This window comes from Aedes aegypti, unplaced genomic scaffold (assembly GCF_002204515.2).
Source record: "Aedes aegypti strain LVP_AGWG unplaced genomic scaffold, AaegL5.0 Primary Assembly AGWG_AaegL5_hic_scaff_1760_PBJ_arrow, whole genome shotgun sequence".
Taxonomy (NCBI): domain Eukaryota; kingdom Metazoa; phylum Arthropoda; class Insecta; order Diptera; family Culicidae; genus Aedes; species Aedes aegypti.
Genome location: NW_018735224.1, coordinates 1 through 60477, shown reverse-complemented (window position 1 = coordinate 60477; position 60477 = coordinate 1). Strand labels below are relative to the sequence as shown.

General features: G+C 38.4%; 1 protein-coding gene across 1 annotated transcript; it reads right to left on the bottom strand.

The window, feature by feature from the left end:
* Positions 1 to 5591: 5591 nt before the first annotated feature.
* On the bottom strand, positions 5592 to 55496 carry LOC5577359 (glycerol-3-phosphate acyltransferase 3). The gene is given in 11 exon segments (XM_021856537.1): positions 5592 to 6156; positions 6159 to 6212; positions 6215 to 6288; positions 12776 to 12893; positions 12896 to 12915; positions 12983 to 13097; positions 13259 to 13496; positions 14498 to 14734; positions 30598 to 30846; positions 30902 to 31225; positions 55011 to 55496. Coding segments are annotated over 11 exon segments (1743 nt in total). The 5' UTR covers positions 55164 to 55496; the 3' UTR covers positions 5592 to 5995.
* Positions 55497 to 60477: the final 4981 nt, after the last annotated feature.

Genomic DNA, 60477 nt, shown 5'->3' with positions numbered 1-60477 from the left:
TACACCACCGTCCCGATTCTTCTTCACACCGCCACCTGCGCCGTCCATCGCCGGTGGTAATTGCCTCCCACTACCGAGTTTCGTCACCCCTCGCCGCCCACGATCATTCGAATAAAAACCGTAAGTTAAATCCTCATCATTTTAGGACTCCCACATCCGAAGCTCTCCCCTACTATATACGCCCTGGGACCCGGGAGACAGAAGACGGCCTTTGGTGCCCATCCCGGAAGCGGCCGTTGGCTGTAGACCAGCTGCTTGGGGCTTAGGCCAGTCCTCCTCTGGGACTGAGCATCTTCTCCCGGGGTCAACTCGTTTCACCCTCTCTTTCTCATGACTTTGATCGACTATTTCTTTACGAAAAAGTGTTTATAGAAAAAGTTTTTAAACAAACAATGTTGAATACAGAGTTGGAAAAAAATCTGAAATTCATTCTACAGTAGCCAAACAAAGCCAATCGCAGTCAGCGAAGCCAGTGAAACTCACGCCTATCGCTACTGTAGGCAAAGAGCCTTGAAAATTGCAAAAAAAAAAACCGTTGCTAAGTGCAACCCAAAATTACTGTAGATAAATGTTCTATTTCCCGCTGCATTTCCCGCATTTAGAGCCTTCAATGACACTCACGATGTAGAAAATGCATGCACCCAACATAGGCTACTTGATGAGATTCACGTTTTTGAACTACTGTACTGGGAAAGCCATGTGATTTTCACGAAATTCAAGCCTACTACTTTACCATTCCCAGCACTGGTTGAATATGAGCTAAATTTTCCAAAATCAGTTTTAAAACATCAAATGTTTTTCAATAGTAAATTGCTTGTTTATCAATAGTTTTACTATTGAAGCAATTAGTTGAATTTTGGATTTATCCGATGAGTATGGAATCATATGCTAGTAACTATTGTATAGCATTTAACTGATTCAGTTTGTCTCAAGTTCGTTAGAAATCAATGAAGCTTTGGAGCTGCCATTGGAAAAAGAGGGTTCAGATTGGAGCAAGGTTTACTCCCCAACTTTGGTCCTGAAAGCATTTTAGATGAGTCTATCTATCTATATAATAAAAATGGAGTGGTGTTTGTATGTCCAGGGCTGTTACAAAAATCTTAAAATCGTATCCGCGAAAATCGCGACTTCAGAAATTTGATCCGCGCCTAGGAACTTCAATCCGCACCTCAAAAAAATCTGACATATTTATTACTCATTATAAAAAATGCGTAAGCGTGCTTGATCAAAAACTAGTATTTAATTGTTCTAAGTGATTTTTTTCGCCTTAAAGTATCTACAATTGAGCAAGACAAATTGGTATACGGATTTCTGTCAATACTAAGGGTAGAGTTAAATTATGAAATATGTTTAATTTACTTAAGTTGCGCCACTAGGCAGGAAAAAAGGTACCTGGAGAAAATCGTATTTAACAATATCACTCGAAATTTATTTGTCATCAACATTTCAATATATTTTTATAAAAAATCGTGTAATTTAATAAATGGTAGTGTCACTACCAAGCAAGAGAGGAGGCCTAATTTGCAACTATACTTATCACAATTCGATGTGATCTTTGCATACAATAGAAGATGCAAAATATAGTTATTAATGATAACTTAAAAAGAAAAACACACACAGCAATTTTACATTGTCAATTAGAAGCATACCAAACCTTTAATTTCGATTTTTGTCTCATCTAACTTTACACTACATTTTAAGTGGTGATGTTATCGAGAGTGAAAAGATTGCCATTAATGAGATTAGATCGCCAATACTGTATTTTTTATTTTTGCCTATCAAACACCATCATATTATTTAAAAAAAAGTTGCATTTTTTTATGAGATGGGTTTAGTTAAACAATAAGTTTGAAATGCATGCCATTTATTGTTTGAAAACTGATTTTATTTTTATAAAACTTCAAGTCTTAAATCAGTGCACCAGATTTCGCTCATTTAAGGAAGTTGTGTTCAAATGTTTATTATAAAATAACTATTGTGTCGATGTATACTATATTATGTCACAATGTAGCTCCAAGTATAGCTAATCAGCGGCAAGATAAAATTAATTTGAAAAACTTTCTTAAAAAATATTAAATTGAATTTGTTACTGCATCTAAGTGTTCCTATTTCCACTCACGGTAAACAAATTTCCGTGACGAACTTACTAAAAAATGCATTATTTCGAATTTTTGTAATTTATCCTGATATTTTTTATGGTCAAACCATAGCTACTACTGCAATATAGAAGGGTGATATACTAAATCGAAAATCTCTCAAAATTTTGTTTAGTATTTTGCCATGAGCGGTTATTGGAATACACAAAAATACCTAGTGACCCGATAACCCGCTCACGAGGTCTTGTGTTATTCAATATAAAGAATATTTTAACAAATGAAAATAATGTCAGGCGGCTTCATTTGAAGGTTGCTTAATATTGCTAGAATATATCCGTGCGAAAAATGTTGTTTTTTTTTCACATAAAAAATCAATTTTTACATTAGTGAGCGGAAATAGAGGCATGAGCGGATACTGGTGCACTGATGGTACTCTATCAATTGAGGTAAAATTACAAGATTTTTGTGATAATTTAATATGTTTAACAAATTTCTGTTTTATGAAAAATGTTACTTTTTTTTCAGTAATATTCATTACTCATTGGCAATACATTAGACTATACATTTAAAACTCTCTCGATGTTTGATACAATATGTCCAAACTTTACAGGGCAGATCTGACTGCCACACTAGAAATCAATTTTGAGAAATATATACAAGACCTTATTTATATATTAAAACAAATGAAATTCAAAATTTAACAAAAAAAAAAAAAAACGCAATAAAATTTTAATAAAGTTGGTTTGTAAACTACTCAGTTTAGTTATGCGGAGCTTACTATTTTACACAAAAGTATTGAAAATGTATGTATATACAGTTGTGTTCAGAATAATAGTAGTGAAAGCCGATTTTCATACAAATTCTCAACTTTGTCATGCTGTTACTTTGTTTTCCTATGAGCAAAACCCATGAAATTTTAACAGAGAACTCTAAATGTCTCTTCAATTTCATTATCCCAAAATTCGTCATAGTACTGCACACTTAGAAACCCTAATATTACGTACGTAACGTAAATTGATAGTATTAGAACTTAAAAATACATCATTCTGGTAAAAGTACGTCCAATGTGACTGAAAATGTTTGTGATTCAAATAATATTCAGTCCATTGTGACGGAAAATTACGTCATTTGTGACTTAGATTCACGTCATTACTTGACATATTGAAGTGTCGGGAACATATGACGTAAATTTATGAATGAAAAGTTAAGCACCAGGTAAAATCGCTCAAAATAATAGTAGTTTTGATACCATCTGCCATTATGCTTTTTTAATTTTTCTTCACTCATCGGTGTTCAACAGTTTCTCCAAAGTTACAAATTTATAAATGACCCATTTTTTATTACAAAATTGTAGCTGAACAAAAATTTACCAAGCAAAACTATTATTATTTTAAGCGATTTCACCAGGTGCTAACATTTTAACCGGTTTTTATGGGTGTGATTCAATCGTTGCACTGCTTTTTAACACCAAATATTACATTTATTATACATACAATTTTTAGTGCTGCTTCCATTAAACTTCAAGTAATTTGTATCTTCTAGATTTACATACTTTTTCTTCACTGATAAAATCTAATTTGACTAAGGAGCTATCTATTGTTTAAACTTTTTCTATCGATCCTAAGATTTTATAAGGTAACCAACGTTGACTGCAGCCGCCAACACTCAGCCAGAGTGTCTGCATATTATCCGTACAAACTTTGAATGCATGTATTTATGTAATCAAGCTGAACAAATTTAGCATTCCTACACGGTTAATATTTTGACATATTGTATCCATGATCAGTAAATTTGACACATTTCTGATTTCAAATATTTTAAAGCCAAGCCAAATCTGCTGAGTGGTTTTAATGAGCGCCATTTTCTATGATTTTTAAAACGGAAAAGTAAATGTCCTTCAAACTCACCAGGATTTGGAAACGGTATAATTTTCTATTTTTCAGTTTATCTTAAAAGTCAAGAACCTATAGATCGCCGTCAATAGAATAGAATTTTAGGTTAGTGTCAATTAAAAATTTATGGAGGAGCTATCTCTTGATTAACTAGCTCCCTCGAGAAAAATGACTCCAAATAAAATGAAAATGATTTACTAATAAAATGTTACTGCTTTTATATATTTCCCTGAACAGTATTTTCGATATACTGAGTGACTATACTAACTGAACTTTACTGCTCTCAAGGAAAAGACTTGGATTTTCTGTTTTAAATAGAAATTTCTTAATTATGAAATCACGATTGTATGTATAAAATTACAATTTTTGGGTAATCCGCGATTTTCGCGACAGAATTTTATCCATCCGCGATTTTCGCGCTTGGCTGTCCAAATCCGCTACAAATCCGCGAAAAATCGCGAAATCCGCGAGAATCGCGTCTGTTGTAACAGCCCTGTATGTCACGAAATGGCTTGAGAACGGTTCGACGGATTTGAAGATTAATTTTCCATTTTGTTCGTCATGTGTTCCGACGTGTTTGTGGTGTATAAAAATCCCAGGATAATTCATCGGCAAAGTTGGAAAAACGGAGCGTGAACGGAACTGTCATTTTGTATGGGACGATCCATAGCATTTTTCAACAGCCACTTGATGGCAAGACGAAGTTTGCCGGGTTCACTAGTAATAAATACCTGAATGTTGCTTTATCCAATGTACGAAGTATTTAATTTGTTTTACCAAATTAGGATGATAGTGTTGTCTAATAACACAGAACACCTAGATATAAGAATGAATGTAATGTTTGGAAATGATACTAATAAAGAAATTAAAAAAAAAAGTACGAAGTATACTGCAACTACGCTAAACGCTGAATTTCTGCCGATTGGTGGGTTGCTAGGACCAAGTTGAACCATGTTCCCTAGTTTTTTTTCATACATGATGTAGATTTCTCAGTAAAATAAAAGACACAGAAACTGAGTGAATTAGTGTATATTTCGACATTTTCAAACGATACAAACGAATCGCTTGCTGATAGTTCCACGTGTTGTCAGAGCAGCTTTGTGGTGTTGTTTTGCAGGACTAATTCCAGCTTATTCTAGTACGGGTTGATGGCTCTGTTTGTGCGACAAACAATGCTCATACAGTCCGATGCACACACATTTAGTCAATGTGCTCTTTTCTTCTAACATGATTGTCCCATATGTACATTTGTACAATACACTGCTATGTAAATTGACATTTGCTTTCACAATTTTAACATACGAGACAATCGCTTCATATGTTATATCGCATTCATCTCATTGTGCCTGTACATAACTCTCTTTTGGTCATTTTTTCGCTGTCTTTCCGCGGTCGGTACTGTCACTCATAGACAAAAATTACAAGATTTTCGTCTTATTTTGTAGTTTTACTGTCTACTTATAATATTACAATGATTTTTAAAGCAGTGTAAATTGTTTGGTGCTGATATAATACATAGGACATGCTATCATCTAGTGCAATCCACGTTTGATATTTGGTAGCCAAGGCTGAAACGAAAAGGTAAAAACTTTTTTTTTACGCAACTGGGATGTTGGCTAAGGTTCACAATGAAGGTTGTATTCTCGCTGAAATCATTTTTTTTACTGTACAATTGAATCTACCGTGGATGCAATAAATATCATTTTTCTCACTTTTAAATGTAAATTAACATTTATATCTATCTGTAGTAGGCTCCACCCTAAATTTTGGCTGTTATATTATAGTTATATTGTAATTTGTCTTTTTTCTCGCAGACTAGAGCGTCATCAAATTGTTCTATGTTCGGTTCATCAACGTTCTGCTGCCACATACATATCATCCATTAGCGCATCCATCTTCCAAACAATTTCACACTAGTACCACAGGGAGTTAGATACACTACAAGCCAACTCGGTCATTCTCCTACAATGTCATCGCACATTTCGTGTCCACCGCGGCCGGACATCATTAGCCTTTTAGCCGTTTGGTGAACTCCTCCTGTTGCTTCTCCTTCCACTCTTTCTTTGGTTTCATTCGTTTCAGCTGACCATCCCACACCAGGTCCACTAAACCACCCTGCTTGGCAATGACGCTTTTCACTCGGTTGGCAAAGTCGATGGCTGACTCATTTCGCCTCTCGTCATCGGGGGCAGATACCAAACGTCGCAAACAATCGCCCACGAGTCATCATCATGTATAAATACTGCATCATCGAGTATCGAGAGCTGTTCCAAAATGCATCACCGAAGCGGGCGTCGTATCTTAAAAAGGGGAGAGCGAAAATATTATTGTGTTCGTTTTTTCTACAATTTGTATGATAAAGTTGATGCTATAACTTCATGGAAAAAGGTATCAATATAGTTGAAGTCTATCCTTGAAATATGTAATTAGGTGTCTAGACACCTTGTGAATTTGTCTACTGTTCCCAATGAATGATTCCAAAGTTAGGATCAAGATCCTCCGAACTGTTGAGCAATACACTGAGGAAACGGAACGTAAGAGATGCATAAGATTTTCTTATGAAATAACGACATAAGAACTATTTTGTTTTACAGTTTTGAGAATCTTATAGAAATTCACAACAGACTTATGAAATAAGGCTTATAAGCATTGGCGTAGTTAGGGTTTTTTTTCTGGAGGGGGCCTAAGGGAGGCCAGCGTGTTCTGATATCACGGATGTCCGTCGCAATAATTATAGTTTTCACAAATCTTGTATTTTTTCATAGATGTAAGTGTCTTTAATCGCTTTGCGGTCTTAATAGATTTCCATTTTTAATACGTTACTTGTTCGTTTCATTATTTAGTTTACATCTAAACAGATAACTTGAATCAACAATTACTCGGTTCGTGGCCGCATCTCTCCATCCTCAGTTCTGCCCCACTAAATCGATACGCACTTGATCCGCTCACCTAGCTCGCTGCGCTCCCACGCCTTCTCGTACCAACCGGATCCGACGCGAACACCATCTTTGCAGGGTTGCTGTCCGGGCATTCTTGCAACATGCCCTGCCCATCGTATCCTTCCAGCTTTGGCCACCTTCTGGATACTGGGTTCGCCGTAGCGTTGGGCGTTCTCGTGGTTCATCCCTCGTCGCCACACACCGTTTTCCTGTACACCGCCAAAGATCGTCCTAAGCACCCGACGTTCGAAGACTACAAATGCTGTCAAATCCTTCTCGAGCAGCGTCCACGTTTCATTGCCCGTAGAGGACTACCGGCCTTATGAGCGTTTTGTACATGGTACATTTGGTGCGGGTGTGAATCTTTTTTGACCGCAGCTTCTTGTGGAGCCCATAGTAGGCCTGACTTCTTCTGATAATGCGCCTCCGTATTTCACGGCTAACGTTATTTTCAGCCGTCAGCAAGGATCCAAGATAGACGAACTCGTCAACACCGTATCCCCGTCTATCGTAACACTGCTACCTAGGCGAGCTCTGTCGCGCTCGGCCCCACCAGCTAGCATGGCTACTTTGTCTTGGACGCATTCACCACCAGTCCAACTTTTTGCTGCCTCGCGTTTCAGACGGGTGTACAGGACCTTTTCAAATGTTCGACCGACAATGTCCATATCATCCGCGAAGCAAACAAATTGGCTGTTAAGGTGAAGGTTCATTGAGCACGTAAACATAATGTTGCCACCCACTCCGAGCCACCCGCTAAAGCACCCTTCTCGAGCCACCCAACAAGGCGGAGCACAATGTTATGTGCGTCGGCCAAAAATAAATCATCATGTTTCATGTTATCCTCCACCAACAAAATTTTGTAGGTAGTGTTACTTGCACACGTTTCATACAAAGGTATTATTGTCGATATGAATTCATCAACAATTTCATAAAAACTCAGAATCACAATTTATTTCATTTGGTAGTGAAAACATGTTTTTTGACCAAAAATATAAGCATTTTTCACACCATGCGTGTGTTGTTTACTATTTTTGGCAGTCTCGCTTCTCACGGACGGAGAAAGTTGCCATCAGTATGCATTTGAATTCTACAGTCAATTGTACTGTATAATATCTTATATTTCATTTTTGCTGTTAATTGCGTCGTACATTGTTTTTCTTCGCGCATAAAAATGTTTTGCAACACTTGTGACATTGTACACTTTTTGAGTATTATGAAATTGTAAAATACGTGGTTGTAGCAAGTGTATGAATATCCAAACCATTCTAATTGCAAACATAAAAACTGGCATCACTTCCAATCAGTGAGAGCGGCGGATGAAGGAGACGTGCCAACTCCCACAATAGGTGAAGTTAAGGATGCTATCAAACAGCTCAAGAACAACAAAGCAGCTGGAAAGGATGGTATTGGAGCGGAACTTATTAAAATGGGCCCGGACAGGTTGGCCACTTGTCTGCACCGGATTGATAGCCAGGATCTGGGATACTGAACAGCTACCGGAGGAGTGGAAGGAGGGAATAATATACCCAATATACAAAAAGGGTGACAAGTTAGAATGTGAGAACTATCGAGCGATCACCATTCTTAACGCAGCCTATAACGTGCTTTCCCAGATCATCTTCCGCCGTCTATCGCCACTGGCAAGCAGATTTGTGGGAAGTTATCAAGCCGGTTTTGTGGACGGGCGATCGACGACAGACCAAATCTTTATGTTGCGGCAGATCCCTCCAAAAGTGTCGCGAATATCAAGTCCCTACGCACCATGCACCGGCCTATGATACCATCGACCGCGAAGAGCTTTGGGAAGATTATGGACGAGAATGGTTTTCCCGGGAAACTGACTAGACTGATCAAAGCAACGATGGATAGTGTACAGTGCTGTGTGAAGATATCGGGTGCATTATCGGACCCGATTGAAACACGCAAAGGACTTCGACAAGGCGATGGTCTTTCCTGCCTCCTGTTCAAAATTGCGCTAGAAGGTGTTATGAAACGGGCGGGCTTTCAAACATGGCGGGGCACGATCTTCAAAAATCCAACCAGTCTCATCTGCTCTTGCTAAACGACGTGGACATTGTCGGAAGAACGTTCCAGGTGGTTGCTGAACAGATACAACCCGATTCTGTTTTTTGACGGGGATGCGTACCGTGCAAAAAAAAGTTTTCAGTTCAAAATTTCAAAAACGTGCAAAAAAAGTAACACCATTTCTCGGCGTTCATGCAAAAAATAAGGTTTTTGCGGAAAAAAAATGTATGGAAACTTTTTTGCGCGGCCGTGTAAAAAAAAATCCGTGCAAAAACAGAATCGGGTGTACCAGGCTGAAACGTGAAGCAGATCGGGTTGGATTGAAGGCAAATACGTCGAAAGATGAAATATCTGCTGGCTGGAGGAATCGAGCGCGATAGAGCTCGCATTGGCAGATGCGTGATGATCGACGGGGATAAGTTCGAGGTGGTGGATGAATTTGTCTACCTCGGATCATTGATAACGTCGATAACAACTGCAGCAGAGAAATTCGAAGACGTATCATTGCCGGAAGTCGTGCTTACTACGGACTCCACAAGACCTTGCGGTCTGGTAAACTTCACTTCCGTACTAAGAGTACCATGTACAAGACGCTGATAAGACCGGTAGTCTCTACGGGCATGAGACGTGGACAATGCTTGAAGAGGACCTGCAAGCGCTAAGGAGTTTTTGAACGACGTGTGCTATTGGACGATTTTCGGCGGAGTATGTGAGAACGGGCGTATGGAGGAGAAGGATGAACCACGAGCTTGCGCAACTCTACGGTGAATCCAGTATCCAGAAGGTCGCCAAAGCTGGAAGGGTACGATGGGCGGGGACACGTTGTGAGAATGCCGGACAACAATTCCCGCAAAAATGGGTTCACCTCAAATCCGGCGGTTACAAGACGAAGGGAGCGCAACGAGCTAGGTGGTTTGACCAAGTGCAGCAGGATCTTGGAAGTGTGGGGCGATCGGAGAAACTGGAGGTTAGCAGCCATGGACCGAGTTAATAGGCGTAACATTGTGGCGCAGGTCATGTCTTGAAGGACGTAGAGCCAGCAAAAGTAAAGTAAGTAATATGTGTACAAGTATACTGACAAAAAATAATTGAAATCCGTTAACCCTCTAATACCCAACCCCGCCTTTAGACGGGGTACACTTTGGAATTTTGTGTATTTTTTCGTAGCTCGCAAATCAAAAATGATTTTATTTTTGGCTTACACCTTGACTCATAACACGCATATAAGAAAAGTTTTTTATGACTTTTGAAATTTTTTTTGTATTTTTAGAAATTGTTTGAAAAATTGCAATTCTTATGTAACCAACAAATGCCTGGGCTTCATTTAACGTGTAATATAAAAAAATTCGTACCTTTTATATTTTTCTACGATTAACCTATCACAAACGAAGAGGCCTGGTGGTATTTAAAATCATTTAAAACCTGTTTTTCTGTTAGTTACACGGAAAATAAAATACGCTCCGAAAAAAAAAATAAAAATTTAATATTTTAAAAATACCGTAACAATTTAAATTTTTATTATTGCCAAAATCAACAACTAGAAAAGGCTTCAAGAAAAAATGAAAAAGCTAGGGATGTTCAAAAATAAAATTATAAAAATCAAAAACCAAAATTTAAAAATTTGCGAATAAAAATAAATAAATGCCCAAAACGTGTTTAGAACGATTTTAGATAACGAAAAATAATACTTAAATCGAAAATAAAAATTTGGGTATTAGAGGTTAAGTATTCCCTGAGCGGTGACAGTTTTTAATATTTTTTCTTCACTTAGGCCTATAAGGATTAAGACGTTTTTTAAAACTTTGTTTCTAAAGGCAATCTCTGATAAAAATCTTTCCAGAACATCTCGATGTTGTAGGAAATATCTCCTGCAAGGATCTGTGAAGAAAATTCTTGGAACCTCGGACGGAAATTCGCTCAAATTTTTCTTCAAGAAAAAAATTTTCCTCGGAGTCAAACAGAGCTATTTTCTTAGCTCAGCAAACCCAGACGCCTTCAGCATGACTTTTCGGATGTTACCACATGGCTAAGACCACGCTACCACAATCAACCAGATTGGGCCGATCATCAATTGGGCCGATGATTTGCTCGTATAGGTACCAACATCTGCCAGTAAGAAAGAACAAACTACTCGCAGCTGTTGAAGTGAATGATAAAGTATTTTCGCTTTGCTTCGCTCACGGGAGGTTTCGCAAGCCCAGATTTTCGCTAAAAAAATAGTATGATGGAGGAATGGGAATGAGTGATGATTCCGAACCCTGTACGGAATACCAATATGTATGAACTTTTTTGAAGAAGCCGCTGGAATTTTTACTAGAGAAAAATATTTAAAAAAAATCTTTGTGAGAGTCTGATGAGTAGCATTCTACGAGAATCCAAAAATTCTTAGATAAATTATTCTGTGTGAACTTCAAGAGAAACCTATGGACAAAAACAATTTCCTGGGAAATTTTCAGGAAAAGCTTTTGGAGGTGTTCTTGGGAGATTATTTGCAGAATTCCCTTGGAATGTCGAATATTTCATGGAAAATCGGAGTAAGAACTCCTAGGGGAATTCTCGCAGGACCTGGAAATATTTAAGTATATTTTCGTTATGGTCCTATATAAAAACACGTTTTCGTCCAAATATTTTGAAATATGTTTTTTTATGCTACAGTCAACTATCCATAACACGATATTTTATGTCTCGATATCGATGGAACCGCTAATTAAATTGGTTTTCATGGCTATCTCGACCGCAACCGCAGTTGCACTACTTGATTTTGTATTCCATAACTCGATACCTCCCTAGCACGATGATACATTCAAAATCGAGTTACGGAGAGTAAATCAGTAGGCGTGCTTATCAGAGTTGGTCGCGACCTGGAGGGAGAAACCGATACGAAATTTATGTTACGTCAATGTGAGCCAAAATTATGCTGTCACGAAACTGTCCCTGTGAGCCCGGATCTTAAACTATGAACTTACATGATAAAAGCGCATAATTGATCAAAACATATTTTAGCATTTCATCAAATGTGACAACAAATCGATTACAAAGCTATTCATGCTTATTCAAAAGTAATGTCACGATGGGAACCTTTTATTCTGAGTGAATATAAAACTATTCAAATACGCATCATTTTACTTTTTCAATAAAAACGAAAATGAAATGCACGGAAACCTTTGGCCCTTTTTGCATGTTTGTCCGGAAAAATCGAAGCTACACAACAAAAGAAAACGAGCAATTTTCATCAAGTCTGACTTGATTGTTGTTGGCAAGCTGGAGTGTTCTTGCAGTTTGAAAAAAACTTTATGTCATATTTTGTGTGTAGTATCTGTGCCTCCCTCCAGGTTCGCGACCTAAGGGATGCGAACTGAAAATCCACAAGCAGCCAGGCTGCTGTCAAACAAAAATGTTCATGAAAATTATCCGAGTATGCCTAGAGATGATCGGTCTTGATTTCGTCATGCTAAAAAACTGTTGTTCAATTGATATAACACAAAGACTGCCAACTGCCAAAATATATGTAATTGGTTCCAAATTATGCAGAAATCTTTTACAACACTTTTCAAATATACTTTAAATTAACATACGGCCAGAAACTTTCTGTTTCAGTCTGTTTATTGGATTTATCGTCTGCTTTGAAATCATTATGCTTTGTGTGAAGCATTTTAAGAGTGTACTTATAATGTGGTAACCTGTGATGACGAGCAAACAAATAACGGTTAGCACTCGTGGAAAAGATTTTTTTCAATTTGAACGACCCAAAACATTCGACTTCGCACCGCCCCAGGTCGCGACTTCGTTAGTTTATTTAATTCATGTGCATTGTACTTACTTGATGGCCACCGGGTATATGACACCGCCTACTTCGAAGCTTCCTTTTTTGAACTGCATCACAGATGTGTTATTGATACAGGTACCCTCGGGGAAGATAAGAATAGGTGGGTTGGTCGATCGGATACGTGTTCTTTTAGCCTGAAATGCAATACAATGAGAATTATATTAGATATGTAGTCTTTGAAAAGTAGAATACTCAAATTACCTCTTTGCCACTGCCATTCTGTCTTTGGCTTCAGCCCGCTCAAACCAAATGTGTGGAGAGGCCCTCGCAAGGGCTCTCTGAAGAACTCCCAGGAATCCACCGTGCTTTGTCCGATCTATGTCGCAAATATAAAACAATTCTCACACTAGGTAACAACTTAAAAGCAATGCAAGCGACTATCCAACTACCTTGCGAGTCTCTCATTCAAGAGCAAGCTAAAGCATTCGATGCACTACGACTACATAATGTACTTAAAGTAATGTGAACGGGAATTACTCACCAACGAATAACAGTTATCACACATCAACATAAGTACATCAATAGGACTGGTGTGATTCGCCACGCAGATGCCATTCAATGGGCGATTTTCAATGTTATGATAATTGACAACGGATGACAATGCACTCGAGAGTACGCCGAAACATTGAATCAATACCTTCTTCACCATCCATCGCTTGGTGTGTCCTTCCGGCAGGCAACCAACCAGTGCCGTGCATAATGTCAACCACATGACCTAGATGAGTAATGGGTTCATAATATACGTAGAGAGTTGTTGTAATATTTACAATGCAATGGTGGGCTATGTGCTTGTGTGTGTATTGGTTGTATGTATGTGGGAGTAGATGGCAATGAAGGTTTTTTAGTGTACTGGTGGATGGCAGGACAATCACAATGCTTTTTCGTTTTAGATATTTCATCAAAATGCAGTGTTCGGCTTGAAAACCGCAGTGGGGGACATTAGATGCAGGGTGTCGAAATGCTTGTACCACTTAATGATTACTGCTAACTTATAGTACTAACTGTGCTACTAAATAGTTGAAATTAATTGTTTTCTGAAATCAATTTTTTTTTTTCGTTCTATTTGCAAACATGTGGTAAAACTACTATTTTATAGAACGCTTGTACTGACAAGTATAATAAGAGCGACTCCAGTAGCGTTCCGAATCGTATGGCGAGTTACATAATGTGTGTACCTCTTTTATGATTTGTAACATTGCTGGAGGTACCCTAGCCGAAGCCATGGTTTTGAATTACAAATATAGAACGTTAGCGTTTGTCATCTTAACTGATTATGCTTTTATACCATGTCACGGGAGGCAAGATATAGGTATGCACGATATACAAAACACCTTCGCATATGGACCATTCGTAAGACTGTACCTTTGGTGTTAATGTAGTTCTTTATTACACTTCTTCATATATGCAAATTCTATTCATACACATCCCGGTATCTGAGATCATGTACTCTGTGCAATTTCTGAATATTCGTACGTAAATCTAAGTGGTATAAGCATGTGTTATTAGGCGTGCATCTTTATCATGATCATATTTACAAAATGCGTTCACCTGTCTGGTGAGCCATTTAAGAATATAAAAAGCCACTGTGGTTATAGTATACCAGGACGTCACAAAATGTGAGCGGAATGACCATACCATCCAATAGTTAATTTATAGATACTATATTAGGAATAAGTTTGAGCGAAAGATGTGCAAACATGTTTCGCGGCCATTTACCAAAGAGTACGAGTGGTCGGTCGAAAGAATTGCAATGTCAATCGGTGTCGTATGGTTGGCGACACAGAAGCCGCAATTCTTCGGTTTGTACTCTAGATTGTGGAAACGAATCACTGCGGACAGCGAACGGCAGATTATGCGGAAGGTGTGCTTGAACACATAGTCGTTTGCCTTCACGCGCAGTGAACGGTTGGGCACAATGCCGACGAAAGCAAATCCAATCACGCAGTACACGACCTAGGAGAACGAGGCGGAAGTATCGGGGGTCTTACAATTAGAGGGTGATTTAGTATAGTATTGATGGTTGTTGAATGGGATAGATCCGCATTAGTCGCGGATTAGGGTTATGGAATTCTGAAATGTTCATGAAGCCGTAGGAATTGACGACAAGGGTTGAATATATATGCTAAAAACAGGGTGGCCACTTAAATAGATGAGTTTTATCCGGTGTTCCCGGTGATTTCTTGAAAATTTTCCCAGTGCTAAAAGACAAAGGAACAGCAGGTAAAAAAATATGCTGGTGTTTGGTTTTCTCTACTAGAAACATAAATCAAACGTGATCAAATTTAGTTCGGGAATTTCTTATACCTACTGAAAGCCTAAATTTACTCTACAAAGAGAATAAAATAAAGAATAGACTAAGAAAATTTACCATTTTTTCTCTGACAAGATATGATATCGATTGTTGAAAACTTTTGAAATAGCTCATTGTTTAATGTTAAATGCAGGTGTAGAAATAACTATTTGAAAGTTTACTATTTGTATTTGTAAAGTATGCAACATTTCATGGTTAAAACATCCTAAGAACTTGCTTTTATTCATCAATCTTCTTTTAATGGTCATCAATTCTGAAAGTTTTTTGTATCTTTTTGTAAGTACATTCTTATTTAAAATGGTTTACCACTGGGTGGCTATGTAACCTTCGATAATCTGGAATATTCGTTGTTGCGGAAAAAAACAGAAAAAAAGTTTGGTGGGCAGTAATATGGATGGACTACCGTTTCAAGCACAGTGTTGTTGCCGTTTCCAAAATCGATGGAGTTCCGCCAACGTGAGAGCCCGAGTTTGGGCGGAGGAAGCGGCCTTGGTTTTGCGGATAGACCAACAGTAAGTCTTGGCGCCCGGCTACATATATGGCAGATGGAACAATGCATCAATAGGCTCTCAAAATGAAAAATGCAGTCTTTGTGGACTGTTCGCGCGTCAAATTCACACAGTTTTCGGACACTTATTAAAAACTCGCGACGGACTACGTTTAACCAAACAGATTTATTGCGCGAACAGAAACAACTTTTATTGAAACGCGGACGAGGTGTAGTACTCGCGACGGTATATTTACTTCTACCTATCTGATTTCACATAACAAATTTCCAACAGCTGGCTGACCACCGATCGAGAGCGATCGGGATAAATACCTTTCGCACACTATCGCCCGCTCATACCTACTCGTCTCGTGAAGCGAAACGGGCCAAAAGTTATCATGCGAGGAAGCAAGATGACCAATGGTACGGATAGTGTGGAACATGTTTGGTCACTCAATTCTAAGTTATCCCTGCCTTGCTCGACCATACGCCGGCCGCCTTGGAATCTATTGATTTCAATATCTCCTACTCTAACTAGTTCTAGTTCAAAAATTCATTATTTGTAGTGGTTTCAAATTTCTTATATACTACACTGCTGCTACTGTGCCAACGATAGAGTTGACCCATATTCGACGACGATTGCCAACGGGATGACCTTGGCCTATATACCGACTGACGCTCAGCCGGCTGACTATTGTTGGTCAACTTGTTTTGGATGGAACGTTGTTGTTATTTCCAGTGTGCCTCGATGGTAAGGGAGATTGGATGTAGTATCGTGAAGAAATATTTGTAAAATCGGAACAACTTACCTGGCAGACAATTTTCTATGCCTGAGTTGGTTCCGTTTACTAGTTTGCTGTCTGCCAGGGGTTCGTTAGGTACCGATTGTAGTTGTTTGATGATGATGCTGACATTGATGAATTCGCGTTGCAGATCTCCGTACACTATGCAGCGACTTCGACCTCGACTTCGACGACTTGTGACACAACGGCTTGTGAATGGTGAAACTGCGACAAATTGGATGACTACAGCTGAATGTATACGTTGGATTCATTGAACAAATTGGGTTGATGACTTCTCTGGACTCTTGGTGAAAACTTGACGAACTTGACGTTACGACGCTTCAATGACCTTCAACTACATGGCTGACTTAGGAAGTTTTCTTGGACGTTTCGACTTCGACTTGGTGATGATGAACGGATGATTTGGTGGGAACGGATGCTGAGGCAATCCGTGTCCCGTGTAACGCTGGTGGTCTCTGAATAAAATGAGAGGGTGCTTTTTGAAATGTAATGCTGAAAACGAAAAAGACTTGCCTGAACGGAGGCCCTATGGCCTCCGGTGGACGCCCAAGCGGCGCCGACGGTCCCTCTGACTGACGATGATAGTTTCATTTTGCCCTGTTGGTCGATGACGTTGATACTCTTCGGTATTGATGCTCTCCGTGGCGGTTACAATTCTGGACCCGTGATGCAGTGACGATCCTTAGGTTGGCCATACCCGTGAACAATCATAGCGTGAATCCAGGAGGTTGAATTGCGCACTTCTTCCTCTGAATGCGACGGCAGACTCGTACCTCGGAATATCAAACGTGGTTTGAAACTTTAGTTTCAGGACAAAACTGAATACCACCAATTTGTTATCTAGCCGTATGCTAGATTGACTTGACTGGATGCAACGATGCACATGCAACTACCACCAACGAACACGACACATATTACCTCAATATCGGTGGAAAGGACGCGGGACGACTCATGATTTGTGTTTGAGTGTCTGAAATTTTGGTCGAACCAAAATGCAAGAGGTATATCTGGAGAAATATGAGAGGATTACTTTTTCGAAAGTTTAACAAATACATAACTTAACTGGGGTTGCGGAGGCCTTTCGACCCCTACCGTTGGAGGAGTCCTAGTTCTCCCCTTCAGCAGACGAAAGATTGTCTCTTATCGGCAGCACACAGATCTTGGAGATCGCTCGCTGGTAACTGCCGTCTTTGGTCCGAACGGTGACAACTCTGATGTTGCCGTCAGAACCTGGGTGAATCTCTGTCACCCGTGCCAACTGCCACTTCAGTGGTGGCAAATTCTCCTCCTTTATGACAACCATAGTGCCAACGCCTATGTTGTCCCTCTGTCGCGTCCATTTCGTCCGATTGTGGAGGTTGGAAAGATACTGCTCCGACCATTTCTTCCACAACTTCTGGTTGAAATCCGTCATCCTTTGCCAAGCCGAAAGTCTGTTTTCCGGAACTTCGCCAAGATCAGGTCCCGGAATGGCCGTCAACGGCCGGTGGATCAAAAAATGTCCAGGGGTGAGGGCCTCAAAATCGTCCGGATCGTTGCTGATTGGGGTCAGCGGTCTGGAATTCAGGATTGACTCTGCTTGAGCCAGCACCGTAAGCATGTTGTCGTATTCCAGACTGCACGTGCCGATCGTTCGTTTGAACAGGGTCTTGAACGATTTCACCGCTGATTCCCACAGTCCACCGAAGTTCGGTGAGCGGGCTGGAATGAACCGGAACTCGATTCTGTCTTCGATCGTCTGTCGTAGAACTGCTTCGGTGAATTGTTGACTAGCGAAAAGCTGCGCAAGCTCCTCCAGCTTTCGTCGTGCGCCGACGAAGTTTGTCGCGTTATCGCACATTATCAGCGACGGTTTACCGCGGCGTGCGGTGAAGCGTTGCAATGTCGTTAAGAATGCCTGCGTCGACAGATCTGCTGCTAGCTCCAAATGCACAGCTTTGGTAACTAGGCACACGTATACTGCCACAAAGCACTTGACCGGACGAGCTCGGCGCTGCGGATAGACCACGTAAAACGGTCCGCAGTAGTCGACTCCTACCTTCTGGAACGGGAAGCATGGCCTGACTCTTTCGGGGGGCAGATCAGCCATCAGTTGCTCCTGGATCTTGGGTTTCACACGAAAGCACTGGACACATTCGTGGACAACCTGTCTTGCGAGATTTCTGACGCTCGTTGGCCAAAACTGCTCTCGAACTGCCGATACCATCTGTTGCTGACCGGCGTGCAGATATTTGCGATGGTAGTGGACTACGACGATTTTGGTGAAGGGATGCCGGTGGTCGAGAATGTAAGGATGCTTCCTACTATCTGCCACTGCCGCGTTTTTCAACCGGCCGCCAACGCACAATACACCCCCGACAAGTTGGGGATTTAGCGCCGATATTCTTGAGGAATCTTGCACCTGACCGTGTTTGGCAAGGTCTGAGAATTCTTGTGGGAAACTCTCCCGCTGAGACAGCTTTACCAGCTCCCTAATCGCTTCTTCATATTCCTGTGAAGTGATGCTGCCTACTTTCCTACATGATCGATTCGCCGGTGACGTATTCCATTTGAATCGTCGAATGTAAACGGTCAGTCGAACTAGATCTACTAGCGACGAGCGAAGACCGAATATCTCACTTGGGGCAACAGCCGGGAGGGCCGCAACGATGGACTTTTCCTCCAGGTCTGCCTTAGCGAACTCGCTCTCGTTGATTTGCGCCGAACTGGGCCAGTAATGTTCGTCCGACATCAACCATTTCGGCCCGTGAAACCAACGAGACTCGTACTGAAGCTGCGCTGGACTCATGCCTCGAGAAATGATATCCGCAGGGTTGTCTTCACCGGCGACGTGATTCCATACACTACCCTTTGTAATGTGCTGGATTTCGGAGACGCGATTTGCCACGAACTGCTTCCACCTCGAAGGCGACGATGAAAGCCAGCATACGACGATGGTCGAGTCGGTCCAGAAACGACATTTGGTGGCAACGGTGATGTTCTTGGCGACTTTCTCGTACAAGTGTGCTAGAAGTAGTGCCGACGACAACTCTAGCCGAGGGATGGATAGTGACTTCTTGTTTTTCTTCAAATTCTCGAGCGGAGCTACTCGTGATTTGGAGGTTAGCAGGTGAACCATTACACTCCCATCTGCAGCTACGGCGCGGACGTACACGCATGCGCCATACGCCTTGTTCGAAGCGTCGCAGAAGCCGTGGAGTTCTACCGCTTCGGTACTGCGACTCGTTCCAACCCATCGGGGAACAGCGATTCCGTCTAAGCCGGTCAAATTCCGTCTATATTCACGCCACTGGTCTTCTAACTGCGGGCTGAGCGGTTCGTCCCACTCGCAGTCGTGCTTCCAGAGGTCCTGCAGGAAGATCTTCGCTTGGATGATAACTGGACCTACCAGTCCTAACGGGTCGAACAAACGAGACGCATCCGAAAGAACACAACGCTTTGTTATCGCTGTGGACTCATTCCACGCTGGCGAACTGAATCGGAAGCAATCCGTGCTAGGCTCCCAGGTTAAACCTAACGTTTTGACTGCGGCACTCGATGAATCCAGTTCTAGAATCGATCGTTCGTCTCTCAAACCCTCCGGCACCGCTGACAGCAATTCCTTGCTGTTAGAATTCCACTTTCGCAAGGAGAATCCTGCCGATTGAAGCAGATCATTCATCTGACTGACAAGGCGCTTCCCTTCTTCGATGTCGTCTACGCCAGACAGCATGTCATCGACGTAAAAGTCCTTCTTGAGGACCTTAGCAGCAGCAGGATGCGACTCTTCACCTTCCTCTGACAGACGCTGCAGACACTTCGTGGCTAAGTAGGGGGCGGACGCTGTACCGTAGGTGACTGTGGTGAGTGCGAAAGTACGAATTGATTCCGAGGGACTGTCTCTCCAAACGATTCTTTGCAGCTGGTGGTCTGCTGCATTCATGAGTACCATACGGTACATTTTTGCGACGTCTCCTACGAGGGCAAATCGGTGGGTACGGAATCGTAGTGTGATGTCCACTATCATGTCCTGAACGACGGGGCCTACCATTAGGGCATCATTCAACGAAACTCCGGTGGACGTTTTGCAGGATGCGTCGAATACGACACGCAGCTTCGTCGTCGTGCTGTCCGGCTTCAGAACAGCATGATGAGGCAAGTAATACGACGGAACGCTCGTGTCTTCCTCGGAAACCTCTCTCATATGGCCCATAGCCAGATACTCGCGCATGAACTCTGCGTACTGCTTCTTCAGTTCTGGATTCATGGCGAATCGTCGCTCTACCCCCAAGAAACGCTTGATTGCTGTCGACCGAGAATCGCCTAGCTGCTGGATTAACCTCTCGTTCTTCGGCAGCGTGACCACGTACCTCCCTTCGTCGTTTCTGTATGTCGTCCTGTCGAAGAACTCCTCACATGCTGACTCCTCGACGGATAGCGTGCTGGCTGACTGGCAAGTCTCTACTTCCCCGAACCGCGAAAGCTGGTCTTGAATTTCCGCCGTTGAGCAGACGTGAACAAGGGAGTACGATGCCGCTGGACCCTCTGGAATACGACCGGAAACAATCCATCCGAATACGGTGTCTTGAAGAGTTGGGCCGTCGTCGGTTGCTCTCCGCCTTTCCTCCTTCAGCAGCTCCATGTAAAATTCTGCTCCGATGATGACGTCTATCGGTCCCATCTCGAAGAAATTGGGATCCGCAAGAAGCATTGAATTCGGCAGATTCCACGCAGCGGTATTGATACTGACGGTAGGCAGCGACACGGTCAGCTTCGGAAGCACATGGAAGGACATCTCTTCGGCGAATGATGAAATATTCGGCGATCTCGGACCCACTACGGCAGTGACCAGCCTTGTTGACACTGCTTGCGACGATCCAATGCCTTGAATCGACAGATAGACTGGCGTTTCGTCTAGCTTGAGCTTGCTAGCGAAATTCTTTGTCATGAGACAATGTTGCGAACATGAGTCCAGCAGTGCTCGTGCTGGAACGGACTTGCCGTAGCGATCTTGAATGCTGACTAGCGCGGTCGAAAGAATGATGTTTTGTGTCGGTGTAATTGGGAGAGCTACATGTGTTTGGCTTGTGGTGGCGTGTTCTGTGGCTGGCTGAGTGTGTGAGTCTTGGGTGTTGGCAGTGTTAGCGGTCCGAGTCTGTTGGTTCGGTGTTGGCGGCTTGGATTGTGGCTGTCTAGATTGTTGGTTGACTGTCGGGGGTCTTGACTGCGTGGGTGGAACGGAGGATCTAGGCTGTTCAGTGTGCAGCAGTGTGTGATGCTTCTGATGACACTGTCGACACGCCCCTTTCTCGCAGGTTCTGGCGAAATGACCAGGATACAAACAATTCCGACAGAGCTTGTTCCTGTTTGCAGCCTCAATCCTCTCTGGAATACTCATCCGCTGGAATTTTACGCATTGAAACACGGAATGACGCGGCTCACTGCAGAAGTGGCACTTCGGGGCGAACTTGAAGGTGGTATGACACACCGCTGGACGAAACTGTCGCTGTTGCACGAAACTTATAGCTTTCGACGGAGCAATCGATTGTAGGACGGAGCAGTGACCCTTCAAAAACTCCATCAGTGCCGAATACTTCGCTACGTCCTTGCTGTTGTGATGGGTTTCCCAGTGGCGTAGGGTTGCCATGTCCAATCTGGAACACACCATGTAAGCCAGAATGGTGCTCCAGTCTGATGGTTTCTCCCCGATCTTCTCCAACATCTGCAGGTTCTTCTCGAAGTCGCCTATCAACTGGTTGAGCCCCTCGTAGCTTTCCTTCTTGAGCGCTTCCACGGTGAAAAGTGCGTCGAGATGCGCTTTGACGATCAACTTCTTATTCTCGTAGCGACTTTCTAACGCTTTCCATGCTACCGTGTAATTGGCTGCAGACAAATCAATTGAATTAATTTCCTGCAGCGCATCACCGGACAACGATGACCTCAAATAGGTGAACTTGTCCACATCGGAGAGTAGAGTGTTGTCGTGGATTAGACTCCGGAAGCTGTCACGGTATGGCACCCATTCGTGAATCTTTCCACCAAACGACGGCAGCTTTATTTCGGGAAGTTTCACCTTCGCAAATTGAGTCACCGCTTGCGTTTCGGCTGCTTGAAGCGTGGAATTTCTCGAAGCGCTGGTCCCAAGCGATTGGAAGGCCATCAGCTCTGCCTTCAGCGCGTAATAACTGTTTTCAAATTCTTGGCGCACCCTATCGTTCTCCTGCATTAGCGTTTCCTCGTCGCCATCGCCATCCTCCAAAGCGTCCTCTAAAAGCAGCTCGATCTTCATTCGCACCTCCACGAATTGGCTGTAGATCTTCTCCAGTGCCTCCAAGCGAACGTTCACCTGTCGTACATCTCGCTTGACGTCGAAACTCTTCACGAAATTATCGATTCCTTCGAGCGACTTCCGCAGCTGATGCTCCAGCTTATTCAATGAACGGAGATCTGGCATTTCAACTCACTTCACTGGCACTTCCACCACCGATTAAACAGCAAGCTGCTCAATCGAAAAATACAAAGTCACTCCACAGCACAGTTGAAGAAATTTGCGCCACTCCACTACACTGCACTTGCACTTGATGCGATCGACTCGACGAACCACCCAACGCGACCCGGAGCGACAGACTTACAACCCAAATTCGACAGCAGCAGGGGGATCAACCAGGAAAAAACAGCAAACCGACAAATTCCAGCGAAACCGAGACCAAACAAGACTTTGTTGGGCGGACACCAGGGCTACTGCTCTTAAAATGAAGATGGACTCACATGCATTTATGAATCATTTATTTCCAGCATAACCACAGAGTTTGGGAACGGCGCTTCATGCAATACGCCACCACATATCATGCAAACTACTCCCTTAATCCAATTAGTTCTTGATCGTATCCGTCCTTTCGCAGTAATTCCAATTCGTCGTCCTCGTCGTCGTTTCCGTCCTGGATGCACTTGACCGGGTAAACACCGTCGGCCGCTCCTATACAGTTCGTCCACTTCACTCGAAGAAAAAGTCCGCGTAAATTTGTTCTACTTCGAACCACTGTGCGACTGCGCGCAAAGTTCTTTCACGATGGCGCAAACCCGCGTCGAAACTGGTGACACTATTCACCAGTCACCAGCACAATAGTGTAATCGTCCATCACTATTCGTCACGTAAAATGTCCAACGCACCGGTGTCCGAAAACCTTCACCGGGATAGCGATCCGGTTCGAAGGACCAAATGTTCGCGCGTCAAATTCACACAGTTTTCGGACACTTATTAAAAACTCGCGACGGACTACGTTTAACCAAACAGATTTATTGCGCGAACAGAAACAACTTTTATTGAAACGCGGACGAGGTGTAGTACTCGCGACGGTATATTTACTTCTACCTATCTGATTTCACATAACAAATTTCCAACAGCTGGCTGACCACCGATCGAGAGCGATCGGGATAAATACCTTTCGCACACTATCGCACGCTCATACCTACTCGTCTCGTGAAGCGAAACGGGCCAAGAGTTATCATGCGAGGAAGCAAGATGACCAATGGTACGGATAGTGTGGAACATGTTTGGTCACTCAATTCTAAGTTATCCCTGCCTTGCTCGACCAGTGGACTACCGAAAAACTCCCGACGATTGCCTCAAACGTAACTTGCGATCATTGGCGGTAACAGCGGATCCACGATCCTGAAGTACAAAAACATCAAACGTTGGTGCATTAGGGGCTGTCCATAAATGACGTAGCATTTTTTCACTGAAATTTTACACCCCCCTCCCCCCTCGTAGCATTTTGTCACAAATGCTGATACTCCCCCTTGGAAAATACGTAGCATATCAAGTCCCCCCCCCTCTATATATTTTTTATTAGTTTTCCTCAGCGATTGGGTTGAAACAAAAAATTGGAATTCAGGAGTTCAATACAAAATTTGATATTATTTACTGACTAAAATGTAGGGATAATCTAATCTAACAGTTTGATATATTGTAGCGCTCGAAAGTAATTTAGAAAACAGTTTCAAATAAACATATTTCCTGTAACATAATTTTGGTGTACAGTTTCATATAGGCTAAATTGAATTACCTTTGCTGTTGTTAACAAGACAAACAAGTTTACTATAGAAAATGTGAAAAATAATTTATTGGATTGATGAAGCTCGTTATTGTTGAGTTTGGGTACAATATATTTGATTTTTAATTAATTTATTCTTTGATTTTGTTTATTCATAAATTTATCAAATTAGACACGAATATAATATAATATTTACATAACTATTTAAATCCCTGAAAAATCTGTTTGATTGCATTTGTCAAGAAAATCTTAAATTTCTTAGATTTTTTTTTCAATCTTGTCATGTGAATGTTTTGAAGCTTAATCATCATTTTATAACCTAAGTTTATAAGTCAAACAAAAATAAAGTTTGATAAAAAATAATTATATGCCATTCTTTTCTGCGCCTCTCTTTTTACCGACATGATTCAAAATGCTACGTCCACTAGCTAGGACCCCTCCCTCCCCCTCGTCACACATCATCACAAATCCGTAAAGACCCCCCTCCCCCCTAAAAAGCTACGTCATTTATGGACGACCCCTTACTGAAATCTGGTGAGATCGTTTTTAATACTTTATATTATCATTTTTATACAAATTGAACACTGCCCATACTCGCATAACAGTCCCATTTATATATTAAATCCCATATAATATGGGACCGTTTTGCGAGTATGGGCAGAACACATGGTCTCATTTTTGATGAGTCAAACCATATTCATAATCTTGGTATTCCTATTTTATTTTTATATATTTTTAAATATGTGTGAAACAGTTTCGGTTTTGTATGGCGGAAAGGGACAAAATTAGAGTTCATCTCGTTTCAGAGAGCGAGCAAAGGGGCTTGAACCGAGGCTCTAGAGCCAGGACATGAGGGAGAAATGCCTATGTCCCATCCCAGGAGAACAACAATGGAGTGTGCATTAACTTTCTTAGCAACGCCACTCCCACGATTTTACCTATAATCCTGAATCGAAACGTTTTGTACGGTTGTCCCCGGTTCTTCTTTCTTAACATTGAAAATTTTTCGCCTATCAGTTTATTCATGCGTAAATAACCTAATCGTCATGATTTTTTCAATCGTCTTTAACCCCAAAGTCTGCACAGTGGGCCTGACCATTTTAATATTTGCATCATATCTTTATTATTATTATTATAGCTTTATTAAGGAGATTTTCAGCCCTAGGCATCATATCTTTGATATTCTGCAAATATTAATACTGACTAGAAAATACCTGAATAAATTTAGGTATTTCCAGAATGCTTTTCAATATTGGCTGTGCAAGCGTTTAGATTAAATTAGATAACCCAAATTTGAATATATCGTAAAGAAAGAAAATCCCAACTTAAAGGTAGGGGACGGACCTGGTGTAGTGGTTAGAACACCTGCCTCTCACGCCAAGGACCTGGGATCCAATCCCATCCTCGAAATAGTCACTTATGACAAAAAAAGGTTATAGTGACGACTTCCTTCGAAGCGAATGTAAAGCCGTTGGTCCCGAGATGAACTAGCCTTGGGGCTAAAAATCTTGTTAATTAGCATTAGCATAAGCATTAAGGCGAAGTAGGCCGTCATTGAAATTTGTACGCGTCGTTGATGATTGTTACTAATTCATCTCACGATTTCGAATCAAAGAAAATCAGTTGATTTCGAACTGACACAGCTGAAAAAGTATCAGCTGTTCAGAGGAATTGCATCTACACAACATGGACGCACGAGCTGTATTTTTGAACGGTAACTTAAAGGAAACTGTTTTTATGAAGCAATCGCCATGATTTGAGAGGGGAAAGATAGTCAGCAAACTTAACAAATCGCTGTACGGTTCGAAGCAGGTGCTTCGGAGGTGGAATGAGCGGTTCCACAAAAACAAAAAACAAAACCGCATGCTTGGGCTTTCGAATTGCACTCTACAGATCTCTTGATCAATGTTTACGTAGACCCAGAATATGTAGAAAACCAGACAATGTTGAGTGCTAACAAGGTGAAAACTCAATCTACAACCTAAAACCAAGATGGCGTCAAAATCCAAGATGGCCGCCAGATTTTTTCACTCAAATAATATTTCTTCTCTTCATCTGAATCGAATAAACCATCAACAATTGAAAACTTGTTTGTTTGTTGTGCAAAAAATAATGTTTGCATTGATTGCACTCGCCATATACGTCAAAATCGTAGAACGTGATTTAGAAAATCGTTCATTTCATAGGGTAAATACCATTGCCCACCTGGTTTTTATAGCCTATCTTACGCAATTTTTCCTCAGCTTTCTGATGGTGACCTCAGAATTCAAAACGAGCGGTGCGCTTATGGTGAAAAATCGATTTTTCTAACAAAATTCAAAATGGCCGCCAAGATTTTTTTAACTTTAAATAGCTATATCCTTTCTTTATACGATGCCACTAAGTTTGGTATGTGTTCCAAGGGAAATATGAGACATATAGACGTGAAGAAATAGCCAAGATTTATCAAAAAATGGGCTTTTTCGCAAAATGTTCAGCTAGCTGGCGTACGAGGGGTCTACCAATTTGCGAAAACAGAAAGGACCACCCTTAAGTTTTATCGAAAACTAGCGATCAATGACATGAAATTGGAATTTTAACGATGGGTGCCGATGGCGGCCTGATTTCAGCGAGAATTGCTCAGTGTGTTTTTGAAGATGTGAAAGTTTGTTTTTCGCCATTTCTGTATATGTATATGATCGTCATCACTTATATCAGTAACTACAGTTTTTGAATATTACACAATCTGTTTTCAAAAGTAACCCCTCTAATTAACCAGTACTATGGCTGCCGACATCGAAGTTTCAAAATTATGTAGCTTCGTAATCGTTTGATCATGTGAATCAGTCTTTTGTGAAAGAATGTAGCAAATTGATGAAGGCGTTTTTGAGTATCAAGAATTTATATTATGGTGCCACCCTGGCATTGAAAAATCCTGAAAAAAACATCGTTTTGTAATTTTGCGGTTTTTAAGATGACTCTACCGATATGAATTTTTATACAGTAAGGTAAATTTGAAATTTTCGACCCCCTTCCCCCTCTCCGTAACGCTTTTTGTATGTTTTTTTTCAATTTTGTATGAGTCTTAACGCTCGAGCTTACCCCTCTCCCCTCCAAGCGTTACGTAATTTGTGGATGCCGCCATATTCCAGTAGAAATCATTTTTCCTACATTTTCATAACAATTAGATGTCTGGCGAACGACAATTTTGAGTTTTCAATATATATTTCGAAAAATTTACCCTCACTCTTATTCGTCAATTAGGATTTCAATATTGTTTGTATACAAACGTCAAAAACAACGCTGACATTAGATGTGTTTAACGACTTAAATTGCCACAACACTACGCTTAAAACATATTTAGTCGTTTACCATATTGTAGGAAGACTTGTGTATTTTCAGAAGTTTTCTCTTCTTCATGAAAGTTTTAGAGAGGTTTTAGAAAACCATCATGACAAGGCGTGAAATAGGAACTTAGGGACCTCTTGCATGAAAAAGGGACCTAAACTGGAATCAATAAAAGCATCCTCCAGGATTCCAATTTAGAACACCTTCTAATATTCAACAAATAACTTCTACAAAGATGCCTCCTATTTTAAGATGTTCTCTTTTGGAAATCTTCAAAGATTTTTTTCCGGCTTTCATCCAGGAGTTCTTCTAAAAATGTCTCTACGGAAAATGTGAAGGTTTTCTTTTCAGAAATCATAAAAAAATCTTAGAGCTACATTGTGGGTATGGTTATTGAAAATACACTAAAGTTTTTTTTACACGGTTTTTTTTTAGCACGTTTTATTTTTACACGGCTTTTTTTACACGCCTTTTGGAATTTACACGGTACTTTTTTTTACGGAATTCGAAATTATCACGAAATTATTTTTACTTATTTACACGGATTTCGGAATTAACACGGTTTATTTTCTTATTTACACGGATTTTAGAATTAACACGGTACTTTTTCCACGGATTCCAGAATTAACACGGTTGATTTTTACACAGATTCTAGAATTAGCACGGTTTTTTCTGCGCGGATTTTTTTGCACGGCACGGGGAATTGTGTAAAAAAAGACCTTAGTGTATTGCTTTAGTATTAACCTTTATCCAGCCAACATAGGGGAAAGTGGGGCAGTTCGGCCACCTTAAGGAAAAGTCGATGAAAGTGCTAGAAATATTATGGAATCTTAGGATTTTTGCATGATTTCTTACAATTTTTAGCTCAATACACTTTATCCGAATGATTTCTGTTTTCTCATAAAGTTCACGAATAAATGAATGATAATTCAAAATTTGTCATTTTTCGAGCTTTCATGTTTATGGTCCAAAAGGTTCCGGAGTTATTCCGGATTGTCTAGGGGTACCAAAATTGGCCAAATCATCCATTCGACGGATATTACAAGACCTTGATGTGCTAGTAGGTTGGTGTCTTTGGCAAAGTTGTTAAGCAGATCAAAGGTTATCGCACAGTAACAAACCTAATTGGGAATTTATCCGCTAGGTGGTGCTAGTAACAAATGTCCTTCAATTTACTATATCTCAAGACTTTGGTGAATTAGAAGGTTGATATCTTCGTCAAAGTTGTTCAGAAGATCAAGGGTTATATGTCAATGAAACACGTAATTGAAAATTCATAGCGCTATAAAAAAAATCTACAATCATCTGTACCTTGAGTCTTAAAGAGCTTGAATGTCAATGAACTCCTCTAATTCAAGAAAATGATAAGCTTGAAGGTTAGACTTTCGACAAATAATTTTGGATGGTTGAAATCTGCCTGATTGGGTTTAAGCTGATTTGAAGTTTGCTCGTTTAACGGCGCTGCCGAATTTTTGAAGAAAAGTTACTATCTCAAGATCCTCAAAAGCTAGAATGTCGGTCTTTAAGGCAGTTTTTTTTTCAGACGACAAATTTCTGTCTTATAGCAAGTTTGTTATGTTTTTATTTTAACGTAAGTGTCATAGACGACGGATAAAATGCTCAACTTGAAAACTAATGTTTAAAGTTAGAGCAATCTGAGTAGAAGTAATACCATAGTAGTGACAACATTTATTTACTGGAATTGCGTGAAAAGTTAGTTCGATGAATAATCGAAACGCAGAAAGATTCGATACTCAATATATATATGCACAAAAATCGATGATAATTAATATGGAATGGCAAAATATGTCTAATGGACTATTTCACGAAAACGGAGACTATTCAAAACAAGTATTTTAGTTCTAATTGTGCATAATGAAGAGAAACATCAATCCAATAAATCTTTGTGGATTTTCTCTGATGAAACCTTGTAGGAATCTTAGTTGGGGAGTACCCGAAGGAAATGAAACGATAGTCTTTGGATAACAATAAAAATATTCAAAGTGATACCTAAGGTAATTACTGCAGGAAATTCAATCTATAATACTTGCAAAGAATGCTTAGTGTAATTTCTTCAGAATTTGAAATTCTGAAGAAATTACACTAAGCATTGTTTGAAAGTATTTCTGCAGAAATCGATAAGACATTTCTGATGCTTGCCTCAAGTGATCGAAGACGAAATTTGGGAATAATCTATTGAATAGTCGCGTTATAGTTTCTAAAGGTTTCTCTGGAGCCTTTAGCATGTATTTAGTATCAGGATTCACTGCTAGCAGAACAAGGAGAAAAGTTTGGATGAAATAAATACCTTCCATTAAAAATATACTTTTTAGAGACTTGCATTAAAATAGGGACCAAGTCTCTAAAAAAGAACTACTACCAGCCCTGCCATGACGAAGAGAACAAAGTTGCCAAAAATAAAACAACTAAATAGGATCAGCGAACTTATTGTCCGATTAAAAAAAAACTTTAAAATTTTGATACTGGCAATTATATAATTATTGATGAATAATCTAAGAACGAGTCAAAAGAATAAAGAAATAAGAACAAAATGAATGAATTATGATTGTTGCGTCTTCATAGCTTGATTGGTATGAAAATTTCCAAAATTTACCCGGTGACGGTGAATTTTCGAGATTTTCCAGAAATTCTTAAGTTGGTGGCCGCCCTGTAAAAATGATCGTTTGGCTTCTATGAACATTTCACTTGAACTCCATTAGAAAAAGGTGGAAAATAATTTCAACAGAGAACATATTAACTTCTTTCCGTTGATCGGAGTACTGAAACCAAGTATTGTAAGAAAGTGTTGAAGTGTGGGAAATAAAGAAAAAGAGTAATAAATTCAAAACACTTACCCCGACGAAACAGATAAATACCCTGCACGGCATGAGGATGACGTACCGAATGAAGAAACCTATCACCCAAATGACCGTCAGCCGCCACGATATGAACTCGTAGTGCCGGTTCGTTCTGGTCAGAAGGTTCCAGTTTTTCAGTTCCTCAGCTTCGAATCGACTGGTCACCTCGTCTTCGATGATCGCTTCCATGCCGGATTTGACGTAGTCCAAACAGTTGGTCAGATTGAATTCCAATGAATCGTTATCCTACAAAAAGACACTCATTAAACTACCATTTGATAATTGTTTGCTGTGACCTTACGTCATCATAGTTGGACTCTCGGCTTTTGCTTCGGGCGCCATCCATATCCGGCAGCAGGATAAGCGACTCGACGCGACTGATCACCGAGTTGCCACCGTTGGCAATGTCTCCGTTCTTCAAGGGTTTGCTGGCATCTCCGTTGGTCGCTGTGCTCGAGTTGAGTTTTGGGACCACCTTGTCGACACAGTTGTCTTTTGTTTGGCTGGTCGGTTTTTCAGTTGATTGTTCGGTTGATTTTGTTGCAGGTGGAGCTTCCTCGCACTCCGATGTGTTGAGGTTGGCATACTGTCTCTTACGAACGTGTTCTATATTTTGTCGACCGTACTGAAACAAATGGAAAAAATGGAGAATGAATGAATGGCCAGGGCTGGTAGCAAAAAGTGGTACCGAAAAAAGTCATTTTAGTGACCAGATTTGAAAAATAAGTGACTAAAAAATGACTTTCGATTCTCGAAAAAAGTGACTAAAATTGACCCGAACCGTAATCAGCTTTATTTCAAATCTTATATACTGTTCTACGATCAATATCCAATATGATAGGGAATATGCAATATGATCTTCTGCAGCTGATAGTTCTAATTGAGTACCATATTTGGAAATTTTATTGTACTTCAAAAATTTCAAGATATTGCTTTTTTTTAGCAGATTTTCAATCTTTTCAAAATGTTTTATCTTTTATATCACCAAAATATTTTATTTTGCAAATTTTAATAAACATTTGGAACATTCGTAAAATTAAAATTTTTGCCATTTCACTTTTCTATCCATACTCTAACTCTTCTACCTAATAAGGTCAATATTTTATGTAACTAGATCAAGATTACGGAAAATGTTATACATGGGCATTAATCAATATTTCAAATCAAAAATGATGATAGAAGATCGAATATGATTGAAATACTGCTAAAAACTGCATCCTGCAAACGCCAACTAAGGAAGAACAAATGGTTGATATAAGCTGTTAAAGTAGTTAATAGCACTAAGCTTCTAAAAATTCAATCAAAATTACTTGGACACTTAAATGATTCACTCAATGTCAAGTGGGGTTATAGTTGGTCGATTGTAATAAAAAATACTCCAATACCGCGCATCTTCTTCTTCTTCTTGGCATACATCCTCACTGGGACATTGCCTGCTTCTCAGCTTAGTGTTCTTATGAGCACTTCCACAGTTATTAACTGAGAGATTCTTTGCCAAAGTTGCCATTTTCGCATTCTTTTATCGTGTGGCAGGTACGATTATACACTATGCCCAGGGAAGTCTAGGAAATTTCCATTACGAAAAGATCCTGGACCGACCGGGAATTGATCCCAGACACCTTCAGCATGGCTTTGCTTTGTAGCCGCGGACTCTAACCATTCGGCTAAGGAAGGCCCCCAACTCTGTGGCTTTCAAAAACCCCCTGCCGAAGTGAATAAAAAAAAGTCAAGAAGAGGATCCGACACCCCACATTTATTTGAAGAAAGCATACATGATTTCATGAACGATTCAATGAAAACGATAAATTCGCGATAAATGTATAGTCGAAAAACACGAGGTCTTTTTTACGTAGTTTTTAGAATCCATTTAGATCAATCCATTTTTGGTTTGGTTTGCAAATAAAGTCTGTCCTAGGAATAAGTTTTTACTCTCAAATAGAGCATTAAATAATTCTTCTTTGTTTTGCGTTTTAGTGTAAAATATCTATATTACAGATTTAAAAAAAAAAGGAACCAGGGAGGTTTGGTAAATAAAACGAATTTCGAAGACAAAGAGAATGATTAGGATGCGTATTTGAAAACGTAGTGCTCGGCAATAGAAGATAAACATCTAATTATCCATCACAAGGTATGAACATTTCTATTAAATGAGAATTCACGAGATATTTAAAAAGAATAATAAACATTTGAACATTTAGTTTTATAACAGTGAACTTACACCATACTAATAATAATTTGGATATTATTACAAATTACGTGGAACTCTATGAATGATTAACTTTATTCCAAGCTTTTTTAACATGAACCAATATTTTGATACTGACATGAAGTTGTTCCAACTTAAAACTTGGCCTAAATTAAAAAAAGACCGATTCATAATTTTCTTCCGAAAATTGAGCTCAAAATAGTTGAAAAAAGTCACTTTTTGACGAAAAAAGTGACTTTAGTTGAAATGGCTTCAAAAAAGAGACTTTAAAGTGACTGGCCTCAAAAAAGTGACCAAGTCACTAAAAAGTGACTCGCTACCAGCCTTGTTCACTGAATGGCTCAACATTATTTTTGCTGATGGATGTTTCGGTACAACCAAAAGTGATAAAACAGTTATTCACAGTGCTACTAAACCACTACTTTTCAGTACTACTTTTATATCTGTTGATCTCTTTTCGATCTTAATTTGTATTCGTGCCTTTGATTTTGCTTTGGACCCGCATTAAAATGATTACAATATGTCTCATCTATATAAATAAAAATGGAGTGGTGTTTGTATGTCACGAAATGGCTTGAGAACGGGGCAACCGATTTGCACAATTCTCATACTGTTGTCTTATTTAAGGGTTCCGACGTGTTCGTGTTAAGAAAAATTTTAGGAATGTTTTCGGAAGATTCGGTTACACGGGAGCGAATGAATATGTCATTTTGTTTCATGGCATTTTTCAATAGCCTACTTGATGGCAAGACGAAGTTTGCCGGGACCACTAGTATGTTATATGTCTTTTGGTTTCTTTTATAAAAAGACAATTTACACCGTCTTCAGCCATAGGCTGCACAGACTGAACATAACTTGCATTAGACAACGGACACACGGAACGACCAGTGGACCAATAAAGAATTTTTCGTTTGACGAAAAGTTTTCTCCGACTGGGGCGGGAATCGAACCCACACTCTGTAGCACAATACGCCTAAACGACTGACGCCGCTAACCGCACGGCTACGAAGCCCACATATTCCTGGAGGAGTTGAAATAAAAAAAATCAAGATTAGAAGATTTTTTGACGTGTAATTTAAGAATCAATGTTTTTAGTGCAATAGACATAACTTAAAACTAAAAAACAAAAATCCTAGAACGAATTCTTGTCAAAATTACTGAACGAATTTTCTACTGTTTCAGAGGAGTTTCTAATTTATTAGCTGAAAAAAGTTTTGTTGAAACTTTTTTAGAAACTCGATCAGAGATCCCTTCTGGTTGTCCACTGAGCATTACTATGGAAATTTGAATAGCAATTCGTTAAACTGATCTGACGGAATAAGTCATGCATTTCAACCAAACTATTCAAATACCCATAAATTTATGTCCAAAAATACATAATAACATTTTACCTGAGATTTGGTCTTCAATTTCGACAAACAAATTTCACATTCTACCAGAAATTTTTGCTTGGTGTTTTGCGAAAAAAATCGCCAGGAATACTTCCCTTTCTTGAATTTCAGATGTTACGATTAAAAATAATGTTTGTCATTCGAATAACTAAAATCCTTAAGTTTTGTTGTTTTAGTTGCCGATGCAAATATTTTGATTATTATTTTGAATGGCAGAAAAAAATACAAAGACTCCAAATTTCCAATGCTCAAGAAAGAGAACGAAAATTCCATAACAGACCGTAATTATGTTCCCCACTGTATAATCTAACGCAGTCATGTGTTAATCGCATGACATAATATTGATAGTGAAAGGGGATGGTGCTAGGAGACCATGTTCTGAAATCATGCTCCTCACCTTCGCATCAGCTGAATGATAAGAGCGTACAGCTTCTTATCGCATTATTCCCGACTTTTACTCCATTCCATGTACACGTACACACATAATCCATCGGTCGAACCGCAGTCGAACAGGCTACCGGTGTTTGTGTTTACCGATCGCAATTGCATTGCACGTACTTCGCTCCACTCAATTTAATACTTGACGGCTGGTGACAGGCAGGAGGGTTCAGGGTCAATAGTGGTTTCTGCGCTCTTGTACATACACGTTACATGTCACCAACACTACTTCAAGAATGCTGGTTGAAAATATAAACAAAGATCAGCTGTTCCCAGCAAAATCAAACGGCAGTATTTTCAACCAGCAAATTTGCGCACGTGTTCGTGACACCGCTCGGCGAGAGCTCAATTTTGATAAGTGCCGTAGGTATATGCTACTCAACGACGCAACGTCGACGATGTAGTGAATTAACGAATCACGGATTATCAATGTACACATACGCGCACGGTCATGCCCTTCTTCAGCGCAGCCTGTTGGGGCGTGCTGCATAGGCTGGGTTGAAATCTCGATCTGCTCATTATGCATTTTTCATTTCTCAGAGTATCATTGTCTAAATTTCTTCTTCTAAGCATTACGTCCCCACTGGAACAGAGCCTGCTTCTCAGCTTAGTGTTCTTATGAGCACTTCCACAGTTATTAACTGAGAGCTTTCTGTGCCAAAGTTGCCATGTTCGCATTCGTATATCGATTGTGCGATATTTGCCAGAAAACCATTCGCCAGAATGTACCATTCCCCAGAATCGACCATCCCCTAGATTTTTTTTTTATTTTTTTCAGTTAAATCAAATTTGCAATTATAGGAGAAATAACCGAGCTAGAGCGTTAACAAATATTATTATTTTTGTTGGTATAATAACAAAAAAGTACTGAGTCTCTTGGACACCATATCTGATTTAGTAAACCAGATTCGAATATCCGATTTTGGTATTGTGGTTCTAGTACTCTAATTCTTAGACCAGGTACAAATGACTTTCTTACGGTTCAGAGAAATATCGACTTCTAGAGCATTCAACATATTTATAAAGTTACAACAACAACATTTGTAACTTTATGAATATGAATTGAACAGACAGCACTGAATCCTGAGGGAACGTGCAACTAGAAAGAAGAGAAACACAATTTTGAATACCAATTTCAATAATTGAGAGCTGCTCCACTATGTATGACTGCTACTGATGTAAAGATTTGATATTCAGCATGACGGATAATAAGGGAAGGTTTTTTTCAACATAAGTTGTCCTTGTACAATGGTATTATGGTTTGGAAGACTTCACAAGAGATTCCCCCTACTTTACATCATGAGCTGGTCTTCAAAGTTTTGTTGCTTCTTTTGGACTAATTCATGAGATATTAACGAGGTTTCAATTAACTTTGCAACTATTATCGATACCTCGCGATTTCAAACAAAGATATTATAAGGTAAGATTATGTTATTTTATAGTTAGTAAAATCCACACGTTTTATTGTCTGAATTTTCAGTTTCAGTTAAAATGTTTTTTTATTATTATGATTTGGAATATTTTACACGAGATTTTCCCTTCTTTTCATCATAAGCTGTTCTTTAAAGTTTTGTTGCTTCTTAAAGACAAGTTGATTAAATATTTGCAAAATTTGGATATACGTTGCAACTATTTAGGCCAGCTGTTCTATAAAGTAATCAATGCCTCCACTCGCAAACCAAAGTTACATTTACTATAACAACTTTCATGAGCTTTCAGACTAATAAGACAGTTTTAAAATATTAAGAACATCCTATAAATGAATAATGGAGAATTTTTATTAGTCGCAAACCATATCAAGTAGCGATATGAAATTACTTCTTTTTTGAATATTTTTTTCACGCAATGAAATTAAGGCGACCATTATTACTAAATACCGTTTGTGCTATTTTTACCCGAATGTCGTTCCATCAAATGTCATTTCCCCGAACGCCATTTACCCGAATGGAACTTTTCCTCGCAATCCATTCTTCCGAATGACTCGAAGTTTGTACGGATCTTGGTATTTGGATAGAACCACCCCCTTCTATCTCTCTTAAACGACCACGTTGTTTATGGACGTCCCCAAAATAGATGCAGTTCAAAATGGAAAAGAAACAATCTTCAATGACAGACCGGTAAACTAGAAAAAACGATAAAGAAAACAAAAAAAAAATGCTGACCGCTGATAAAACAAGAAGGGTGCATATCACATGAACCGTTCATCACCTTGAAATATAAAAAGTTACGACAATTAAGAGTGCCAAACCGTTTTCGAGGATATACCACTTGAGAAAACGGGTTATTTAGGGAACTAGCATTTGCGGAACTGGTGTTCGGGGAAACGACACTCGGGGGGACTGATATTTGGAAGAAAATAGCACAATCCTTATTAACTGCCCATTGAAAAGCAGAACTTATCTGGTAGTTGTACGAGAAATTCTGTACAATAAAATATGCTCATGACGAACAGTTTAGAATATTGTATCAAAACTGCATAGGCAAAAATCTCGCAAAAATATTAGAATAACAGTGTTATATTGTCTCCTATTTGTGCCTTAGAGAAAGTCTAAAATTTGAAAAACGAGATGGTTAACGAACTATGAGTTCAATATTAGTGCTGTTGAAGATGTGAAAAGTGGCACAAGTCGAATATTGTGACGGGCCATCTTTGGATTCCGAGATATTTTACTATGCATTATTTGATCAAAACTGACAATAAAAATAACTCTGGCAAATGGTTTTCTGGCAGATGTGATTCTGGCGAATGGTTTCTGGCAAATATCGCACAATCGTATATCGTGTGGCAAGTACGGTGATAATCTATGCCCAGGGAAGTCAATGAAATTTCCATCACGAAAAGATCCTGGACCGACCGGGAATCGAAGGAAGGTCGCCCCCATCATTGTCTAATAGAGGTTTCTTAAACAAAGTGTCAACAAAATTCCAATTTAACTAACACACAAAAGTGTTCATTCCGAACAACACAATAAGGGTGTAATTTTCACATGAATTTCTAGAGGAGTTCTTAGCGTATTCCAAGTTTTTTTTTTATTCGAAGTTATTTACAATTTTTTAAAAGAATTCTTTAAAGAAGTTTTGGCCCTCCAGCAGTTCTCAAGAAGGGCCCTATCGAGCTCGCCCTCATCTGGCAACGCTGCCTCAAGATGCTGAGCATACGCATTTGCGACATCCGGTTGTTTCAGTCGCGCTAGATTGTACCGAGGCGGGCGTCGGTACCGTACTTACCGTCGGTACCGGCACTTCATTTCAAGCCTTGGTCACATATTGAGTTAGAAATCGTTTTCGCTTAGCGTAAATTGAGAAATTTATTACCTATGATTGCAGTTCGTGTCTCTCAAGTGCTTCCCAAATTGGCCAAAACAATTGGATGTGCCAAATCTTCTTTCTGTTTCAATTTAGCGCCCATCATGATAAGGCGATTCTATTTTTTTTAAAACAGAAAAAGAGCTTGTTGTTCTTCAATTGTGTCGCGTACATTCTTCAACTGGACAGGTGTGGCGTTGACGTTATTCCTAGTCTAGTGGAGAATGACTGATAAGATAAGTTGAGCACAACTGTAAAATAATAAATCTCCCACGTTCGGTAATCAAGTGTTATTGCCATCGACCGTTCGTTCGAGCGTCCTCAGGGCAAAGTGCTTATGGTAACAATCGGTCTATCATTCTACTGCTGACAGCCAGCTCGACAAAAACTCGATGCACAGAGGAGTAACCAGAACGAATTCGTGGTCATTATTTCCAAAAGACTCACTGATAGGTAGATGGTTCCAAATTAATACTATTAGCCAATATTAGGACATAAGAAGATCATTAACCATTTCTTTCCCACGAGGTTTTTCGTAGTTTAAAAATAGAAAATGTGATATCTGGATGAATCACCAGAACAAAAGATGTAAAGTTTTACTCGAAAATATGAATAGAAATGAAAAAAATATTTTTTGTGGTGGATCACCTGTGATTCATTGGGAAGATGACTGCAACTTGGGTGAGAAAGAAGCATCAATATTTTTCTATTTCATTGTTTTTACTCATACAATTTATTTGAACAGTGTGTTCGGCACACCTCTCGTCAATTCTGGAATAAAATAAAAAGCTGGGAAATAGTTTTTGTATTTTTTGAGACACAAGCAAACATCACACTTAATGTATTTAAACGAACTGAATGATTATTGATATTTGCACAGAACGGTATTCAACGGGCCAATGTTCTAATGTTGTTTGGTGAAAATCATGTTTATATTTCTAAATATAGAAGTTTGAAAATCCACTTTATTTAAATTAGAAAAAATGCTGACTTTACTTCGGTTATTATGCTTCAACTGAAAATCCAAGTGATTATTTTTTATGAAACTTTGTACATTATTTCATGAAACACATGTGAACATGTGGTGTAAAAATGGATATGATCTAACTTGTACAGTTTATATACGACATACGCAAAGTGGTGGATCACCTGTGCTACCATGGGAAGGAAAGGGTTAAGGGCAGACAATAATTTTTGCCAAGATTGATCCAAATTACTCCAGCGTGCGATATCAGGGCGAGACGCTCGTCTCGTAAATCTTGGATCGATTGCGTGTTGATATTTCCAAATACGCCATCGATATGCTTGCAGGCGGAATGCTAATTGAGCGGGTAAAGAAAAATCGGTGCCTTTTATCAACGATTAGTCATTAATGCGCTAGCCGATGCAATAATCCAATGGGGTTTTGAGTTTTCTTTCGGAAATTATTTTTATGGAGTATATTTTGAATTAAATTATCCAGCTTAGACCCGTGGAATGACGCGACTTAAAAACAAAAACAAATCTAAAAATAATCTTTTCCATTGTGTCTTATCTTGGGTTTTTCACGTTTGTTATCGGAAAAAAATCACAGAAAACGTGCGCTTGCAATACAGGTTTGCAACAATTGGGATAAACGGTAGATAATTATTTCGCAACTTCCTTACCGCGTACCCTTGTGAGCTATTGCTGACCGTTTGAATTATACTCGGAAACCAGTAGGCGCACCTGACTTGGTGTACTTGGGCGGAAACTGAGCACGCGACGCTTACGATTTAGCCTACGATCTGTATTGAAAAGTGGTTCTAACGTGTTCAATGACTTGTGCCAGCTGACTTTTATACTGTATGCTGTACGGGTCGATGTTTTACAATAAGTTTTCAAATGTTGAAAATATTCCCTGAATGTTCGATAAATTTTGAAAATTGTTTTGTACGAGTCCAAACGTTCTAAGCGTTTAATAAAAATTTGATCTGCAGTTGTAGCTGAAGAGATTTATTTTAAAGAGAATTAGAGGGCTGTACATAAGAGGTTAGCTTTTTCCTTGGCAAATTCCATCAAAGCTTTAAAAGGCGTACGCACAGCGATATTTCTTCTTAATTACCGTCGTTGGGGGTGACAATGGGTCAAAAACGGATATGTACGATTTATTTATTGAATAACTTTCGCAATTTAACTCCAATAAACTTCAAATTTGGTGTGTATGTACTTTGATGGTACTTTAACAAATGTCAAAAAAAAAATAAAGAAAAATATTTATTATCTGCGGTGCTATAAGTGAATGAAAAATGACCCAATCTCACCCCATAGAGGGGTGACATTGGGTCACTCTAATTGAAATAACTTGTTTTTAAGAATATGACTGCAAAACCATTCACAGCTGAAAAATATTGATCAAATACGATGCAACAAAGACGGAAAGACATCTAAGATGTTTCACAAGTATGATTAACCCACTTTAAAGAACGATTATAGCAAAAAATTTAAAAGCTATGAGAAAAAATATGTAAACCCAGCATTTATCGTCAAGTTTACACAAATTTTCTTGTTTTTCCCCTAAAATTGTCTTCAAAGTCTCATTCCCATTGCCATAGAGCCTTTTCAGTTTCCCCAAAAGTCAATAGAAACAGTGATTCTTTTAAACCTTCGCAAGTAGTTAAATTTCGGTGCGACATTCCACAATCAATACATTGTAGGCAGATGTTGACATCATAATTTCATCGGTATTTCAGCGATCCAACTCATTTATATTTCCGTGAGTTGTTTCTATAATATGAAAACACTAATAAATAATTAAATAAAAAAAAACTCTTTGATTAAATATTACAATGTTGTTGCGCACGAAAAACAGTTGCTGGTTTGAGAAGTTGTCTAAAAATGCGTTGCATTGTTATTCAATGCAGGGAATCTTCAACTAGACTTGTTTGATGTTTCAGCGATGCTGTATTTTGAAAGAATAAACACATCTTAATGAAGAAAGAGTATACATGGCACCGTAAAACGACAAAAAAGTAGACTTGTGATTTCATTCACCATCGTTCTTCCTTGACCCAATCTCACCACCATTTTTAATGTTTTAGACACCGTACCGAAAAAAATATTTTTTTGTGGAAAAATCAAATAGATTCCGGAAAATACATGCGAGTTGTATTGAAAAGACTTTCAACCTTCTACTTATAGAACAAAATGTAATAAAATACATGCGTTATACTTTGCACAGGAAAAATTTAATGCTGTAAATTTTGTCTAGTTTCAACATCCAAGTTTGTTGATATATTGAACAAAAACTAATATTTTTTTAAATGTATATTGTGATTAATTACGTGTAATAATATGTTCCCTAACATATGAATTATAAATTTTAGTAATATCAGCGTTATTAGCTGAAATATTTCATAAATCATATTTTTCCGTTTTGACCCAATCTCAACCCCCAGACCCATTGTCACCCCCATCGAAGGTACTTCAAACTTAGAGGGAATGATCAACAACGTTTAAGCATAGGGGAACAAAACTTTTAAATTTACATCTAACTATCGGGTTAGCCTGGACTTGATCTACCGATTTCGTAGTAATTTTTTAATCAAATGTAATAGATTTTATACTCAACCAAGGTGCCCCGATAGACTGTAATTATCAGAAACAACTCGTAACCTCACTTTTTACCTGTTCTACGAATCTAAAAATGGATAATTCGGCATATTTAGTTTATTAAACACAAAGTAAATGGTTGTAATCTTCCTTTCTAACAAAGCTCTATTTGTTAGATGCTAATTTGCTACTGAAAATCCAGAATTTGTAATCGCGGAACAGGTAGATTTGAGGTTAGGGAATCTCCACTGGTAATTATTAAAACAAATATACATCAAAACTGAGTACTAGGCCTATTAAAAAAAATCCCTAGGAGGAATCTCGAGAAATCTTGTTTTGAAGTTTTTAGTTAAAAATTGCCATATAATTCATACTAGAATTATTCAATAGCACCGATAACCCTACAAAAACACCCAACAAGTAGCCCTAGTATAAAATTGTTACTGTTGTTATAATAAGAAATATTCACAACTGACTTATAAATTGGCTTAACGGTGATGTTATGTCGGACAAAAGAAAAAAATTTCTGCTGAATATTATTTATTTACAGCTCATTTTTATACTTTCACACTAAGTCCGCAGCCCACTGTAGTCTTCCGTATTTATTTTTCCTTAATAATAGTTTCTTTATAGATCTGATACTACTCTTGGTGTACGTCTAGTTAAGTTCAATAAGTATTATCCTTAGCCTTTTACGATGAAATTATCATATTCTGTATTCTCAGCCACAAAAAAAAAATCACTTAAATTGAAACATCATCGTCACATGTCACAAGTTTTCCAAAATTACAAAGTCTTCAACCACTTCAAACACATTCCCAGTAAACATTATAGTGAAGTATTCCTCAGCATCAACATCACTAGGACTGCCACTTTCTCCTGCAACCATGTACTTCGTTTCGATAGAATTAATCGACATCTGTTTATTGATAAATAAATAAATAAATAAATAAATCAGCTGAAAAATACAATCAAGTGTAAGAATTGCATACGAGTGTCGACAACGTTTATGAAATTCTGGGCTGTTACAAAAGCTTCAAAATCTAATCCGCGAAAATCGCGACTTCTAAAACTCGATTCGCGACTGGAAGCACCAATCCGCGCTACAAAATAAAAATCAAGAATTTTTGCTCATAATAAAAAATTGTAATACGGTGGTTGATCCAGTGGCAATGTGTAAAAACTGCTATTGGAATTTAGTAAGGAAATAGTAGAAAAAAAAAAATGAATATTTTATTATTTTTGCTTTTTTGCACCATTAATAGTACTTAGTACGTTCTTATAAGACTCAGTACTAATGGGAAATTAATGTAAACCACTATGTTTGCCGTTGAGATACGCTAATTTTGTTAATTGTTTGTTAAGAACAGGTTTGTTAATTGGTTAGTATTTGTTAGTAGAGTTAATATTATATTTTGTTAATTGTTATTTTGTTGTTTGTTAAATGTTAGTAAACTGTTAGATTATTATTATATATAAGAACAAAATTTGTTAACACGCTATCACCACACACTGAACAAGTCTAAGACAACACACATAAGATTGAGCCAAAAAGGGGAAAAAGGATTGCCACAGTTAAGTCCACGTCGAAAAGAGAAAATAAAGGATAAAAGGGATAGAGGGAAAGGGACAGGCATCTGGGTCGACCTGAGCTAAGAGCAAAGGCTATTCAAGTTAGAACCTCGAGGCAACCAGTTCGCAAATATAACCATAGACCTGGTGTAGTTGAAATAACCGTTGGTCAAGACGTTAAGTTTTTTTAACAGTCGGTGTGATAAATAACCTAATCAGGGCCCTCCGACACCCAGGTCGCTCGGTGGACGTTCCAAGATACCGAGTTCTCTACGCAGCCATCGTCCCGTCGATAATCGGTGGCATCCGTGAGCTCGAAGAGCGTGCCGCTCACCCCATAAACCCGTTAGTTATCAGGCCCGACCTGAATTCAGCCCAGCAACCCCCAGGACAACCCTCACGTGCTCCACTTCCGGCCGGCCGCAACGTTCCACACGCCACACCCAGACACTACACACACCAGTAAGTTGGAAAAAATATAAAGTTAAAAGCCAAGAAAGTGAGTTTTACTTGGGTTCTTGACCAGCTCCAACGTGCCGACCCTAAGAGTCTCACCCCTAAGGCAGGTCCTTCCGACCCGCCAGCTAACAACTATTATAGGAACATAAGTTAGCAAATACCACTACTACTGGAAGATGGTTCATGGAATACGGGAACATGGAAGCGCTTTATGAAAGGTGCAATAATTTTAATCATTCTTAGATTATTTTTTACGTGGAATAGAATAGAAAAACTTTTTAATTATGTACCTATTCAGATGTAAAAAATAGAAGCTTTCGTTATTTTTTGGCAATTTTTATTCCTTAACCTGTCACTATTGTCTCTAACACTGGCACATACGCCTAATTTCAAATCTTCAAATCATTCTATCAGTCTTTTTGAGCAAAAGAGGTGTTAATTCGAATACACGTATCTGTCCAATCAATACCTGAGAGAGAGGAGACAACTCACTGACAGCTGGCATGCTTTCTAGCCTTCTTTGACTTTTTTTTCAATTCTTGGGTAGTGCACAACGGTCAGATGAACTTATTTTGGTCAAAATCATATTTGCTTCATGTTGTTCGCTATTGAAAAGGATATGAATACAAAAAAAAAAATCAATAGCAGTTCGTCAACACACAAATATATTTAGGTATTTTACTTTTCAAAATGTGAAATCATCGAAAAACACCTAGAAATTTGAATTACGTTGAATTGACGCTTTTTCACGTTCTGCCCACCGAATGTGTTGGATTTCCAGTGACAGTTGGTGACAGGTTCTCTTGACTTTTGGGGGCTTGCAATCTAAGCCAGCTATCTCCTCTCACTCAGATCAATACAAAGTGTGGACAAGGCGCCAAATTATGACCTAGTTTTAGCGAAACTCTTCAAAACTGAACAAAATGCAAATGTTTTCCGAGCAAATCTCCTTCTTTCCACATGAATATATCAAATTTGAATGAACTGCATCGATTAAGATAGTAATTGTACGTTTTTGGAAGGTCTCTCCTCCACAAATACGTTACAAAAACAGTTGGCGCGCATGAGTATAGAATTAAACAGTGACCATATTTAGCCATGCGAAAGGTCCAAAATTGAATATGTGCCATAGATAGCAGTGGCCGTCTAGTGGTTCCGTGGCAAGTTATGGGACTTTCAGAAAAGTGACCAATTCTTCAAATTGTTATGTGTCGCACGACTTTCTCCTACAGAATGTATGATAGGATGAAGCAATACGACATATAAAAATTAGCAAAACTTCTTAGTGAATGATCCAAAATAAAAGATCAGCTGGCTTAAATACGATTAAAATATCATTCGGTAATCTTATAAATGTACTCAATCCATGATCGTAACAAGTATTAAATGAAAGCCAAAAAATACAAACATATGCATTATTTCCATGTGTCATAAGAAACATATTTTTAAAATATATTTATCAATAAGTTGTATAAAATAATTAAATTTGATATCTGCACTACCGACAAAAGGTCAAGATGAAGCTGTGTCAGGATAGGTATGTTTTCTTTATCTAATTTCATATTAGATAGCAAGGTCATTGACTATTATTGAACTACATACAATTCTATTAGTTTCAAACGATCAGTTAATTATATCCGAAACACAATTTAAGAGTTTCATGTTTGTTGACAATGTATTGTATTTTTTATGCCAGTAATAATATATGAATAAAAAAAAATAATGAAAAACTTTTAATGTGAACCAGTTTGGAATGCTAATCTAATAATATATCAAAATAGCATGAAAGCACAGTGAAATTTCTATTCTAGCTTTATGCACTAGCAGAATGTTTAAAATAAGAAAATCGCTTTGTACGTTCATTACTTTTGCAGATTAGTGCCTTTGAGATCGTGAGTAGGGGTTAAAACAAGCCATGTTTAGATTATGGCACCTTAATTATAGTAGTACTTCCATAAATCTAAACAGTTTTGCCTTTACATGAACCATTTGTAAATAACATTTACCAAACAAATTAGGATTCAAACGTTTGCGTTTTTCAAATTATATTTTGTTAAATACAGCTTTATATATCTTCATAGAAGTATTAAATTTTCCTATACAACATATTATAGCATTGAATGTTAAAATATTTCAATGATACTAAAGAAAATGATAACTATACATAGAAAATGGGTGGCTCACTGACACGAAATAGAAAGTTGATGCCCATATTGCGATAGAGGTTTTGCACTTTCAGTGTACACAATGAGCAACGATTGAAGGTTTCCGCAGCATGATTTGGCAACGACTGCTGTAACAGCCCTGTAAATTGCATGGGTTAAAAAGGAGATGCGTTTCCAAATTTAATGTTCAACATTACATTCTGTAGCATATATATTTTTTTTTGCTTTGCAGTCGATGACTTTATTGGAAATTCCAGAGCTGTTAAATGACACGAATATCACGTGACTTTGACTATTGAGTATTGCTAATATCATCATTCCCCGCGAAAAAAGTAATCGGAAAATGTCTTTCTCGGTGACCTTTTTCTCATTACTGTCGGTTGGCAATATTTGCTGATGCGATATTTTGCACTGGAGGGTGCTATATGCGTTTTAATTTTTCCAAAATTTTGACATTTAACAGCATAGATTGGAATGAAGTAGAGATGAGATCGCAGCAGACAGCGAGCGCGAACGAATGTGTTGAAAATTTATCTGTCACGTTTTTATCGTCTCCGCAAATTTTTTGATTCGGCTGGTGTAGTTTTTGAAAATAAGTGTTTATAACGGAAATGAAACGGTTTATTCTGCACGCGTTCTGAATCCTGCAGCGATGTCTCGAAGAATATACTTAGATGATTATTTTTTTCCAAAATTTGTTCCAGTAAATTCTTTCCAGCAGTTAATCGATCGCCGTTCCCAGACATGCCCTTAGCCTATATCTTACAGTGCGTGGAAAAACCGATTAGCGACAACTATGAAATCAGAGTGAGATATTTCAGGTGTTACATCCCATCCTAGGTTCACCCTTTTTTTGGCTTAACAAATCCACTGGGCCTGCTTCTCAGCTTAGTGTACTAAGGGCACAGTTCCACAGTTATGAACTGTTCATTTGCTTGCATTTGCCGGTGGGAGTTGAACTCAGACACCGTCAGTATGGCTTTGCTTTGTAGTCGCGGACTTTACCACTAGGCCAAGAAAGGCCACTAGCTCCACCCTATCGTCCGTATTTCCGTCATTTATTGCACGGCTCATGTTAATCAAATCGCAGTCAGTAGTGTTTGAAGGCCAAGAACGTTCCGATTGTGCAGTGGCTATAGCTATATGATTCACTGTTACTGTTTAGCTGTTCTTGAGTGTATCATATCATGCTGCATCGGACGCCCGCCTCAGCTCAACTGGAGTCATCCTTCATTTCATCGTCATCGTGATTCAGTGGGGTATATGAGTAAGTAGTCGGATTTCTGCATAAGTTATAACCCATTAGTTGCTCTACAAACAGACGGGTCAGTAGCATCAAGCTGTAATTAGACGCCGTAGTAAACATCCAATTAGAAAAACGGAAATTTGCTTGCACTTGAGGCGCCTCTGCCCAATGCAATCAATGAATATTGTTTAAAGGCGCAATTGAACGCGTGGAAGATGTGTATAGTCATTAAAAGAGTTGTTTTTGCCCATCAGAAGCAATATTCTTGATGCCGGTTGAGTTTGTCAAAGAAACGAAAAAACACATTATGACGCTTGTTTGTTTTAATTTAGCACCGCCAAAGAGATTGGCATCATGTCACACAGGACAACACGAAGTAATTTTGCCAATGGGGTCAGGGGGTGCGAAACAAATTCAAAGGATTTTGAACTACACAAACAACGGATAAGAGCTTTCATTATATATTAATACTTAACATTCCTTGGCTTTGAAGCTATACCTTAGGCATCCCCAAGTATAGACCATCTTTGTTCCTGTCACATGAGTGATGATTGTAAAAATAGCAAATTTGGGAAAGAAAGCTCTCATGTGGGGCCCAGATAGCCGTAGCGGTAAACGCGCAGCTATTCAGCATGACCATGCTGAGGGTCGTGGGTTCGAATCCCGCTGGTTGAGGATCTTTTCGTAAAGGAAATTTTCTCGATTCCCAGGGCATAGAGTATCTTCGTACCTGCCACACGATATACGCATGCAAAAATGGTCAATGGCACAGTAAGCTCTCAGTTAATAACTGTGGAAGTGCTCATAAGAACACTGAGCTGAGAAGCAGGCTCTGTCCCAGTTGGGACGTAACGCCAGAAAGAAGAAGAAGAAGCTCTCATGTGAACCTTAAAAGATTTCTTAGAACAAAAAGTTAAAAAAAATCATTTTCTGTGCCGTTCTCTTCTATAACCGATGCCACATTCAAATTAAAAATCACAAAATGGAATTTTTCGCTGTTACCTTTGTTACATACTGCAACGTATTTTTTGAGTGAAAACATTTGTGAATTTCAACCGAGGAAATCGAAAACCGGGTAAAACTAACCTGATGTTTGCTGAAAGGGATGGCAGAGCGTATTTCATAGCCTAGAGACTGTTCATTAATTACGCAAGATAATTTTTACTGACTTTTCAACCACAGACAATTAATACGTTTGTAGAAATATTCATTAAAAAAATACCGGGATTATCATGAGGAAAAACATAAGGAATTGCAGTATGTATCTAAATTGGATAAATTTTAGAAGGAATCATTAAATAAATTATAGTTTGGATTCTTATAATGAAATATATTTAGAAATCTTTGTTGAATTTAATGTGTTTTCAATAGTATTACTTAAGAAATTTCCAAATGTATTCCTGTTTTATAGTTTATAATTTTCTGTGATTTTTCAATTTATTTATTTACTTGTTCAAATCAGTGTAGCATAAGTTAACTTCCTTTTAAAGCGCTACAATTAGTCATTATTGAAGAAATACATTGAATTTAGAATTATATTTCTAATTTAGTTGATTCCCCCTGTTGAACCATATGACGCATTCTTGCTGAAAGCTTCGAAAATTTGTAATTGTATGCCCTTTACAAATAGGGTATTCGCAAAGTGTGCTAAATTGGATCACGGTATTATGAAGTTTCTAGCGATAGCTTTGGAAAGGGTTTAGGGTTTCGTATAAGAGTGCAGGTGCTGCAAATTCAATTATCTTGAACAAATTTAGACACTAAAATTGGCAACATACATGACGAAATTGGGGCCCAGATAGCCGTAGCGGTAAACGCGCAGCTATTCAGCAAGACCAAGCTGAGGGTCGTGGGTTCGAATCCCACCGGTCGAGGATCTTTTCGGGTTGGAAATTTTCTCGACTTCCCAGGGCATAGAGTATCTTCGTACCTGCCACACGATATACGCATGCAAAAATGGTCATTGGCATAGTAAGCTCTCAGTTAATAACTGTGGAAGTGCTCATAAGAACACTAAGCTGAGAAGCAGGCTCTGTCCCAGTGGGGACGTAAAGCCAGAAAAAAAAAAAAAAAAAAAAAAAAAAAAAAAAAAAAAAAAAAAAAAAAAAACATGACGAAATTCATAACAATCTCAGTCCGCTCTAAATTATTGACGTGACTGTCCCATTCAATATTGTTTTGCGCTGGGACAGAGCTTGCTTCTCAGCTTAGTGTCCTTATGAGCACTTCCACAATTATTAACTGAGAGCTTTCTCTGCCAAAGTTGCCATTTTCGCATTCGTATATCGTGTGGCAAGTACGATAATACACTATGCCCAGGGAAGTCAAGGAAATTTCCATTACGAAAAGATCCTGGACCGACCGGGAATCGAACCCAGACACCTTCAGCATGGCTGTGCTTTGTAGCCGCGGACTCTAACCACTAGGCTAAAGAAGGCCCCTCAATGGAATTGCAATTGAACAAGTTGATGAGCATAAATATCTTGGTATATGGCTTGGTTTTAAATTGAATAGCGTCCTAAACTGTTTAACGAAATCTTGTTTTTATTTGATAACACGAAAGAGCATGCTCCCGTAACTACTTTAGCAATTGTTCCCGCTCAAATAACGGCTATATCATATTTAAACTTAATTTTTTAAAATGGTTCCAAATATGAACCATGACACTTTTAATCATGTTTGACGTTCACTTTACCGTAGGGGTTATAGTTTTAACACTGGGGTTGTTCCTAGCTGTTATTTCGGAAGGGACACGGAAAACAAAATACATCAAAAATTTGAGTTTAAACCAAGGGGTGTGACAAAATCTTAAAAACATTAAAACAATTTTTTTTTGGCTTAAACCAACGAAAACATTTAAAAATTGAGTAAACATGTGTTTTTGGTCTAAATTTAAGCATTTTGTACTAAAATTGGGACAGGGCTTTATGACCCTATTGGAACATTCATATTCAACAAATTCATAGTATTCTTCAAGAAAATCCTTCAGGGAAAAGAATTTTTCTTGGGAAATTTCGTCACGAAATAATTTCTAAGGTTTCACCAAGACCTAGACATGATTCAGATATTTTCCAGAAATTTCTCGACTTCTTCCAGAGACTCCTCCAAAAATTTCTCAAAGAAGTCCTCCAAAGATTCCTTCATGAATTTCATCTGCAATTTCTCTATTTTGCAATGGCTCTAAAGAGTTTCTCAAAAGGATTCCTCTAGGAATTTGTCCCAGGATTCCCTCAGTAATTCATCCAAGAGCTCCTTCAGAGATTGTTGAACGAATTTCTTTAGTAACATTTCCCCAGCTAATATTTCAGAGATACTTTCGAAAACTTCTTCAGGGATTATGCTATTTTCTCCAAAAATTCCCTTGAAAGTTTTCTCCGAGAAATATTTTAGATATTTCCCAGAAATTCTCGTAATTATTCCAAAAATGTCTTCAAATAATTTTCAAAGAGATTCCTCCACAGCAAGTTTTTGAGCTTTTTCGCAATTGGTTAGTAATAATTTGTTTTCCTCTTTCAATGCCGGTATTGGCTTCTGAGGTTTTTTCAAAATTTTAGATAATTTCCAAATGGGCTTAGATCCAGGGACTAATTGAGAAATTTTATTTTCAAATTTTTTGTTTCTCAATTGTGCAAAACGTTTCTTGATTTCTTTCTGCAAATCCTGCCATATCATATTCATAGCAGGATCGCGAGTGCGTTGAAATTGCCTTCTCCTCACGTTTTTAAGGCGGATCAAGAGTTTAAGATCATCGTCTATAATCACGGATTCAAATTTTACTTCACATTTTGGAATTGCAATGCTCCTGGCTTCAACAATGGAATTTGTTAAAGTTTCAAGAGCATTGTCAATATTCCAGTCGGCTCGAAAATAATTGAAAGTTTAGCTGATAGGATTGAGAATCGCTTCATGGGATATTTGAAACGTAACAGGAATGTGTTCAGAATCAAAATCAGAATGAGTAATTTATTGGCTACAAAGATGACTAGAGTTGGTTAAGACCAAATCAATCGTAGATGGATTTCTAGAAGAGGAAAAACACGTAGAGCTATCAGGGTATTGAATTGAGAAATAAATTGAAGAGCACTCATCAAATAAAATTCTGCCGTTGGAATTACTTTGAGAATTATTTAGTGATAGATGTTTGGCATTAAAGTCAAAATGTCAATGACAAAAAATTTTGACTTATTGCGAGTCAATTAACTTGCTGTCCAGAGCATTGAAAAGGCAAATAGGCAGCTATGAAAGTATATTTACCAAGCTCTGTTTCAACAGAAACACCTAAAGTTTCAAAAACTTAGTTTCAAATGACGAAAACAGTTGATGTTTTATACGCCTATGAATGATGATTGCAACTCCCCCACATGCCCCATCAAGTCGATCATTACGATAAACAAAAAAGTTTGAATCTCTTTTTAGTTTGGATCCAGGTTTTAAATATGTAAGAAAATTAAATAGCTCGTCCTCTTTACCATTAAAGGAACGAGCATTCCAATTTTAAATATTCAAATTATTATTTGGATCCATTAGAAAAACGTAATCCAATAACAATTTGATTTGTAAATTTTACACCAACTTGGACTGCTTCAGTCATAGTGGTGACTTTGTACATTGCATCAATCATTGTTCAATTGTTCAGTTAGAAAATTAAAATCAGAGGCACACATATCACTTGAAGTGGGTACATTTAATGATTTTCCGTTAGAATTTTCGGTAGACGAAGCGGTGGAGTAGAAGTTTCCTGTGGCGGCAAAGTTTGTTTTCCATTTGATTTGAAACAATTAGAATGGGTACTCATAGTATGAATAGTGGAGGAGTTCAAATTACCTGCTACGATATCAGCAAAGGATTTTCCGGTGGTAGATACATTCGAAATTAAAAGATTCGAACGGCTACCCGACGGATTAAAATTAGTTTGTTAAAGAGCATGATTATGATCTACCTGATGGGTATGGTTCTTGATCAAGCGATCATTAACCGAAAAATGAGCGTTGTTCGATACTCTACCAGGTAAATTCCGGAAACGACCGTTATCGTAACGGATATTATCTTTCATCTGCCTGGCACGAGCCTCGACGACTCGCCTACACGAAGGGCAAGCATATAAATTTATCGGTATTCTCTTAACTGGACAGACGTCCTTGGTGTGAGAAGAACCTCCGATGCGCACAGAAATGTGTCCTTGGTTTTCCCTGTTGCAAATAAGGTACTTTTTTTTTTGTAGAACTTCTTCTGAGATCTAAGCGTCCAAAGTTTCAAAAAATACGCTGTTTTTAGACCTTTTTTACACATTTTCCGCTTTTGAATTTATTTTTTGTTTTAGTAAAACTAAAAAAAATAAATACTGACAAGAAAATGAAGCAATAGACATGCTACAAGTCAGTGTTTTAAACTCATAGAAAAATAAAAAAAATAAGTTCGAAAAAACTGCCCATATTGCCCCCAATGGCTCTTTTAAATTTCATCATTTTAGAATGATAAAATTAGACTGTTAGAATGTTTTTTAAAATTCAATCTTTTTGCACGGCGTGTTTATAAATATTATTAACTTTCAAGTGTAGTGAAAAAAATAATTGATTGATATAATTTTACAACCAAAAATAGGGTGCTAATTTCACCCCATCAGTAGAAAATCGACTCCAAAAATTTCAAATTTTGAAATCTCTCATTCATTCGGGAATTTTATAAGAAAACGGAAATCATGCAGATCTAGTGTATTGATCTAAGAATCGTTGGAAATCACGTAAAAATCCAAAGTTTCCATAATGTTTTCAACACTTTTATCGACTTTTTTTTTAAGGTGGCCAAACTACCAGGGGAAAGTGGCCCTAACTTTTATTCGCACAGACAGAAGGTTAAAAATTCACTATTGAAGTAAGGTACCGTGGGGTAAGTGGGTAATGGATTTCGCATAGTTGGGATTCTTCAAATCCTAGAGGCTTTAAATTAAAACAAATGAGGTCGTGTATATTTTTCAGCTTGACTCCCACCAAATATAAGCAGTATGCTGAAATTTATTTTTATGTAAAATTGAAGAAAAAAGTTCAGAAAAAGTTTTTGAAACACATCTCCTTACTTTTCACTAGCCCCACAAGTGGGGCAAGTGAAAAGTTCATCGTTTTGAATAATAAATTCAAAAACTAACAGTTATATTCACGATTTCTATTACCTTTAACATTTGTTAAGGCGTCCCAATGAACAATAACATAAGTAACATGTAAACAAAGAAAATTTTATTCTTGTTACTTGTTTGTTGGAATGATTCGACAACATTATAACTGCAACATTTCCAATGTTAGTTCATAGGACAGCAATTGCATTTCTACTCTGTAGAATTTACACCGCTAGTTATTTGTTAAGAAAATCGGATATGACGTCGGATAGCTCATCGGGGGAATTCAAACGGAATCCTTCAATAAAGTGTTTAGAAACTTTTTTATGTGGTTACACCTATACCCCATTTTTTATGTTTTGAACTAGCTTTACATAGACATTCCACGAGATTTACATGCGTTCTTTTATGTTAGAACTTTTCAATCAACGTCTTCCTTTTAATCGGCTGTCCGAAGTAAACACATTAATATCGTAATATTTGGCAACCTTTTTTAGAGAAGTTCCATTATTTGGCCATGATAATAACATTTAACGCTTTGGGTATAGTGTTTCTTGAAATATCAGCACGTTCTGTTGTTCTATGATAATTGAGAACCTTGCATAGTTATAGCTACCTAAAGAGAAAACACAAATTCAATCTCTAAAGAGAAACTTTTCACTTGCCCCACGTGATTAGAAAATCGACGGTGTTTCAATTTAGTTATTTTTAGGTCTACGTCGAATGAATTCTAAAACTTTTTTTTATTGCAGTTTAAAACTGTCAGAGGGGACAACTTAGAGGTGATAGTTGACAGGTTAACGATTTTTCGCTCTAGTATGCAATAATGGCTGAAAAATTTCAGAAATCTCTTACCTATCGTAATGTTCTCAATGGCCTCAAAGGTTTACGCATGAGTTTAAAGCGTTAATTCACATACTGAGTTTAATATACCAATTATTTTCACTTACCCCATTTACCCACTTGCCCCGCGGTACCTTACTCTAAGATGAGTATGGAATCACATTCTAGCAACTATTTTTTTTTGTATTTAGGGGCGGTCCATTAATTACGTAAGACAATTTTGGCAGTTTTTAGACCCCCCTCCCCCCATGGTAAGATTTTTTGTATGAAAATTAAAAAAGTTTGTATGGCGCGTAAGAAATCTCACAATACCCCCCACCCCCCTCCCCCCATAATCCCTTACGTAATTAATGGACGACCCCTTATCTGATTTTATTTTGGGTTTTCGCGAGTTCGTCGAAAACCAATGGAGCGCTGAAGCTACCATGGGAGAGAGAGGTTTAATTGTGGACACAGTGTAATACGAGAAATGCAAACAAAGACAGTATTTTACTTATTGCAATACAAATTCATTCATATAGTAGGTAAGTTTAAGAAAAAAACAGCTTTGTTTAAAAGCGATGCACCCTAACAAGCCGTTCATGTGCATTGGACGAAGGAATTATATTGTTCGGTTGTTCGATGTATGCGTGACCCTCCTAAATAGTTTTGATTGTCCGCATCTATCAGTTTCTTGAATGGAAGGCAGATATCTGCTGACCGGCGTGGAATGTTCCGGCCTGATAGAAAATAGAAATGTTCTTCTGGGTCTACTAGTTAGTTGCATAACAATAAAACTGCAACTCTTAGTCTTATGAGGGTTTTTTTGTATGGTATTGATTATGTAAATTAAATGGAATGTCATGCAAAGCCGGCAGATATTTCGACCGGGAGGTCTTTGAACTTTGAGGCGATGGAAGTAGTTATTAGTTTGCTTGAAAGGCTATCAATCCGGATCTTGGAAGATCTGCTATGTGGCCATGGGAAACCATTTGAGGTTATAGGAAAATATTGATTTTTCGTCCCAGACGAACGACTGACTGACACTGACCTTTCCTGACACGCAGGCACATTCTGGGGTGAGGTAACCAAAAATAGAAAGAAAATCCGGCAACCGGAGACCTACCTCGAAGATTTTCACCAGCAGCTGCACGTACATCCGCCGGACGCCCAAAGATTTGCCCATCGAAGCCAGGAAGATGATGAAAAACATCAACGACAGTAACGGGGCCAATGTAATCATCGACAGGAACGCACTGATTGACGCCAGCAGGACCATTGTGGATTGTTATTTTCACCTTTCCGGACACTAAAATAAAACTTGTCACTGGATCCAAACCCGAAAATCCTATTTTTCTTCCAACAGCCAATCACTTTATCACCATCACTAGCGCGGTTCGCGATTCAAGCACTTCCCGTAAATCCGCCAAATTTTGTTCCGTCACTCTACGCCGAAAACGACCCGCGTTTATGAATTCTCGACATGTAAATAGCCAATAAAGTCTTCCCGATGACCATGCAACCGAAAATGCGGTCCTTCAGCTACAAGCGCAGTCAACAAATTGACAGGTTTTTGCGTTGCTGTTGCTCGGCTCTCAGCTTGGCTCAGGAGGACGGATGACGGATTACCGTTCGTCAGCAACAACTGATGCTACACGCAAACAGACATATCATCCAGCCAGTGTTGCCACATTTTTCCGACTCTCATCTGTGTTTTCGGCTGAAAAAATCTTTTTTATCTTAAGTCAACCTCCAAAAATCTTGGTATAAATCTGTGTCGCAAAAATATCCAAAATTTTTATTTTTTATATCAGCCAGAATATGTGCAAGCGTATTTTGACTGTTTTTGGCTTGTCATCAATTTTTAATTTGAACTAATTATTTTAAAAATAAGTTAAAAGTTCCAATAGTTTCTAAAATATTAAAATTCTTAAGTTATTGAGAAAAACTATACAGAGTAATAGCATTTATGATTAATATCTCCCAAAACCGTGTCATAAACTTGTGAAATATCCTAAAATCTTCAAAATCTTTTTTATCCCAAGATTCTGTGATCTGTGATTACAGATATCTGTAGGCAATAACAAGAAAAAATCTGTGTGATTACAGATAAATCTGTGTATGTGGCATCACTGCATCCAGCTGTCGTCCGAACCGGGGGGTCGCCCACAGGAAAGTCCGATCCTATACATCTCTATACAAATATGATTTTGTATAGTTTTTCAACAAATCGTCTAAAATCATAGGAAATTTATACTGTTAATATCTGTTAATTATCAAATAATGTAACAATATAACAACTACATCAAGCAAAACAAAATCATTTGCTCTACTGCACAGATCAAAATATGTGATCCAAATAAAGTACCTATTTAAAAATCGAACTGACTTCAATATTTTTCAATCTAATGGCCCCTCGGCTTGAGCTACATCATCATAACGGTTTCGAAAAATGCTATGCCATCTGACGTTGTGAATATATTACATGTGCATTACATATATGTGAGGGGTATTCATTAGGGAAGCATCGAGGCGCGTGCTTCGAAAGCTTTCGTTCAGATGCACGCAAGTAATTTTACACACAGTCCTTGAGTAACGAAGTCTATATTTATAAATTAAGTTTACAAAATATAATATATAATAACTCCATTATTGTCACGCGTCTACTTAGGCTCGATGCTGCCATCTGCATGCAGTTTACTCGATGAGTGAAGCATCGAAAAGTTCGCATTGCAGCGAACTTTAAAATGCATAGGGGGATTATGGGGCGAAATGGACACTCCCTAACTCAGGGCTGCTCAACTTACGGCTCAACCGACCCATGACTTCATTTATTTTTCGGCGCGAGTTTGAAGAATCTACGTAATTTTGCCCCATAACTGTTCTGCCAACTTCAAGTTAGATCATAGCAAGGCTAATGGGATTACCTGCTTTGCTTTTGTCCACAGTTGATCAGCAGAAGTTTTCTCGTTTCATTTTGTATGGGGAAAGGCATCTAACGAGTGTTTTCCTAAAATTGGGAACCATTTTTGAAAAAATATTTGGTAGGTGTGATAGTCATTATCATCACGCACAACCGGTACCAAATATTTTTTCAAAAATGGTTCCCAATTTTGAGAAAACACTCGTTAGATGCATTTCGCTGTACAAATATTTTTCGCGTTACCTTTTAGCGATTTTTCGTGCATAGACACTAGCGCATGTGCGTTACGGTGTGGCGAGTAGCGAATCAGGGCATGCATCTAACCAATGGGTTACATGCATGCCCTGATTCGCTACTCGCCACATAGTAACGCACTTGCGCTAGTGTCTATGCACGAAAAATCGCTAACAGGTAACGCGAAAAAATATTTGTATGGCGAAATGCATCTAACGAATTATTTCTCAAAATTGAGAACTTTTTCGAAAAATATTTGGTACCGGTTGTGCGTGATGATGATGGCTATCACGCCCACCAAATATTTTTTCGATTGATGCTTTCATTTACGAGTAATTTGAAGTTAGATGCCTTTCCCCATACAAAATGAAACGAGAAAACTTCTGCTGATCAACTGTGAGCACGAGCAAAGCAGGTAATCCATTCGCGTCTACGAAGTAATTACCACAGTTGACCCTATGCGTGAAGCTTCCAATCTTTTACATGGCAAAGCATAGGAAGTCAATTTTCAAATGCTTCTAAATAATTCAAAACACTTTTTAATGGATTACCTGCTTTGCTCTTGTTCACAGTTGATCAGCAGAAGTTTTCTCATTTTATTTTGTATGGGGAAAGACATCTAACATTAAATATCTTGTGAATGAAAGCTTTTATAGAAAAAAAATATTTGGTTTGCGTGATAGCCATCATCATCACGCACAACCGGTACCAAATATTTTTTCGAAAATAGTTCCCAATTTTGGGAAATAATTCGTTAGATGCATTTCGCCATACATGGAGTTCCTGTTATTTCACATAACAATTTATGAAAAAAGGTTAAGCCGTTTTATTCAGTTACTTGCCATACATGGAGTTCCTGTTATTTCACATAACAATTTATGAAAAAGGTTAAGTCGTTTTATTCAGTTACTTGCGGACGTTTTTCTACCAGTATAAAATCGACTCAAGTAGTGTTTTAATTTGTTTTGATTCGTGCGTGGTTAATCACTTTGTCTCTCCATACAGCGGGCGGCGAAAGTAGTGGTTAGGTTGCGAAAGTTAAAAATCTTACTTACGTCGTTTTGTAAATTCGGAAATTAAACGTTCTAAAAGTGAAAAATCGAGTTGGTTCAGAGCGAAACGTGTAGAATTTCGTCTGCGAAACACGTTGGATCGATAAAATAAGTTGTATTACTTTTTTGACTTGAAGTCTATATGGAATAAGTGTTCCGAGAACTATAGAATTAGCAGCATATTGAGAAAAAAATATAAAACTCAAAATTATATGCCTATAATGTTAGCCCATTCAAAAGTATATCAACATATACTGAAAGGATTTTTAAATAACTATTGTAGTTAATTTTATATGAGCATTTGAAATTTCGCTAACTATACCTTGCCGGGTAAAATTTTCGACGATTTACGCATCGGGCAAACTTTCCCAGATGGTAGCACCGTACCTTCGTACACTCAAATAAGGAGATATTCAAAATGGATTACCTGTTTGCTCTTGCCCACAGTTGATCAGCAGAAGTTTTTCGTTTCATTTTGTATGGGGGAAAGGCTTCAACTTCAAATTCCTCGTAAATAAAAATATTTGGTTGGCGTGATAGTCATTAGTATCACGCACAACCGATACCAAATATTTTTTCGAAAATAGTTCCCAATGTTGAGAATTAATTCATTAGATGCATTTCGCCGTTTACAAATATTTTTGGCCGTACCTTTCAGCGATTTTCGGTGCCATAGGTTAAGAGGAAAATAACCATCATCGTTTTAGAAATTTTCAAAACCAGTTTTTTGCTCAAAATTAAAGCAATGTTCAAGGAAAATCTATCATTGCCTTCACTTGCTATCTGGATTGCGATGATAGATTTTATAAGGATATCTTTAAATTTGAACGAAAAAAACTGGTTTTTCGTTTTTGATGATTGCTGATGATTGAATGATGGATTCTTGAGCCTTAAGAGACTAGACGTGCCGGATTATCCGGGACAGATCAATTTTTAACTTGACAGTTACAGTATCAATACTTTTCATTTCCTTACTCTGTGCAATATTGGATGCATCGCATTGTAGATGTTCTTAAGAGGTAGAATTTAAAATTTTAGTGCAGTATCCATAGGAACCTTGGGTGTAATTTAAAAAAAAATGCTGCCTAATACCTCGCACTCCACATCATGGCTCGACATGAGTTTCTGGATATATCCCTAACGAATGGTTCCCAGAAAACGCTGTCAGTGGTTTCCTGGGGAGATCTTTGCCAGATTCATTTCAAAAACTTCGATTGATTTTTTGTGAGATTATTATTGACATTCTTGCAAGCGCATTCTAATGAAATCTTAATGGAAACTTAACAGAAGCTTCTTTTTGAAAATCCTCAGATTCTTTGTAAAACCATGTTTCGAGAAATCTTAGCGGCATCTATTTGTGTGATCTTTAATAAATCTCCGTAAAAGGTTTTTAACTGCCCATAAAGGCATAACTGTCCCATATGGGAAAAGTAGGCATTGAGAAAATAGCGCTGCTTCGCTCTTGTTCACAGTTGATCAGCAGAAGTTTCCTCGTTTAATTTTGTATGGGGAAAGGCATCTAATTTTAAATTTCTCGTAAATGAAAGCATTAATCGAGAAAATATTTAGTAGGCGTGATAGTCATATTACGTACAACCGGTACCGAATATTTTTTCGAAAAAAGTTCCCAATTTTGAGAAATAATTCGTTAGATGCATTTCGTCATACAAATATTTTTCGCGTTACCTTTTATCGAGTTTTCGTGCATAGACACTGCACTGAAATGAATTTTATTGTAGGAACTACTGAATCCATAGTAAAATTAAGAACTGCACCAATGATCTTCAACCGACTACATTAATCTGTTAACTTTACCAAAATATAGTCATCATCACTGCACAAGAAAATATATTCTGTTTATTTAACAACAGTTATAGTATTTATGATTAGAAACATTCTAGATCTGACAAGTTTGGCATTATACTTTTGACCACAATATGTTGTACGCTGGGTGTCACGGATCGAAATACAATGCTGTGTAGTCGAAGTTACTATGGACATAGTCACATTTACTGCACTTCTCAGTGATTTTCACCAGATTATAGCAAACTTAACAGATTTTTGTAGTCGGTTGAAAATCGTTGGTACAGTTCTTAATGGATTACCTGCTTCGCTCTTGTTCACAGTTGATCAGCAGAAGTTTCCTCGTTTAATTTTGTATGGGGAAAGGCATCTAACTTCAAATTTCTCGTAAATGAAAGCATTAATCGAAAAATATTTGGTAGGCGTGATAGTCATCATTATTATATACAACCGGTACCAAATATTTTTTCGAAAATAGTTTCCGATTTTGAGAATAAATCGTTAGATGCATTTCGTCATACAAATATTTTTTCGCGTTACCTATTAGCGGTTTTTCGTGCATAGATACTAGCGCAAGTGCG